Source organism: Ovis aries, chromosome 7 (genome assembly GCF_016772045.2).
Source record: "Ovis aries strain OAR_USU_Benz2616 breed Rambouillet chromosome 7, ARS-UI_Ramb_v3.0, whole genome shotgun sequence".
Lineage (NCBI taxonomy): Eukaryota > Metazoa > Chordata > Mammalia > Artiodactyla > Bovidae > Ovis > Ovis aries.
The window spans coordinates 37,452,239-37,524,327 of record NC_056060.1 but is presented as its reverse complement, the minus strand read 5'-3'; the positions used below and the strand labels follow the sequence as shown (position 1 = coordinate 37,524,327).

The 72,089-nt window shown below is 38.7% G+C and overlaps 1 long non-coding RNA gene across 1 annotated transcript; it reads right to left on the bottom strand.

The window, feature by feature from the left end:
• Positions 1-12,889: 12,889 nt before the first annotated feature.
• LOC132660128 (uncharacterized) lies at positions 12,890-57,821 on the bottom strand. The gene is made up of 2 exons (XR_009601358.1): positions 57,542-57,821; positions 12,890-24,910 (listed from the first exon to the last, which is right to left on the bottom strand). It is a non-coding gene; the product is annotated as an uncharacterized LOC132660128 (long non-coding RNA).
• Between the last annotated feature and the right edge of the window lie 14,268 nt (positions 57,822-72,089).

Below are 72,089 nucleotides of genomic sequence, written 5' to 3'. Positions count from 1 at the left end.
TTTCTAAACTCTTTCTGCTGAGGTCTTCACAAGTTCCCATATGTAGCCCTCTTGTTCAGGACTTGAGAGGAACTAAGTCCAGCCTCAACATGACCTACACATAGGATCATGTTAAATAGGACTAATGGCCCACTCTCACTGTTACTGTAGAAGCTTTCCAAGGACAATCCTCTACTCTATAATCATGAGTTACAGGAGTCAGCCTGCTGTCACTTACATTTTTATGACCATAGTTCACTGTCTCCCAAACTCCAAGTTTCTGTGATTTCATATGAAATTGAAAAAAAAAAAAGTTGATACTAATATCTCAACCTCTCCAAAATAATCCCATGTACAATGCACAGCCTGTCAACCTAAACTATAAATAAGTGGTCAACTATGATTCGTAAAACTCTTAATTATCTCATTTATGGTGTTGCTTAGAGTCCAGCACTTGCTTTGCTTTGGAAAGTGAAAAGGATTGCCATCTATCATTTTATGGCAAAGGAAATCTTAGACTTAGTTCTAGTCTTTCTTTTTTTAAATTTTTTAATTAATTTATTTATTTTACTTTACAATATTGTATTGTTTGCCATACATTGACCTGAATCCACCATGATTGTACATGTGTTCCCCATCCTGAACACCCCCACCCACCTCCCTCCCCATTCCATCCCTCTGGGTCATCCCAGTGCACCAGCACGGAGCACCCTGTATCATGCATCAAACCTGGACTGGCGATTCATTTCACATATGATATTTTACACGTTTCAATGCCATTCTCCCATATCATCCCGCCCTTGGCCTCTCCCACAGAGTCCAAAAGACTGTTCAATACATCTGTGTCTCTTCTGCTGTCTCGCATACAGGGTTATCATTACCTTCTTTCTAAGTGTGTGTGTGTGTGTGTGTGTGTGTGTGTGTGTGTGTGTGTGTGTTAGTATACTGTATTGGTGTTTTCCTTTCTGGCTTACTTCAGTCTGTATAATAGGCTTCAGTTTCATCCACCTCATTAGAACTGATTCAAACATATTCTTTTTAATGGCTGAGTAATATTCCATTGTGTATATGTACCACAGCTTTCTTATCCATTCATCTGCTGATGAACATCTAGTTCTAGTCTTTCTTCCTAAATCTAAACTTAGGAGAAAAATCCTAATTAATATCCTGTACATAAAATGACAGTGAGACCAAGAAAGACAGAAAATTAACATTTAAGTGAAATGTCTCAAAGCAGTCACCTATAAAAGCAGCAGCTGGTATCTACTGCAATATATCTGACTATCTCTAATTTGAGGAAGTAGATGATTTAAATAGCAGATACGTATATTGCAGTTACAGGAAACAGGGTACATACTGTCATTACAGTTTGCATATCAGCTCCTTAAGAGTTTGGCTAGCAAGGATCTATCCCATGTTGAATGCTCATTCTTTTTTGTAAATCTATAACATTTTAATTTTTTGTTTTATTTTAATCTAGGAGCCATACCCTGGGGTGTGGCTACCTTGACATTATTGTCAGCCTTATTGCATTGCTTTCCTATTGATATGCACTAACTATGATCCAGCATACCACATAAAAATATATTTGAATAGATCTGTTTTATAAATGTGAGTGGTCATATACCTGAGAGTGGAAATATATTCTATAATGGAATTCTATAATTTACGGATAATATTAAATAGATTTTAAAATTATAATTTATATGTTTCCATCAAATACTTAATAAAACTAAAAATAATTTTACTTTGTATTCTTCCAAATAAACTTAACTAAAGTTTACTTAGTTATTTACGCATCTTTTGAATAGGTAATTGGAGATTTTACCCCTTGCACTCACATTTCACAGCTGACAGCTCAACTATGACTCAGAGTAAAAGGTTGAGTAAACTGGGAAATGTTCATTTGTTTTTCCTGTATTTTACCTTTCCTATAAGATACTGTGATAACAGAATAGTATATGAGATATGTACATTTCTCATTGACTAAATAAGCAGTGATTTAGTAGTTCTAGAAATTTTTAAATTGCTAATAAAGACCTATTACATTTATCATCTATCAGATTTACCAATTTTTATTGATAGAAATAGACTTTATTTGAACTGATAAAATACTGTTTTTACTTGTTTTCCTTAGGAGTAAATCTTTTGAAAATAGTTTTTGTCCTCTAATCCACCCTTTTGCCTGTGGCTCACAGATTCTATCTAACAACCTGTTCTGCTACCCACAGGTAGTTGTGTCTTCTGAGTGTCTGGAAAATTTATTCTGCTATTTCTCTGACTGTTAACCTTCAGGGATTATATACCCAATTTTATTTTTATAATCAGCCAAACATTATTTATTTATCCAGCTCTCCTTCATTCTCTATGAATAAAAACCAAAATAAATTATAAAATACTATAAATGAAACAATTGCAAGAATTCCTTATTTATTTATTATTACTGTTTCTTTCCAGATTGCAAAATTTTAAACTTTCTTAGTAAGAATTGTCTCATAGGATACCAGATTGTCTCATAGGATATAAGACACAAGTTGTATCTTATATTGGAGGGGTGGAGATGAGTGAGAAGACCTGATGCTGACAATGGAAAATCTCATCTGAGATCCCCTGTGTGACTATACACCTCTAGGCAAGATTCCTAACCTTTTCAGTTTCAGCATCTCCAAAGGAGTATAATGGGGCTGTTTCAGTTCAGTTCAGTTGCTCAGTTGTGTCCAGCTCTTTGAGACCCCATCAACTGCTGCACACCAGGCTTCCCTGTCCATCACCAACTCCTGGAGCTTACTGAAATTCATGTCCATCGAGTTGGTGGTGCCATCCAATCATCTCATCCTTTGTCATCACCTTCTCCTCCCACCTTCAATCTTTCCCAGCATCAGACTCTTTTCCAGTGAGTCAGTTCTTTGCATCAGGTGGCCAAAGTATTAGAGTTTCAGCTTCAGCATCAGACCTTCCAATGAATATTTAGGACTGATTTTCTTTAGGATAGACTGGTTGGACCTACTTGCAGTCCAAGGAACTCTCAAGAGTCTTCTCCAACACCACAGTTCGAAGGCATCAATTCTTTGGCACTCAGCTTTCTTTATAGTCCAACTCTGACATCTCTACATAACTACTGGAAAAACCATAGCTTTGACTAGGCAGACCTTTGCCGGTGAAGTAATGTCTCTGCTTTTTAATATGGTATCCAGGTTCTTCATAGCTTTTCTTCCAAGGAATGGGGCTGTTACAAAGAGTAAATTCCTGATATTGGATGCTACCTAGCTTTTGGTAGGTCCTCGGATATAACATATTTTATTCTCTTACATAACCCGTCCAATATTTTCCTGTGTGTGTGTGTGTGTGTGTGTGTGTGTGTGTGTGTGTGTGTGTGTGTAAATGAGAAGGGATAGTGTTGAACTACTTTTATTATGAATTTCAGAGCTCACTGACCTATGGCTTGTTTTTAGGGTAATCCAGACAGATAAGTTTCCCCCTCGGTCAGTCTCTCCCATCAACAACCTTCCATAAGCCACTGTCGTTTTCCATCAGAGGGCAGACAGACTGAAAACCACAATCACAGAAAACTAGCCAATCTGATCACATGGCCTACAGCCTTGTCTAACTCAATGAAACTATGAACCATGTTGTGTAGGGCCATCCAAGACAGACAGGTCATGGTGGAGAATTCTGACAAAAACGCAGTCCACTGGAGAAGGGAATGCCAAACCACTTCAGTTCCAGCCTTGAGAACGACATGAACAGTATGAAAAGGCAAAAGATAGGACACTGAAAGATGAACTCCCCGGGTCAGTAGGTGCCCAGTATGCTGCTGGAGATCAGTGGAGAAATAACTCCAGAAGGATTGAAGAGACGGAGCCAAAGCTAAAACAACACTCAGGTATGGATGTGACTGGTGATGGAAGTAAAATCTAAAGCTGTAAAGAGCAATACTGCATAGGAACTTGAAATATTAGGTCCATGAATCAAGGCAAATTGGAAGTGGTCAAACAGGAGATGGCACAAGTGAACATCAACATTTTAAGAATTAGTGAAACACAACGGACTGGAATTAGTGAATTTAACTTAGATGACCATTATATCTACTATTGTGGGCAACAATCCCTTGGAAGAAATGGAGTAGCCATCATAGTCAATAAGAGATGAAATGCAGTACTTGGAATGCAATCTCAAAAATGACAGAATGATCTCTGTTTGATTAAATACCACAGTAATATAAGTCCTTGCACTGACCAATAATGCTGAAGAAGCTGAAGTTGAATGATTCTCTGCAGACCTACAAGAACTTCTAGAACTAACATCCAAAAAAGATGTTCTTTTTTTATAGGGGACTGGAACGCGAAAGTAGGAAGTCAAGAAATACGTGGAGTAACAAGCAAATTTGGCCTTGGAGTGCAGAATGAAGCAGGGCAAAGGCTAACAGAGTTTTGCCAAGAGAATGCACTCATCATAGCAAACACCCTCTTCCAACAACACAAGAGAAGACTACACATGGACACACCAAATGGTCAATACCGAAATCAGATAGATTATATTCTTTGTAGCTAAAATTGGAGAAGCTCTATACATACAATCAGCAAAAACAAGACCAAGAGCTGACTGTGACTCAGATCATGAATTCCTTATTGCCAAATTCAGACTGAAATTGAAGAAAGAAAGTGGGGAAAACCACTAGACCATTCAGGTATGACCTAAATCAGATCCCTTATGACTATACAGTGGAAGTGAGAAACAGATTCAAGGGATTAGATCTGATAGACAGAGTGCCTGAAGAACTATGGATGGAGGCCCATGACATTGTACAGCAGGCAGTGATCAAGACCATCCCAAGAAAAAGAAATGCAAAAAGGCAAAATGGTTGTCTGAGAAAGCCTTACAAATAGCTGAGAAAAGAAGAGAAGCTAAAGGCAAAGGAGAAAAGGAAAGATAAACCCATATGAATGCAGAGTTACAAAAAATAGCAAGAAGAGATAACAAAGCCTTCATCAGTGATCTATGTAAAGAAATAGAGGAAAATAATAGAAGGGGAAAGACTAGAGATCTCTTCAAGAAAATTAGAGACAACAAGGGAACATTTCATGTAAAGATGGGCACAATAAAGGACAGAAATGGTATGGACCTAAAAGAAGCAGAAGATATTAAGAAGAGGTGGCAAGAATACACTGAAGTGCTATACAAAAAATTTATTCGACCCAGATAACCACAATGGTGTGATTACTCGCCTAGAGCTAGATATCCTAGAATGAGAAGTCAAGTGGGCCTTAGGAAGGATCACTACGAACAAAGCTAGTGGAGGTGATGGAAATCCAGTTGAGCTATTTCAAATCCTGAAAGATGATGCTGTGAATGTGCTGCACTCAATATGCCAGCAAATCTGGAAAACTCAGTAGTGGCCACAAGACTAGAAAAGGTCAGTTTTCATTTCAATCCCAAAGAAAGACAATGTCAAAGAATGCACAAACTACTGCACAATTGCATTCATCTCACATGATAGCAAAGTAATGCTCAAAATTCTCCAAGCCAAGCTTCAGCAGTATGTGAATGACGAAGTTCCAGATGTTCAAACTGGTGTTAGAAAATGCAGAGGAACCAGAGATCAAATTGCCAACATCCGCTGCATCATGGAAAAAGCAAGAGAGTTCCAGTAAAATATCTATTTCAGCTTTACTGACTACACCAAAGCCTTTGACTGTGTGGATTACAACAAACTGTGAAAAATTCTTCAAGAGATGGGAATACCAGACCATCTGACCTGCCTCCTGAGAAATCTGTATGCAGGTCAAGAAGCAACAGTTAGAACTGGACATGGAACAACAGACTGGTTCCAAATAGGAAAAGCAGTACATCAAGGCTGTATGTTGTCACCCTGCTTGTTTAACTTATATGCAGAGTACATCATGAGAAATGCTGGACTGGAAGAAGCACAAGCTGGAATCAAGATTGCTGGAAGAAATATCAATAGCCTCAGATATGCAGATAACACCACCCTTATGGCAGAAAGTGAAGAAGAATTAAAGAGTCTCTTGATGAAAGTGAAAGAAGAGAGTAAAAATGTTGGCTTAAAGCTCAACATTCAGAAAATTAAGATCATGGCACCTGGTCCCCTCATTTCATGGCAAATAGATGGGGGAAACAGTGTATACCATGACAGACTTTATTTTGGGGGGCTCCAAAACCAGTGCAAATGGTGACTGCAGCCATGAAATTAAAAGATGCTTGCTCCTTGGAAGAAAAGTTATGACCCATCTAGACAGCTTATTTAAAAGCAGAGACATTACTTTGCCAACAAAGGTCCATCTATTCAAGGCTATGGTTTTTCCAGTGGTCATGTATGGATGTGAGAGTTGGACTATAAAGAAAGCTGAGCACTTAAGAACTGATGCTTTTAAACTGTGGTGTTGGAGAAGACTCTTGTGAGTCTCTTGGACTGCAAGGAGACCCAACCTGTCCTGAATATTCATTGGAAGGACTGATGCTAAAGCTGAAACTCCAATCCTTTGGCCACCTGATGCAAAAAACACTAACTCATTGGAAAAGACCCTGATGCTGGGAAAGGTTGAAGGCTGGAGAAGGGAATGACAAAGGATGAGGTGGTTGGATGGCATCATTTTCTCAATGGACATGAGTTTGAGTAAACTCCAGGAGCTGGTGAGGGACAGGTAGGCCTGGCATGCCTCAGTCCATGGGGTTGCAAAGATTTGGACACGACTGAGCAACTTACCAGAACTGAACAGACAGGTTATATATACTCAATATATATTCAAAAGTAATTACTACATTCAATAGTAATATATATTCAAATGCATGTGAACCACTCTTATAGTTGAGGTTTAAAACACAGTTTCATAACACAGTAGTTCTTTGACATGGTCTGGGAACTCAGTAAAGCTCTAGCTAAATTCATGTTTTAAGTTTGTTTTTTCTGTTACAACACTTAAAGATTTTATAAAGCATTGCTTTTCTCCATTTATAAACCATTTAAAAATTTGTAAAGCTGGCTGTACCTGGGAAATAATAAAGTGCCTTAAAAAAGGCTTCAGAAATGTTAAAGTTGACACTTTACAATATGTAGAAAAAATTGAGGTGAAAATTGTGATGCAATTTGGATGCAGAGTGAATAAATTCCTACATTTAAGCATCAAAGCCAAATTGGAGATATTTTCACAAAGAACTCTAAGGAAAAAGAAAGGGTGACTTATGGGTATCATTTAATTAAAAGCTTGTCCTCTGAAGTCATACTGATTTATCATTTCTTAGCCCTGGCACTTATATTGAAAAAGACAAATAGCTTAGTGCCTTCCCGCTGGAGCTCCACTTTGGTGCTGACATATTCTTATGCATAAGAAACAGTGAAGGATTATTTAAATCTGGGGTTCATTTCCTAACACACGAGCCAACCATGGAAAAGTTATATAAATATGTCATATAAGAAATACTTGTTCTCATTAATCAAGTTTTCCCAACAGGCGCAAAATGTGACAACACATTGTCTTGATTAGGTTCATAATCTGCCATAAAAGATCTATTTTTATGGTACCTAAGGCTTTCAATTTAATTCAAAATCATTAGAATAAAAACTGTCTAAGAAAACACAAAAATTCTACTAATTATTTTCAGGATTACATAAAATTAATGTGGATTTTTTTTCATCTGAAGTCTCATTTATCCTTATGGAGATTAACAAGGAAAAAATACATAATTATAAGATCTGGCTCAAATGATCCCCACAAAATCATTGTCACCAACACACTTTTTAAATATGGGTATATGAATATACAAGTACACATATAAAATACAGGTTTGTTAATGACATAGAATTTATACTTTTATCTCGAAGCACACCAAGAGCCCAGGCTTACCCATCTATGTCTATAGTCAAGAATGCTTGGAGCTCTTAACAGATAGTTTTGGACTTCTGTGGACCACTGACCCCTGATAAAATTTCTGCAATGGAGATACACTTATAAACTTATTCACAGATACTTATTTAGTATTTATTATATACATTCCCCTTTTGTTGTGTAGAATACAAAGAACTAAAAGAAAGTATTCCTTTAAGGAACTAACAAATCAGTTAAAAATCTAGTATACATATGTAAAACACTGAATATCCAGAAAAGACAGTACACAACTAAATGGCTTAAAAGAAGGATGAATAGTAAAGTCATTAAGACTTCAATCACGCAGAAGAAAATGGAAAAAGTTTTCCTGAAGACATGGTTAGCTTTTATGCCAAGCCACTGATTCTTTATAATCAATGACCCCTTCATTTCAGTACCTTTATAATAGGAAAGAACATGTCTGATTCTATATTGGATCTGTTTCTTCAATCTTTGCATTCTACTGCCTTTACTGCAAATCAATCACTAATAGCAATGTTGCCTATAGCTTAAAACATAATGGCCCATCTTCAGGTACTCTGCCTCCCATGCGTGCATGGTCCTAAGTCATTTCAGTTCAGTCACTCAGTTGTATCTGATTCTTTGTGACCCCATGAATCACAGCACGCCAGGCCTCCCTGTCCATCACCAATGCCTGGAGTTCACCCAAACTCATGTGTATCGAGTCGGTGATGCCATCCAGCCATCTCATCCTCTGTTGTCCCCTTCTCCTCCTCCCCCAATCCCTCCCAGCATCAGGGTCTTTTCCAATGAGTCAACTCTTCACATGAGGTGGCCAAAGTATTGGAGTTTCAGCTTTAGCATCAGTCCTTCCAATGAACACCCAGGACTGACCTCCTTTAGGATGTACTGGTTGGATCTCCTTGCAGTCCAGGGGACTCTCAAGAGTCTTCTCCAGCACTACAGTTCAAAAGCATCAATTCTTCAGGGCTCAGCTTTCTTCACAGTCCAACTCTCACATCCGTACATGACCACTGGAAAAACCATAGCCTTGACTAGATGGACCTTTGTTGGCAAAGTAATGTCTCTGCTTTTCAATATGCTATCTAGGTTGGTCCTAACTTTCCTTCCATGGAGTAAACATCTTTTAATTTCATGGCTGCAATCACCAACTGCAATGATTTTGGAGCCCCAAAAAATAAAGTCTGACACTATTTCCACTGTTCCCCCATCTATTTCCCATGAAGTGATGGGACTAGATCCCATGATCTTCGTTTTCTGAATGTTGAGCTTTAAGCTCACTTTTTCACTCTCCTCTTTCACTTTCATCAAGAGGCTTTTTAGTTCCTCTTCACTTTCTGCCATAGAGTGGTGTTATCTGCATATCTGAGGTTAATGAAGTCATTTCAGTGGTGTCCAGTTCTTCGTGACTCTATGTAGCTCACCAAGCTTCTCTGTCCATGAGATTCTCCAGGCAAGAATACTGGAGTTGGTTGCCATTTCCTTCTCCAGGAGATCTTCCTGACCCAGGGATTGGACCCTTATCATTTATTCCTCCTGCATTGACAGGCAGAGACATAATTCTTTACCACTAGCACCACCTAGGAAGACCCACCTCCCCTGCCTGAGTGTTAAAGCTAAAATATCTTTGTTATACTCATAGGAAACATCCTGATTAGGCCCACTGGTGAATAGGTATAGACAAGAAGAATTTAACGCATTCCCTCTGGAGTCAGGCCAAAACCAGGAAATATCTGCAGCAACTTATCAGCTTTTTGAAGTTTCACTTCCTCACCACACCCACCCAACCACAAAAGAAACTAGCATCCAAATCTGGGGAAGCTGATCCTTTAGGACATTTGTCTATCATCTTCTTGGTCTGATGGATTTCTGAATAAAGTCACTATTCCTCACCTTCACACCTAATCTCTTGATTGATTGGCTAGTCCTTCAGCACACAGTACTTATGGTAACAGCTACTCCCATATCTTCAGACATCAAGCCCTAACTCTATAAATAATAGAATGGTAAAATTTATCACCTTATGTTTAAAGTTAGGGAGTACTTTCATATTTCAAACATCATCTATGTGCAAATATGCAAGGATCTAGAAATATCTGGCAATTCTTAGTTCAATAACCATCCCCAAAATATAAAAGAAACTGAATGATATTAGCCAAAAACAGGGAAAGAATTTGTTTAGAGAAAGATTGTGAGTTTCTGTTGCATATTTTCCTCCCAGTCACACCCTTATCCCCACAGGAAAGAGAGGAAGGAATCATGGAGACCAGAGAACATGACCTATGACCCCAGCAGCGCATGAGTTACTAAAGTCAAAGCAAGAACCGAATTCAAAATGGAGTCTGACTAGCTTCCTTTTTGTTTGACAATGAAGGAGAGTGAAATGGCAATGCTGAGAACAGCCTGTCACAGAATAATTTGTTATGGACAAGATGTGACCACAAAGGGAGAAAGAACTGTTCTGGAAGGGTTGTAAAGGGATTCTTTTCTCCCAAGACAGGAACTTGGAAGAACCATGAGACCCAAACAAAATACATGCATGTGGAAGTTTGTGGAAGGACCATAAAAAGAAAGCTGGAAAAACTGTAAGCAAAGAAGACTTTATTTGAATTAAGGAAATCAAAAGTAGCAAATCCTGTGATGAGGAGTCTTCCAGAAACCCAAACAACCCTCTACAAAAGAAAGGACCAACTCTCAAGATCTTTCTCACACCCAGAGGCTCCCTAACTTCATTTGCCAGGCACAGACAGAAGTGACACCAATAAAAGACAGTGCCAGTCAAGCAAAATTTTGCCTCACCATTCCTCTCTCCCAGTTCCAAAATATAAAGGGATCAGAACACATAGTCATGTTGCTGGTGTGGAGGAACAGAAGGAAAAAAGTGAGAAAATGAGATGATAAGCCACTGCTTTCCCTTTATCACTCTATAGACTCTCAGGTTTAAAGGCAATCCAAGGAGGAAAGCAAGAGATTCGAGCTTTGATATAATTTAGAATATTGATTGTTATTCTGAACCAGTCATTTTAAATTGGTTTATAAAATAATTGGACATGAAATGGTTATCATGTCTAGAAATCACTAGAGTATTTACTGTCTAAGGGTAATAGAAAGTGTGGTGGTTATATGTAACAGATTTCCCTAAGGATAGTGAAGAAAGTAACCTATGCAGGGAGACAAGAGGTGTGAAAGTCAAATTGTTTTCTATTTGTACACAATAGAGTGCCATATATTTCAAAATGAGTGTTGCATCTATTTTTAACTAAGTAAGGATTCTAAGTTGAGATCCTTGGCAAAGATCTGGGAGAACTATATCCCTTGGTATCTTTCCAAAATCCTGAATGTCTTCCACTGGTTATTTATTCTCTAACTTTAGTTATAAAGATAATATTAATAAAGATTTCTTTAACATCAACTCTTCTCTAATTCATGAGGACCAATATGTATTTTTCTGGACTTTTCTTTATCCCTGCTTTTTTTTCTTTTTACATTTAATTAGATGTTTCCAGAAGTTCAGTTTTGCATTACCTCAGCCTTAATACTTTTTCTAAAAGTATATTTAAAGGCCAAAAACATTTTTTACATAATAAAATTGTCATAGAAAATGTCATACAAATTATGAACACAAAACATCTATTTTATATGTTTCTGAGTCTGTATTTCTTTCCAAGTGTTTAGTAATATTAAAAGTTGTGCTGTTCACCAATTTTAACAGTTAGTAATCTGTTAAACTCATATCCATAAACTCATCTCAGAGCTTTTTCTCTAAAATAAAAATGTTTTTAACTTAACTTAGTTGCAGCCAAAATACTTAGGCAATTGACAAAGAGGTAAACTTAACTGTAAATAAGCAAAGTGTAACTCTAACAGGGTTTGGTTCGCAAGAACTATCTCAAGGTTTCCCCATAGCCCTGCAGTCACCTTTACTTTATTCACAAAATGTTATCGCATCCATTCAGTAGAGTTTCAGCTCAACTTGTAGGTAATGCAGCTGTTACTTAAAAATTCATCTGAAAACTAAGAAGAAACTTTGCGTTGCACATCACATTGCTAAGTCTCTTGTAATTCTTGTTAGGCATCTCAGGCCTTCCTCCCAAGCCCACCTCAGAGCCTATTTTGATGCTCTTGGAAGCTCTTTATTACTGGCCTATCATTTTTCTTCACCCACCAATAAAAGTCCTCTTATTACCAGACCATGACTTCTCAGAGAACAGTTTATATATTCTAACATATATATATATATATATATATATATATATATATACACATATATAAAATATGTTCTCTCTATTCAGGGAGGGGAACTTTGGGGGGATGGGAAAGACACACTTCAGTCAAGAGTCAGGGATCACTGCTGCTGCTGCTGCTAAGTCATGTCAGTCGTGTCCGACTCTGTGTGACCCCATAGACGGCACCCAACAGGCTCCTCTGTCCCTGGAATTCTCCAGGCAAGAATACTGGAGTGGGTTGCCATTTCCTTCTCCAATGCATGAAAGTGAAAAATGAAAGTGAAGTGGCTCAGTCATGTCCAGCTCTTAGCGACCCCATGGACTGTAGCCTGCCAGGCGCCTCCATCCATGGGATTCTCCAGGCAAGAGTACTAGAGTGGGTTGCCATTGCCTTCTCCAAGGGATCACTGCAGACCATCTCAAAAGGCAGCCTGCCACACTCTATTAGAGAAATCTCACTCTCCACTTCAACTGACATCAGTATATTGACTCAATAATAAGAGGTCTCTTCCTAAGAAGGGATTCAATTGCTAAGAAAAATATTTATTCATTACATCACCAACTCACATTCATACACAGAAACACATATGCCCACATGCACATACCACCTGAAAATACATCAAAGAATATATGTACCAGACATGAAGATAATCATCTTATATAGAAAATGATTTTCCTCTTTACAGTAGGATTCAAATAGGGCCAATTTAAACAGAAAACACTCCTGTATGTATTATTACCAGAATATACAATTTATAAACACAATTTCAGATATATTTCAATTGTAGGAAAGCTGAGCGCTAAAGAATTGATGCTTTTGAACTGTGGTGTTGGAGAAGACTCTTGCAAGTCCCCTGGACTGCAAGGAGATCCAACCAGTCCATTCTAAAGGAGATCGGTCCTGGGTATTCTTTGGAAGGAATGACGCTAAACCTAAAGTCCAGTACTTTGGCCACCTCATGCGAAGAGTTGACTCATTGGAAAAGACTCTGATGCTATGAGGGATTGGGGGCAGGAGGAGAAGGGGACAACAGAGGATGAGATGGCTGGATGGCATCACTGACTTGATGGACGTGGATCTGAGTGAACTCTGGGAGTTTGTGATGGACAGGGAGGCCCGGCGTGCTGCAATTCATGGGGTCGCAAAGAGTTGGACATGATTGAGCGACTGAACTGAATTGAACTGAACTGAAGAACAAGTGTTCAAATTTTTAAATGATTTCCATGCCAAGTTATATCAATCAATTATTATGTTTTCATATAATATGTAAACTTTTCTTAGAGTTCTGGTAAAGTCAAAATATAAAATGATTAGATGAGACCTTTCTGAAATGGAGGTTGCTTATTGAAAGCTTTAGTTAATATTCCTTAGCAAGCACAACATCAGTATGTTAACTCTGACAAGTAGAAATAATGGCCTGTCTATTCATCAGCCCAGTGACTGATTCTGGCTTCTGAGAAAAAATCCGAACAACCTGTTAACCTTAGAAAGATGTTTCATTTCCTTATACTCCCATATTTGCATCACATAAGCAAAGACGGGAAGACCAGTCTGTGAAACAGAAGAGAAATAAACTGAAAATAAAAATGGAAGCATGAATGACTCTAACAGCTGCTTCATATTCATCTAATGGTTTGTCACACTGAACACCTGGAATTGTGTGTGAAAAGTACAGAAATTTTACTGTTACACTTGCTTCTATCAAGTTTATATGTCTCTGGTTACCTAGCAGTATGAAGACAAAATTGAAAAAAGGAAATAAGACATCCAGGAAATATGACATTGTGCTTGCAAAACAATTAGAAGCAGCAAAAGATGACAATTAAGGAAGCATCACCAACGCCTAAATGCTGAAACTAGGAATCATTCCAGTATTATGCTACAGAAATTGAGGATATCTTGCTAATACAATATACAAAAAAAAAAAAAAAAGAACAGAAATAAATGATGTTAAAAGTGAAAGAGGACATGGTGAAATGATATAAAATTACTTTTTACCAAAAGCAGAGCATTTTTTTTTAAGCAGAGCATTTTGATAGAATATAAATACAAGTTACCTTTTTCTAAAAAAAGACAATAACAATAAAGACAAAGAGGAAAACTGGGACTATAATTTCCTTCACCCACTTAGGAAAATAAAGTTTGGATAGTACCATCCTTTTTTTTAGAGAGCAATTCAACTATTAATATTCTAGTTGAGGGAATTGGGCAAAAGAGCTTTTCTTATACATCTGGAAGACATTCTCCATGTCCAAAGTATAGAGCTAGCCATGCCCTGACATATTCATGACTTCAGGCACTCATTTATTCATTATGTCTGGGCTCACCACAATGTGAAGCAGTCAAAAAATGTGAAAGCCTTCATTCAAAAGTAAGACATATTTGCTCAATTGGATAGAACTGGCACTGAATTTCTGTGCTTTCAAGATTCACATAAAGTAAAACAGGACAAAGACAAAAATGTTGCCTGGAAATTTCTATGGCCACACTCACCTTTCTAAACCATGTAGTTTAGTGAATATCATCCTTCAATTTACAGAATTTCAATAAAAGCTCTAAGTAAAGGATTCAAACTATATCTTGGTAAGGGGCTTCCCTTGTAGTTCAGTTGGCAAAGAATCAGCTTGCAGTGCAGAAGACCAAGGTTCTATTCCTGGGTTGGGAAGATCCCCTGGAGAAGGAAATGGCAAACCACTCCAGTATTCTTGCCTTCAGAATCCCATGGACAGAGGAACCTAGGAGGCTTGAGTCCATGGTGTTGAAAGAGTCAGACACGACTTAGCAACTAAACCACCACTATATCTTGGTAACATGCAAAGATGGGCACAATAAAGGACAGAAATGGTATGGACCTAAAAGAAGCAGAAGATATTAAGAAGAGGTGGCAAGAATACACTGAAGAACTGTACAAAAAGATCTTCATGACCCAGATAACCACGATAGTGTGATCACTCACTTAGAGCCAGACACCCTGGAACGAGAAGTCAATGGACTTTAGAAAGCATCACCATGAACAAAGGTAGTGGAGGTGATAGAAATCCAGGTGAGCTATTTCAAATCCTGAAAGATGATGCTGTGAAAGTGCTGCACTCAATATGTCAGCAAATTTGGAAAACTCAGCAGTGGCCACAGGACTGGAAAAGGTCAGCTTTCATTCCAATCTCAAAGAAAGGCAATGCCAAAGGATGTTCAAACTACCACACAATTGCACTCATCTCACATGCTAGCAAAGTAATGTTCAAAATCCTACAAGTCAGGCTTTTTCAGTACATGAACTGTGAACTTCCAGATGTTTGAGCTGAGTTTAGAGAAGGCAGAGGAACCAGAGATCAAATTGCCAACATCCATTGGATCATCAAAAAAACAAGAGAGTTCCCAAAAAACTACTTTATAGACTACACCAAAGCATTTGATTGTGTGGATCACAATAAACTTCGGAAAATTCTCCAAGAGATGGGAATATCACACCACCTTACCTGGTCCCTGAGAAATCTGTATGCAGGTCAAGAAGCAACAGTTAGAACTGGACATGGAACAACAGACTGGTTCCAAATAGGAAAAGGAATATATCAAGACTGTATATTGTCACCCTGCTTATTTAACTTATATGCAGAGCACATCATGAGAAATTCTGGACTGGATGAAGCACAAGCTGGAATCAAGATTGCCGGAAGAAATATCAATAACCTCAGATATGCAGATGACACCACCCTTATGGCAGAAAGTGAAGAAGAACTAAAGAGCCTCTTGATGAAAGAGAAAGAGGAGAGTAAAAGAGTTGGCTTAAAACTCAAAATTCTGAAAACTAAGATTATGGCATCTGCTTCCTTCACTTCATGGCAAGTAGATGGGGAAACAGTGACAGACTTTATTTTTGTGGGGCTCTAAAATCACTGCAGATGGCGACTGCAGCCATGATATTAAAAGATGCTTACTTCTTGGAAGAAAAGCTATGACTCACCTAGACAGCTTATTTAAAAGCAGAGACATTACTTTGCCAACAATGGTCCATCTGGTCAAAGCTATGGTTTTTCCAGTAGTCATGTATGGATGTGAGTGTTGGACTATAAAGAAAGCTGAGCACCAAAGAACTGATGCTTTTGACCTGTCATATTGGAGAAGACTCTTGAGAGATCCTTGGAGTACAAGGAGACCCAACCAGTCAAGCCTAAAGGAAATCAGTCCTGAATATTCATGGGAAGGACTGATGATGAAGCTGAAACTCATAAGAACTGACTCATTTGATAAGACCCTGATGCTGGGAAAGATTGAAGGCAGGAGAAGTGTCTGACAGAGGATGAGATGGTTGGATGGCATCACCAACTTGATGGACATGAGTTTGACTAAGCTCTGGGAGTTGGCGATGGACAGGGAAGCCTGGTGTGCTGTGGTCCATGTGGTCACAAAGAGTCGGACACAAAGAGTACTGAATTGGACTGATATCTTGGTAAATAGAAAGGGAAGCCAAGAAAATTCTATCCCAAGTATTCTCTTTTAATATAAACATTGGACAGAAATTACTCCATTGACAGCAATGAGGAATTATGGAAATGAATTAAAAATATGTACATTGCATATTGTTGTTGCTATCGTTCAGTCACCAAGTCTCTTATTTGACTAAGACTTCATGGACTGTATCATGCCAGGCTCCTCTGTTCTCCACTGTCTCCTGGAATTTGCTCAAATGCATGTTCACTGAGTTGGTGATGCTACCTAACTACCTGCCACCCTCTTCTCCTTTTGCATTCAATTTTTCCCAACATCAGGGTTTTTTAAAGTGCAAATAAAGAATCAAATCAGGAGATGATGAATCTCTGAGAACTGGAAAATAGATAAAAGGTCTAATTGAATGAGCACTCAGAAATAATAAAAAATAAGCTCAATAATGCAGAAAACCAATCAAAAATGTGAAGAAGACAAAATCACTGATAAAATCACTTATAATGCAAAGAGAAGGAAATGATAGATGAAAGAGGTATTAGAAAGACCTCAAAGACTAACACTAAGATAAAAATCAAAATGTCTTAGATAACTGGAAAAAATAACAGATAAACCAGAAACAATAAAATAGCATTTATATCTAATTTAGAAAAGAAAAATGATCAAAAATAATAAAATTTTAAAATAACATAATTTTTTAAATATCTGAGGGAAAAAAATTGAATGTGCAAATCCCAGGGGCTCCTATGTAACTAGAAAAGATAATGAACTTAATTCAATTAAAAATTAATAAACAAGAGATTAGAACCAGTGACTTTATTGAATTCCTGAGATAAACACAAAAATCTTATCTCAAAACAGAAAACAGTTCACTTGCAAAAGATTTAGTCTAAAAAATCAAATTCATCTTAAACTTCTCCTGTACATTAGACATCATATGTTATTGTCCATGTTTGAAGTCAACAAAAAGGAATCCAAGATCATGCACTCAAAAATATACCAAATCTATCTGAAAATACTATTCAACTAAACTTAATCTGATTAATCCAAGTGAAAATTTTGTCAATGGAGGAAGAAATCTTGCTACAAAAATCCTTGCAATGAATACTGACTCAGAAAAAAAATAAATATAAATAACTGTCACTCTAAGGTCTGAAATATTTAAGTTAATTTAAGTTTTCCTGGCACTTTACTATTCTTTTTTCATTATCTGTTATTTATAGACTGCACAGAGCAGGTCCTGTGATGGGCCCCTCTTAGTGAAAATTGAGATGTGTAGACACATGGTGTGAGAAGAGTAAATGTTCACTATTCAACATTAATAATTTTCCCTTATCAACTTTATGATCATTTCTTTAACATGACTTGGAGCAGCAGTAGGGGGGCATGGTTTTATTTTAATAGGAGACTGATTATTTAATGTGACTATTTCTTTTCTAGAATTATCCAAGTAGTAGAGAAATTTATTCTAGGTGACCTACATATGGAAACAATCTTCTTTGTAGATATAGACATAAAAGTGATGCTAGGAAAATATATATTTCCTTCAAAGAATGCTTACCAAAGTATAAGCCACAACTACTGCCTATTATTGTGGTACATGTATGTCTGTGTATATGTGCATTTTTTTGAACAGCATGAACTAACAACTCTTGTATGTTTCCCCTTCTTCAGCAGAGTAATTATATTTGTACTTAATTCTGAGCTTGTTACATATAATATTTTGCCAAATATGATGATTTAAAGTCATTTTCATATGGCTTAACATCATAAATATTGACTATGTAAGAACACAGATCATATTTACCTAAAATGAGGATTTTGATTCAAGTACATGAGAATTTGAAATTGACAATATGCAAAATTCTAATTTAGTCCAAGATCTTCAGGAGCATCTGATGGATGTGACTTGTCATCACTGCCAATGCACTCAGTTTAGACTTTGATTTCAAGATTTATTCTCTACTGTATGTCAGATTTTAGTCACTGCTGTGGGCAATCAAATTATAATAATCAACCTATAAACTAAAACCAAAAGGATAATAATCCTGTACCATCTAATCTTCTTTCTGTCTCTCTGGTATTTGTTTTCTAGAAACAAAAACAAAACAACCACATAATGAATCACTGACAATGCAAAATTCTCTAAAAACTTTCTTCATACTCCTGTAGTCATCTATTCCCACCCCCCAACCAAGAACCCTGTGATTAAACAGACTAAAGGGACCTCAAGAGTCATTGAGCACATTTAAATCATTCTCCTCCGCATACTTTGTTTTTATTACAAAATTACTGTTTTCAGCAACCTCTAGTTAAATGTTACTTGTATCCAAATGTATGTGGTAAGTGTCCAACTCACTCCCCTAATAAAAAGACAAGTATTCTCCGAAAATTTAAATAATGGTATTGCTTCCTTTTTGCTTTGCTTCCTCTTTTCTTTCCTCCATGTATTTCTTTTTTTCATTCTCCTCTCTCTCTTCCCTTCATCCTTCCTTCCCCTCCTCCCTACATTCCGTCTATCCTCTTTCCTTTCTCCCTCTCAATCTAAAACTATTATGTGGCCTGAACAAGTCAGGAGTCTTTGTGGGGATGGAGCAGTGGTACAGGTCTGGCGATGAAACCCAAATAGAGTGAAAAGCATTTGGGAGGAAGAGCATCAGAGACTATACACATGTTATCAGAGTTTATGAGAAGAGTATATGACAGGAGCATAGAGTGGTGTCTCAGAGCCTGAACAGAAACAGCAAAGGTCTGAGACAGAGAAAAACAGTGCTGAGAAAACATCCTGACTGGTTGCTAGAGCCCACAGAGAGGGAGGGTGCCTTTGCAAAGGGAATGGCAGCTGTGACAGTGGAAAACTGGATTATATGATGGGAACAGCAACTCAGTAGTAAACATACTGTGGATGAGTGGAGCTAGATTTCTTATTATTTAAAGAGGAGGTTCAGTTCAGCTCAGTTCAGTCACTCAGTCATGTCTGGCTATTTGTGACCCCATGAACTGCAGCATGCCAGTCTTCCCTTTCCGTCACCAACTCCCAGATCTTCCCAAACTCATGTCATTAAGTCGGTGATGCCATCCAACCATCTCATCTTCTGTTGTCCCCTTCTCCCACCTTCAATTTTTACCATCATCAGGATCTTTTCATATGAGTCAGGTCTTTGCAGGTTCAACATCAGTCATTCCAATGAATATTCAGGACTGATTTCTTTTAGGATTGACTAATTTGATCTCCTTCCACTCCAAGATTCTCTCAAGAGTCTTCTATAACACCACAGTTTAAAAGCATCAATTTTTCAGCTCTCAGCTTTCTTTATAGTCCAAATCTCACATCCATACTGACTACCGGAAAAACCACAGTTTTGACTAGACAGACCTTTCTTGGCAAAGTAATGTCTCTGCTTCTTAATATGCTGTCTAGATTGGTCATAGCTTTTCTTCCAAGGAGTAAGTGTCTTTTAATTTCATGGCTGCAGTCACCATCTGCAGTGATGTTGGACCCCCAAAAAAATATTTTCTCACTGTTTCCATTGTTTATCTATTTGTCATGAAGTGATGGAACTGGATGCCATGATCTTAGTTTTCTGAATTTTGAGTTGTAAGCCAGCTTTTTCACTCTCCTCTTTCACTTTCATCATGAGGCTCTTTAGTTCTTCTTTGCTTTCTGTCATAAAGGTGGTGTCATCTGCATATCTCAGGTTATTGATATTTCTTCGGCAACCTTGATTCCAGTTTGTGCTTCATCCAGCCAGGAAATTTTTATGATGCATTCTGCATATAAGTAAAATAAGCACGGTGACAATATACAGCCTTGACGTACATTTTTAATGATTTGGAACCTGTCTGTGGTTCCATGTCCAGTACTAATTGTTGCTTCTTGGCTTCAGCAATACGTGAACCATGAACTCCCTGATGTTCAAGCTCGTTTTAGAAAAGGCAGAGGAACCAGAGATCAAATTGCCAACATCCACTGGATCATGGAAAAAGCAAGAGAGTTCCAGAAAAACATCTATTTCTGCTTTATTGACTATGCCAAAGCCTTTGACTGTGTGGATCACAATAAACTATGGAAAATTCTGAGAGAGATGGGAATATCAGACCACCTAACCTGCCTCTTGAGAAACCTATATACAGGTCAGGAAGCAACAGTTAGAACTGGACATGGAACAACAGACTGGTTCCAAATAGGAAAAGGAGTACGTCAAGGCTGTATATTGTCACCCTGCTCATTTAACTTACATGGAGACTACATCATGAGAAATGCTGGACTGGAAGAAACACAAGCTGGAATCAAGATTGCCGGGAGAAATATCAATAACATCAGATATGCAGATGACACCACCCTTATGGCAGAAAGTGAAGAGGAACTAAAAAGCCTCTGGATGAAAGAAGAGAGTGAAAAAGTTGGCTTAAAGCTCAACATGTAGAAAATGAAGATGATGGCATCTGGTCATATCACTTCATGGGAAATAGATGGGGAAACAGTGGAAACAGTGTCAGACTTTATTTTGAGGGGCTCCAAAATCACTGCAGATGGTGACTGCAGCCATGAAATTAAAAGGCGCTTACTCCTTGGAAGGAAAGTTATGACCAACCTAGATAGCATATTCAAAAGCAGAGACATTACTTTGCCGACTAAGGTCCATCTAGTCAAGGCTATGGTTTTTCCAGTGGTCATGTATGGATGTGAGATTTGGAATGTGAAGAAGGCTGAGCGCCAAAGAATTGCTGCTTTTGAACTGTGGTGTTGGAGAAGACTCTTGAGAATTCCTTGGACTGCAACGAGACCCAACCAGTCCATTCTGAAGGAGATCAACCCTGGGATTTCTTTGGAAGGAATGATGCTAAAGCGGAAACTCCAGTACATTGGCCACCTCATGCGGAGAGTTGACTCATTGGAAAAGACTCTGATGCTGGGAAGAATTGGGGGCAGGAGGAGAAGGGGATGTCAGAGGATGAGATAGCTGGATGGCATCACAGACTCGATGGACATGAGTCTGAGTGAACTCCGGGAGATGGTGATGGACAGGGAGGCCTGGCATGCTGCGACTCATGGGGTCGCCAAGAGTCGGACATGACTAAGTGACTGAACTGAACTGAACTGAACTGACCTGCATACAGATTTCTCAGGAGGCAGGTCTGGTAGTCTGGTATTCCCTTCCCATCTCTTGAAGATTTTTCCAGTTTGTTGTGATCCACACAATCAAAGGTTTTGGCTTAGTCAATAAAGCAGAAATAGATGTTTTTCTGGAAATCTCTTGCTTTTTCAAGGTCCAGCATATGTTGGCAATTTGATCTCTGGTTCCTCTGTCTTTTCTAAATCCAGCTTGAAACCTGGAATTTCATAGTTCATGTACTGCTGAAGCCTGACTTGGAGGATTTTGAGCATTACTTTGCTAGCATGTGAGATGAGTGTAATTGTGCAGTAGTTTGAACATTCTTTGGTATTTCCTTTCTTTGGAATTGGAATGAAAACTGATCTTTGCCAGTCCTGTGGCCACTGCCGAGTTTTCCAAATTTTCTGGCTTATTGAGTGCAGCATTTTCACAGTATCATCTTTTAGGATTTAAAATAGTTCAACTGAAATTCCATCACCTCCAACAGCTTTGTTCGTAGTGATGCTTCCTAAGGCCCACTTGACTTCACATTCCAGGATGTCTGGCCCTAGGTGAGTGATCACATCATTGTGGTAATCTGAGTCATGAAGATCTTTTTTTGTATATTACTTCAGTGCATTCTTGCCACCTCTTCTTAATATCTTCTGCTTCTTAATATCTAAGGTCCATACCATTTCTGTCCTTTATCGTGCCCATCTTTGCAAGAAACGTTCCCTTGATATCACTAATTTTCTCGAGGAGATCTCTAGTCTTTCCCATCTATTGTTTTCCTCTGTTTCTTTGCATTGACCACTGAAGGAGGCTTTCTTACCTCTCCAAGCTATTATTTGGAACTCTCCATTCAAATGGGTATCAGTTTAGTTCAGTCACTCAATGTGTCTGATTGTCTATGAACTCATGAACCGCAGCAGGCCTCCCAGTCCATCACCAACTCCCAGAGTCCACTCAAACCCATGTCCATTGAGTCAGTGATGCCATTCAACATATCATCCTCTGTCGTCCCCTTCTCCTCCTGCCCTCAGTCTTTCCCAGCATCACGGTCTTTACCAATTAGTCAACTCTTCGCATCAGGTGGCCAAAGGATTGGAGTTTCAACTTCAGCATCAGACCTTCCAAGGAGCACAAAGGACTGATTGATCTCTTAGGATGGACTAGTTTGATCTCCTTGCAGTCCAAGGGACTTTCAAGAGTCTTCTCCAACACCACATTTCAAAAGCATCAATCCTTCAGAGCTCAGCTTTCTTCACAGTCCAACTCTCACATTCATACATGACTACTGGAAAAACCATAGCCTTGACTAGATGGACCTTTGTTGGCAAAGTAATGTCTCTGCTTTTGAATATACTATCTATGTTGGTCATAACTTTCCTTCCAAGGAGTAAGCGTCTTTTAATTCCATGGCTGCAATCACGATCTGCAGTGATTTTGGAGCACAAAAAAATAAAGTCTGACACTGTTTCCACTGTTTCCCCATCTATTTCCCATGAAGTGATATGACCAGATGCCATCATCTTCGTTTTCTACATGTTGAGCTTTAAGCCAACTTTTTCACTCTCTTCTTTCATCCAGAGGCTTTTTAGTTCCTCTTCACTTTCTGCCATAAGGGTGGTGTCATCTGCATATCTGATGTTATTGATATTTCTCCCGGCAATCTTGATTCCAGCTTGTGCTTCTTCCAGCCCAGCTTTTCTCATGATGTACTCTGCTCAGAAGTTAAATAAGCAGGGTGACAATATACAGCTTTGACGTACTCCTTTTCCTATTTGGAACTAGTCTGTTGTTCCATGTCCAGTTCTAACTGTTGCTTCCTGACCTGCATATAGGTGGATCACAATAAACTAAGGAAAATTCTGAAAGAGATGGGAAGACCAGAACACCTGACCTGCCTCTTGAGATACCTACAAAGGTCCATATAGTCAAAGCTACGGTTTTTCCAATAGTCATGTATGGATGTGAGAGTTGGACTGTGAAGAAAACTGAGCGCCAAAAAATTGATTCTTTTGAACTGTGGTGTTGGAGAAGACTCTTGAGAGCCCCTCAGACTGCAAGGAATTCCAACCAGTCCATCCTAAAGGAGATCGGTCCTGGGTGTTCATTGGAAGGACTGATGCTGAGGCTAAAACATCAATACTTTGGTCACCTGATGCAAAGAGTTGACTCATTGGAAAATACCCCGATGCTGGGAGGGAATAGGGACAGGAGGAGAAGGGTACGACAGAGGATGAGATTCTGGATGGCATCACCGACTCGATGCCCATGAATTCGTGTGAACTCTGGGAGTTGGTGATTGACAGGGAGGCCTGGCATGTTGCGATTCATGGGGTTGCAAAGAGTCAGACACAACTTAGCGACTGAACTGAACTGAACTGTGACCCATGCCATCAGTTTGATCAGTTTTCTGTGACAGTGTTTTTCATTCTGTCTGCCCTCTGATGGATAAAGATAAAAGGCTTATGGAAGCTTCCTGATGGGAAAGACTGACTGAGTGGGTATTGGGTCTTGTTCTGATGGGCAGGGCCATGCTCAATAAATCTTTAATCCGATTTTCTGTTGATGGCTAGAGTTGTGTTCCTTCCCTATATTTTGACCTGAGGCCAAACTATCTTGGAGGTAATAAAGATAATAGTGTTGTCCTTTAAAAGATTCCATGCAGGCACTGCCACACTCAGTGTCCTCAACCCTGCAGCAGGTCACTGCTGACCCACACCTCTGCTGGAGACTCCTGGACACTCACAGGCAAGTCTGAGTCAGTCTCTTCTAGGGTCACACTGCTCATTTCTCCTGGGTCTTGGTGCACACAAAGTTTTGTTTGTGCCCTCCAAGAGTCTGTTTCCCCAGTCCTGTGTAAGTTTTGGCAGCTCTATGGTGGGGTTAATGGTGACCTCCCCAAAGATGGCTTATGCCCTAACCAAGTCTGCTGCACCCAGAGTCCCTGCCGCTGAAGAAGAGCACTGCTGACCCATACCTCCACAGGAGACACTCAAACACTCAAAGGCATCTCAGTCTTAGTCTCTGTGGGGACTCCTGTTGTGCACAAGATTTCGTTTGAACTCTGTGAGCCTCTCTGGCAGGTATGGTGTTTATTCTAAACGTGATTTCACCCCTCCTACTGTCTTTCTGGGGCTTCTCCTCTGCCCTTGGCCTTGGGTTATCTTTTTTTTGGTGCAATCCAACATGCTCCTAGTGACAGTTGTTCAGCAGTGAGTTGTAATTTTGGAGTTTTCGGAGGAGAAGATGAGCACACGTCCTTCTACTTCACCCTCTTGTAGATCCTTATACTCTCTGGAAAAAAGGAGAAAAGTCACTGTATTGGAGTGTAGGTAGGTAGGCCATGCTCATAGGGAGATAGGGAAGCAGGAAGATGAGATAAGCCTTTGTAGAACTGAGGGAAATCCAATTAAAGAATAGTGAGTACAGTTAGGAAAGAGATATGTGTAATCACATACATTTCACACCTTGCTGCTGCTGCTAAGTTGCTTCAGTTGTGTCTGACTCTGTGCAAGCCCATAGACAGCAGCCCACCAGGCTCCCCCATCCCTGGGATTCTCCAGGCAAGAACACTGGAGTGGGTTGCCATTTCCTTCTCCAATGTATGAAAGTGAAAAGTGAAAGTGAAGTCTTTCAGTCATGGCTAACTCCCAGCGACCTCATGGATTGCAGCCTACCAGGCTCCTCCGCCCATGGGATTTTCCAGGCAGAGTACTGGAGTGGGTTGCCATTGCCTTCTCTGCGTTTCATACCTTGGAGGAATCCAATTTTTGAAAACTTATTCTGAGAGGATTATATAAAATATAAGTAGCAATTAAGGCAACTTAATGGATTTGTTCTCCAGCAAAGAAGAAAAGAAAATAAGCAATTAAGAAGGAAGGAAGGAAATAGGAAAGATGAGGTTACAAATATAGGAAAGGAGAAAATTAAAATAAACTTTGTGTGGATCAAGTATTTGGGGTATCAGTTTGAATAGGAGATTATTAGTATGAATTTGTGTTTTTTAATAGAGAAATCTACTGGAATTAAAGGTATTAGTGAAATTATATGGTTTTAAATCTATAAAGATACAGAATTAAGTATGTGTAAAATGAAGGGTGTGTGTGTATGTATGTATGTGTGGTAGCTTTGTAGAGTTGCATGGCCAGAGAAAGACATCTCAATGGTGATGACCACAACAAGATCACAGATCCTGGTTTTTAAACAGTATTCTCTACTAAAAGGAAGTAGAACTCCTTGTAGAAATGGCTGAGTCTGGAACTTAGGCTGGGAAAGGACAAGATTATCCTGGAACATCTGGTGCCAGAAAGCAAGGAAGTGCTTAATTACAGGGCATATCAGAACAAAAATAGAAACAAAACAAAGCAAGTTAATAACTCAAAAGCCAGTGTTCACACCGACTGAATCTGGATATGTGGGCAGCAAAGTAAACAGTGATAATAGTCAGAAACATATAATTCAATAAGCAAAACAAAAATCCATTAGCTCATACTGACATTAATTTTTTAAATGAAATCTTACTGACAGTGACATGCAAATTAATAAATAAGAGAAGGAACCGTAGTTTAGAAAATCATCATCGGAAAATTATAACAAAAAGTAGTTCAGCCAACAAACATCAACGTAAGCTAAACCTAGAAGATGAAATTTTGAGGGGAAATAGAATATTTATACACTTTCAAATTACCTCCCCACAAAATACTTATTAAATATAGAGGGAAAACACTAACTCTACAGTGAAAAAATGGGAATGTCACCACTTTACACAAATCACCAAAATTATCAACACCAGTAATGTGACAAGTCATTTGCCGCATGATAGGATTCTATGAGCATTAACACCATCATTTCAGTGATAGCACCGCATAAGATGAATGCAATTATGAGAAAGCATCAAAAAAACCCAAGCTGAGGGTTGTATTATGATTACATAGGAAATTCCCCTTTTTGTACGTAATAAGAAGTCAAGCATATTTGAGGATGGTGGAGCATTGTACTAGCAGTTTTTCCTCAAAAGATTCAGGAGACGTATTATAATATTCTTTTGTGTATGTGTGTGTAAATTTGAAGTTATTTAAAACAGAAAGAAGAAAACAATATAATATACATTCTTCTACCTATACTTTTAAGAGTGTTGCTATGAATTGCTAAGTCCTGTCCAAGTCCTTTGTGATCCCACAGACTATAGCCTGTCAGGCTCCTCTGTCCATGGATTTCCCAAGCAAGAATATTGAAGTGGGTTATCATTTCCTTCTCCAAGGGATCTTCCCGACCCAGATACTGGACCCATATTTCTTGTGTCTCTTGCACTGCAGGGGGATTCTTTCCCATTGAGCCACCTGGGAAGCCTCAGTTCAGTTCAGTTCAGTCCGTCAGTCATGTCCGACTCTTTGCGACCCCATGAATTGCAACACGCCAGGCCTCCCTGTCCATCACCAACTCCCTGAGTTTACTCAAACTTACATCCATGTTTACTTAAACTCACGTCCATCGAGTTGGTGATGCCATGCAGCCATCTCATCCTCTGTCATCCCCTTCTCCTCCTGCCCCCAATTCCTCCCAGCATCACAGTCTTTTCCAAGGAGTCAACTCTTCGCATGAGGTGGCCAAAGTACTGGAGCTTCAGCTTTAGCATCATTCCTTCCAATGAACACCCAGGGCTGATCCCTCTTAGAATGGACAGGTTGGATCTCCTTGCAGTCCAAGGGATTTTCAAGAGTGTTCTCCAACACCACAGTTCAAAAGCATCAACTCTTTAGTGCTCAGCTTTCTTCACAGTCCAACTCTCACATCCATACATGACCACTGGAAAAACCATAGCCCTGACTAGACGGACCTTTGTTGGCAAAGTAATGTCTCTGCTTTTCAATATGCTACCTAAATTGGTCATAACTTTTCTTCCAAGGAGTAAGCGTCTTTTAATTTCATGGCTGCAATCACCATCTGAAGTGATTTTGGAGCCCAAAAAAATAAAGTCTGACACTGTTTCTACTGTTTCCCCATCTATTTGCCATGAAGTGATGGGACCGGATGCCATGATCTTTGTTTTCTGAATGCTGAGCTTTAAGCCAACTTTTTCACTCTCTTCTTTCATCAAGAGGCTTTTGAGTTCGTCTTCACTTTCTGCCATAAGGGTTGTGTCATCTGCATATCTGAGGTTATTGATATTTCTCCCAGCAATCTTGATTCCAGCTTGTGCTTCTTCCAGCTCAGCGTTTCTCATGATGTACTCTGCATATAAGTTAAATAAGCAGGGTGACAATATACAGCCTTGACGTACTCCTTTTCCTATTTGGAACCAGTCTGTTGTTCCATGTCCAGTTCTAACTGTTGCTTCCTGCCCTGCATATAGGTTTCTCAAAAGGCAGGTCAGGTGGTCTGGTATTCCCATCTCTTTCAGAATTTTCCACGGTTTATTGTGATCCACACAGTCAAAGGCTTTGGCATAGTCAATAAAGCAGAAATAGATGTTTTTCTGGAACTCTCTTGCTTTTTCTATGATGCAGCAGATGTTGGCGATTTGATCTCTGGTTCCTCTGCCTTTTCTAAAACCAGCCTGAACATCTGGAAGTTCACGGTTCACATATTGCTGAAGGCTGGCTTGGAGAATTTTGAGCATTACCTTACTAGTGTGTGAGATGAGTGCAATTGTAAGGTAGCTTGAGCATTCTTTGGCATTGCTTTTCTTTGAGATTGGGATGAAAACTGACCTTTTCTAGTTCTGTGGCCACTGCTGAGTTTTCCAAATTAGCTGGCATACTGAGTGTAGCACTTTCACAGCATCTTCTTTCAGGATCTGAAATAGCTCTACTGGAATTCCATCACTTCCACTAGCTTTATTTGTAGTGATGCTTTCTAAGGCCCACTTGACTTCACATTCCAGGATGTCTGGCTCTAGGTGAGTGATCACACTATCCAGTCGACCCCATGATTATCTGGGTCGTGAAGCTCTTTTTTGTACAGTTCTTCTGTGTATTCTTGCCACCTCTTCTTAATATCTTCTGCTTCTGTTAGGACCAGACCATTTCTGTCCTTTATCGAGCCCATCTTTGCATGAAATATTCCCTTGGTGTCTCTAATTTTCTTGAAGAGATCTCTAGTCTCTCCCATTCTATTGTTTTCCTCTATATCTTTGCATTGATCGCTGAGGAAGGCTTTCTTATCTCCCCTTGCCATTCTTTGGAACTCTGCATTCAGATACTTATATTTTTCCTTTCCTCCTTTGCTTTTCACTTCTCTTCTTTTCACAGCTATTTGTAAGGCCTCCCCAGACAGCCATTTTGATTTTTGCATTTCTTTTCCTTGGGGATGGTCTTGATCCCTGTCTCCTGTACAATGTCATGAACCTCATTCCATAGTTCCATCAGGCACTCTATCTATAAAATCTAGTCTCTTAAATCTATTTCTCACTTCTACTGTATAATCATAAGGGATTTGATTAAAGTCAAACCTGAATGGTCTAGTGGTTTTCCCTACTTTCTTCAATTTGAGTCTGAATTTAGCAATAAGGAGCTCATGATCTGAGTCACCATCAGCTCTTGGTCTTGTTTTTGCTGACTGTATAGAGCTTCTCCATCTTTGGTTGCAAAGAATATAATCAATCTGATTACGGTGTTGACCATCTGGTGATGTCTATGTGTAGAGTCTTCTCTTGTGTTGTTGGAAGAGGGTGTTTGCCATGACCAGTGCATTCTCTTGGCAAAATTCTATTAGCCTTTGCCTTGTTTCATTCCGTATTCCAAGGCCAAATGTGTCTGTTACTCCAGATGTTTCTTGACTTCCTAATTTTGCATTCCAGTCCCCTATAATGAAAAGGACATCTTTTTTGGGTGTTAGTTCTAAAAGGTCTTTTAGGTCTTCATAGAACCATTCAACTTCATCTTCTTCAGCATTACTGGTTGGGGCATAGACTTGGATTACTGTGATATTGAATGGTTTGCCTTGGAAATGAACAGAGATCATTCTGTTGTTTTTGAGATTGCATCCAAGTACTCCATTTCAGACTTTTCTGTTGACCATGATGGCTGCTCCATTTCTTCTGATGGATTCCTGCCTGCAGTAGTAGATATAACGGTCATCTGAGTTAAATTCACCCATTCTAGTCCAATTTAGTTCTCTGATTCCTAGAATGTCGATGTTCACTCTTGCCATCTCCTGTTTCACCACTTCCAATTTGCCTTGATTCATAGACCTAACATTCCAGGTTCCTATGCAATATTGCTCTTTACAGCATTGGACCTTGCTTCTATCACCAGTCACATCCACAAGTGGGTATTGTTTTTGCTTTGGCTCCATCCCTTCATTCTTTCTGGAGTTAGTTCTCCACTGATCTCGAGTAGCATATTGGAATACCTGGGGAGTTCCTCTTTCAGTATCCTATCATTTTGCCTTTTCATACTGTTCATGGGGTTCTCAAGGCAAGAATGCTGAAGTGGTTTGCTATTCCCTTCTCCAGTGGACCACATTCTGTCAGACCTCTCCACCATAACCTGCCCATCTTGGGTGGCCCCACAGGCATGGCTTAGTTTCATTGAGTTAGACAAGGCTCTTCCTAGTGTGATTAGATTGACTAGTTTTCTGTGATTATGGCTTCAGTGTGTCTCCCCTCACCCTCTCACAACACCTACTGTCTTACTTGGGTTTCTCTTACCTTGGGTGTGGAGTATCTCTTCACGGTTGCTCCAGCAAAGCGCAGCCACTGCTCTTTAGTTGGTGATGGACAGGGAGGCCTGGCGTGCTGCGATTCATGGGGTCGCAAAGAGTCAGACACGACTGAGCGACTGAATTGAACTGGACTGAACTGAACTGAGAAGAGCTTTTATTCTACATAATTTTAAGAATAATATAGATTAATAACCAATTACTGGTCTTGAGGAATCCAACCTAGCTTTTTGTTGTCCACTTGAGAAATTATTGGTAGGTAGAGAGAATTTCCAATTTTAAGCAGTGGTCCTTAAAATTATATGCTGGAGGAAAGTTCAGAGGTCATTTTTTTGTTGTTGTTGTTAAACCAATAAAAGATAATGAAGAGAGAATATCACATTAACTCAGAATAGATTCACTGTTTCCAGTTCTAAGAATAACTCATTGAAAGGTTTTTTAATTTAATTGACAGTATATATACATAATTCAGCAGAGATGATAACCATAGGATAACAGAATTAGAGATGAAAAATCTCAACATGGTGCCAATAAGAGAGGACATCATTTATCTCCTTGAATTTGGGTGTTCTGCTAAGTTAGATGTGAAAACCTCTACAAAAATACTGCATAAGTGGAAAATATATTTTTTAAAATTATTCAAACAGAAATACATTTTCAAGGAGGGATGCCATTAAGATTTTGTACTGATAATCTCTAAGTTCCAGAAGCTATAACAGGTTTCATTAAATGTTTAACTCTTTAGCTTCCTTCATACATCAGATTAGCCAAAACTGGAAAGTAAAGCATTTTAGACTCTTCTATTCCTCAGTTCAGTGCCCTCCTGACTTATATTTTTATATCATAAAACCTTAGAAGTCAAGCTTAGTCTCAAATCCACTCTACCTATTCTTATTAGTGAGTGAGTGAAAGTCACTCAGTCGTGTCTGACACTTTGCGACCCCATGGACTGTAACCCACAAGAGTCCTCTGTCTATGGAAATCTTCAGGCAAGAATTCTGGAGTTGGTTACCATTTTCTTCTCCAGGAGATCTTCTCAACCCAGGGATTGAACCTGGGTCTCCTGCATTTTAGGCAGATTCTTTACCATCTGAGCCACCAGAGAAGCCCAAACAGGTTTCTAATTAACTCCTTAATATAAAGGAATTGGAAGTTAAAGAATGTAACTTTAATATTTTCCAGTAATAACTGTATTTGGAAGTCAGATGTATGACAGTTCTCTGAGAAAGGTGTAAATCTTCAACAAGTACAGTATCAGGGACCTGAGCTGATCATTCTCCATCCCCATTAATTATTTCTTGTGGTTGCATAGCTGGAAGTTAACATAGATATGAGAATAATTCCTAACACAATACAACACACACCCATCAAACACTTGATAAGTATTCACTATCAATTTTGAAAACTGTCCATCTTTTTTACCACAATCTGGTAAATTATTTTAATTATCCCAGTGTTTATAACTGTATAGTTCTTGCAATAACTTTTATCAATATCTTTGTGCCTCAATTTATCAGTAAAAGAAAGAAATTACTAAATAGGGAAATGTTTTAATAGTTTTAAAAGCATTCCAATTAGGACATCAACAATCTGTTGCAATAAACAACAAGGTCCAACTGTATACAACGGAGAACTATATTCAATATCCTATGATGAACCATAATGGAAACAAATATAATAGGAATGTATATACATACATGTATAACTGAAGCACTTTGTTGTACAGCAGAAATTAACACAATATTGTAAATCAACTATAATTAAAGGTTTGTTGAATAGTTTTGTTAATATTTTGTCATCAATTTATCATTAACTATAACTGATTTAAATGAATACTGTCAATATCTTCAGAAAGGAAGAGTCTAAAATGTTTCTGCTTTCCAATTTTTGCATTAATTTGAAGAAACTTGGGACAGAAGTTTTTAGTATGCTGGTATTCTGTTCTCTCTAGCAATCTTCCAACCAGACCTGGCCAGATAAACCAGTTCTGCCAGTGAGAAATAGCAGAAATTAACAACTAGAATTTCCAAAGGAAGCTTTTTAAAAAAGAGACAGCTTTGGCAGTCAGGCAGCAGTCTATCTTTCTATTTGTCCGGTATGTGGACATGACGCCTATAGGTTGAGCAGTCATTTTGCACCAGTGCTAACAAGCATCAGGGTAAGGAACACATGCCAAAGATGGAGAAACAGAAAGGTAGAACGTGTCTGGCTTCCCTGATGGTATTTTGGGGGAGAGTTTGCCTTTTCCAGGTCTTCTTACTGCTATGAGATTAAAACATTTTTCTCATTTAAACTATAGTTCCTTGGGTTTTATGTTATTTATTTCTAAATACAATCCTAACTGATGCAATATAAAATGACCTTTTTTTATTACACAACCTAATATGAAACAGTTAATCCTCAGCAGTAGGAAAACAACAACTATAACAGAAATTCCACCTTAGCACAACCAAAATGTCAACAGAGAACTACACACTTATCAGATAGCCAGGAAAACTTAGTTCAAGTTTTTCTATCTCATAATTTTTGGTTCTCTAGATTTTTATTTTTAAATTAAATATAGGTAGGTATTCTAATGAGAATTAATATTCCATAGCATAAAATGTTCTGCCATTGCTTTGCTACTCTTCTCTGCTCACTTTCTATTCTTTGGATTCTCCTCTAGAGCTTCAAATTCTCTTTCAATTTATCAGAGTGGTTTCTTTCTTTCTTTATAAAACTATTTTGAGCCAATAAACAGGCCCTAGGGACTCAGTTTCTATAGCAAGGACTAAATCTATTTTCCAACCATATATGGCTCTTTGCCTAAGAGAATTTTTATATAAATGAAATCCATCCTTTCTAAGTGTTTATGCAATAGCAATGAGCTACTGGAATGTTCTCATTGTGCTAGCATCCAGTATGCTCTCATAGAGAATGGGTGAGAATACATAGTTATTTCTTTCATATTGGTAGTTTTTTCTGCCATACCCTTCTGTTCAATTTTTTGCATTTTGTTCTTTTCTTGAAAAGAACAAAAGCAAAGAGAAAAACATGCACATCACAGCCAAACCACATTGTCTTTTGCAGAGAGCAAAATGGCTACCCAATCTTAGAAAAAAAAAAAAAAAAAGTAGACATTTCCTTTACCCATGAAAGCACAAAATGACAAAACCAGTATAATACTATATAGGTAGATAAAAGATCAATAGAAAAATTATTTCTTCTTTCAGAAATTAAATGAAGTGAAAGTGTTAGTCATTCAGTCATGTCCAACTGTTTGCGACCCCGTGTACTGTAGTCCACCAGGAATTCTCCAGGTAAGAATACTGGAGTGAGAGGTCATTTCTTCTCCAGCAGATCTTCCCTTCCCAGCTTCCCAATCCAACTCAGGTTTCCTGCATTACAGGCAGATTCTTTACTGTCTGAGCCACAAAATAATTTGCTGTAAACTTGTGGCATGATCAGCCACTCAACTCTCCAACTTCCTTAAGTTATTCAAACTGTGAAAAGTATATTACCATGGCTTTTACTAGAATATCTCAGTTATGCTGAATGATTGCTATTTTTTCTATGTGCATCTGTGCATTAAACCAACTAATCAGTGTTCACATAGAGTTTCCATATATCAGAGGTATTTATATCTTCAGTTGAATATAGAAAATGGCTAAACACCAGATTTCTTCACCTGTACTCTTTGCCCTAGACTTGCAGTGCCTTAACTTTTGAAGTCACACTCAAGTAAACATTTCAAAAATGTTTTAGAGAATAGAATGACTTTAAAATTTTGCTTTGGAAATCTAAAAATAAAAGTCTCTTCTTTAACGTGGGTGTTTTTATTTTATTGCTTTCCCAGGTAGCACAGTGGTAGAGAATCTGCAGCCAACGTAGGAAGTGCAGAAGATACAGTTTTGATCTCTGGGTTTGGAGGATCTCCTAGAGAAGGAAATGGTAAACCCACTCCAGTATTCTTGCCTGGAAAATTCCATGGACAGAGGAGCCTGGCAGGCTACAGCAAGGTGTCAGACATGACTGAGTGAGCACACACACATAATCCTTATCTTTATCAAGTTGCAGCCAACTGATAAAAACTTTGTGAACTGACGCCAGTTTTGGCTTAGTATTAGGGGGTTGGAAAGCTAGGTTCATAAACAATCTCATACAGTGTTAATGCATCAAGAATCTACATTTACATTTAAAATATATAATAGAATTTTTTTTCCTGTTGGGTTTGAGTTTCTCAAGCTTACCAGCAGTCCATTTTTCTGTTCCTACTACTTAATCACTGGCTGTTTGCCCCTTTTGGTAGCAATCTGGAGTTTCAACTCTCTCTTTATTACTCTATGCAAAGTTATCTTTTCCAAAGATAATGGTAGTTCAGTTCAGTTCAGTTGCTCAGTTGTGTCCGACTATTTGCAACCCCATGAATCGCAGCATGCCAGGCCTCCCTGTTCATCACCAACTTCCAGAGTTCACTCAGACTCAGGTCCATCGAGTCCGTGATGCCATCCAGCCATCTCATCCTCTGTCGTCCCCTTCTCCTCCTGCCCCCAATCCCTCCCAGCATCACAGTCTTTTCCAATGAGTCAACTCTTCACATGAGGTGGCCAAAGTACTGGAGTTTCCGCTTTAGCATCATTCCTTCCAAAGAAATTCCAGGGCTGATGTCCTTCAGAATGGATTGATTGGATCTCCTTGCAGTCCAAGGGACTCTCAAGAGTCTTCTCCAACACCACACTTCAAAAGCATCAATTCTTCGGCGCTCAGCCTTCTTCACAGTCCAACTCTCACATCCATACATGACCACTGGAAAAACCGTAGCCTTGACTAGACGGACCTTAGTTGGCAAAGTAATGTCTCTGCTTTTGACTATGCTATCTAGGTTGGTCATAACTTTTCTTCCAAGGAGTAAGCGTCTTTTAATTTCATGGCTGCAGTCACCATCTGCAGTGATTTTGGAGCCCCCAAAAATAAAGTCTGACACTGTTTCTACTGTTTCCCCATTTATTTCCCGTGAAGTGATGCGACCAGATGCCATGATCTCCATTTTCTGAATGTTGAGCTTTAAGCCAACTTTTTCACTCTCCTCTTTCACTTTCATCAAGAGGCTTTTAGTTCCTCTTCACTTTCTGCCATAAGGGTGGTGTCATCTGCATATCTGAGGTTATTGATATTTCTCCCAGCAGTCTTGATTCCAGCTTGTGCTTCTTCCAGCCCAGCATTTCTCATGATGTACTCTGCATAGAAGTTAAATAAGCAGGGTGACAATATACAGCCTTGACGTACTCCTTTTACTATTTGAAACAAGTCTGTTGTTCCATGTCCAGTTCTAACTGTTGCTTCCTGACCTGCATATAGGTTTCTCAAGAGGCAGGTCAGGTGGTCTGGTATTCCCATCTCTTTCAGAATTTTCCACAGTTTACTGTGATCCACACAGTCAAAGGTTTTGGCAGAGTCAATAAAACAGAAATAGATGTTTTTCTGGAACTCTCTTGCTTTTCCATAATCCAGTGGATGTTGGCAATTTGATCTCTGGTTCCTTTGCCTTTTCTAAAACCAGCTTGAACACCTAGAAATTCACAGTTCACATATTGCTAAAGCCTGGCTTGCAGAATTTTAGCATTACTTTACTAGTGTGTGAGATGAGTGCAATTGTGCGGTAGTTTGAGCATTCTTTGGCATTGCCTTTCTTTGGGATTGGAATGAAAACTGACTTTTCCAGTCCTGTGGCCACTGCTGAGTTTTCCAAATTTGCTGGCATATTGAGTGCAGCACTTTCACAGCATCATCTTTCAGGATTTGAAATAGCTCAACTGGAATTCCATCACCTCCACTAGCTTTGTTTGTAGTAATGCTTTCTAAGGCCCACTTGACTTCAAATTCCAGGATGTCTGGCTCTAGGTGAGTGATCACACCATCATGATTATCTGGGTCATGAAGATCTTTTTTGTACAGTTCTTCTGTGTATTCTTGCCACCTCTTCTTAATATCTTCTGCTTGTGTTAGGTCCATACCATTTCTGTCCTTTATAGAGCCCATCTTTGCATGAAATGTTCCCTTGGTATCTCTAATTTTCTTGAAGAAATAGCTCTGCTTATACCTTTACAATCGGAGAAGGCAATGGCACCCCACTCCAGTACTCTTGCCTGGAAAATCCCATCGACAGAGGAGCCTGGAAGGCTGCAGTTCATGGGGTCACTAACAGTCAGACAGGACTGAGCAACTTCACTTTTACTTTTCACTTTCATGCATTGGAGAAGGAAATGGCAGCCCACTCCAGTGTTCTTGCCTGGAGAATCCCAGGGACAGGGGAGCCTGGTGGGCTGCCATCTACGGGGTCACACAGAGTCAGACACGACTGACGTGACTTAGCAGCAGCTGCAGCACACCTTTATAATAGGCTATAAGGTCATTTTGGACTTTTGAGCTCCCAAACTGAAAGGTAATAAACTTGTATTGCTTTAAGCACAGAGTTTATGGTAATTTATTACAGAAGCATTAGGAAATACATAGTTGAGATAAAACTAAATCATCAGATGAAATGACTATTATTGTTGAAAGAGAGAGAGATCATTTTCTTTTAAAATCATTAACATCTACCTATAATTTATTTCTGAGTTGAATAAATAATTTTAACCAACTCTTTTTTTAATCAAAGTCATTTCAACTATCTTCAAGAATTTTGTATTTACCATTGTAGGTATCACAATTTCCTCACATGACCACATAAAGGAATCCATTCAGAAATTCACCCAAGTAACAGGTAAAACCCTAAATCCTGAGCATGGCACATAAGTACACAGTTGCTACTCAGTAAATATTTGAAAATGTTGTCCCTATAATTTTGCAAGCTTAAATTATATCACATTTTATTTTCTTACAATACCATGTTTTTTAAATCAAGAATTCAAGCTTAATTTTTCAAAAGGAATCATTATCTATACAACATTCTAAAAATTATACGCTTGCCTGCTGTATCAATTTAGGAAGATAGACATTCATAAAGAAGAATAACACAGAAACCAAATCACATCTAACTTTGTATCATGTTATGATAACTATTTAAATATGATTTCCTTTTTAATGGCACTTTAATCAAAAGCTAGTTGGGGGTTACATTTTTGACAAGCATCTTTTGGTCATCTGGAGGTTTCAGTATGATAAACTAAATTCTATTCACCCATATTTCATGTCCCTCCTTGAAGGAAGATTAGGCTTGTTACCACATAAAGTAGATGCTTCAGCGAATAAACTGTGAACAGAAGTGAGGCAGTCATTTCCCAGAAGAATGATTAAGAATCAACCCATGTGTCACCATGCTCATCCTGTTCTCAATGACTGGCAGTGGCTGTTCAGACAGCCTGCATGCCTGAGCAAAGCCGTCAGCTGATTCACATAAAATGCAGCATAAACGGGAAGCAAGTCTTTCAGGTTTGGGAGGCATGTGTTGTAAACTACTGAGATTTGGAAAGTCCAGGATAATCTATGGAGAAGGCAATGGCACCCCACCAGTACTCTTGCCTGGAAAATCCCATGGATGGAGGAGCCCGGTGGGCTGCAGTCCATGGGGTCGCTAACAGTCGGACAAGACTGAGCAACTTCACTTTCACTTTTCACTTTCATGCACTGGAGAAGGAAATGGCAACCCACTCCAGTGTTCTTGCCTGGAGAATCCCAGGGACGAGGGAGCCTGGCGGGCTGCTGTCTATGGGGTCGCACAGAGTTGGACACGACTGAAGTGACTTAGCAGCAGCAGCAGCCGGGGGGGGGGAACTACTGAATACAAGCTCAGTGTAATACCTTCATAATCACTTCTGCCATGATTTTATAAGTGAAACATCTTCTCAAAGAATTTTAAGGTACTATTTGTAAATTTGAGTCTATAATTTTTCCTCAGTGAAAAACTAAGCATATGTTATCTGAACAACTTGTGTTTAGAAGATATTTTTTCAGCTCGTACTGTTAGAAATCATTCAGCAATTGGTTTTAAAAAATGAGTCCTACACGGATCCATAATAATTAGTTCCAGTCAGATCAGAGTTCATATATTCACAAGAAATTATCAAAATTGGCTCTAAAGGGGTTGTGGTACAATTCTGAATGGTGACTAAAATATTTAGTAATTATTCCTTCTCAGTTGCTGAGGCCAGCATATTTAGCCACAATTGAATTGTAAATCTGTCAGCCATTTTCCTCTCTAAAACCAATAAGTACACATCCACTTAGGAATTTGTTTTGGATTTATCTGCATTGACCAAGCACTCAAACTATGAGTGAACAAGTGCTGAGATGAATTTTGAACATTTTTATGATCTTCAGACTAGCGTTTAAAGTCTGATATAGACAGATTATCCACACACTTATAGCTTCTCTTTTCTACTAATAGATATTCCCCTACACATAAAAAAGATTTTAAATTAAATAACAAATGAATTAGAAATTTCACATAGAGTATAAACATAAGTGATCTGAAATGAATCACCACTTAGTTCATTGATCCAAAATAATATAGAAAATTCCTTTATTCATCAATATTATATGCAAAAGAAAACCAAAACCCCTAGACCTAGAAATCATTAGACCAAAAAGAAATTCAAGATGTTAAAATTTTTGAATTATAGCTAAATTAGCAATGAGACTCTTTATTCTGAGGCTTCTCTGCATTAGCTATCAACACTATTACTTTTATCGTTATTTTAAATGCATAACAAACAAATAGCATTTTTGAGTCTCAAAATACATATGGCAACATCAACACCATCAAATTTAACCTCTTCTGTGGTAGAATAGTAATGGCAGATCTGACTATTCATTTCTAATCAGTCTCAGAAATGCTATGTGTACTAAGCAATGATACTCAGAACTGATTATATCAGAATTGCCTGAGACTATATAAAAATATAGATAAAGGTATAAATGGAGATATACTATAGATGAAGATATGTATATACCTAGATCTCAACCCATTCTTCTTGCCTGGGAAATCCCAAGGACAGAAGGAGCCTGGTGGGGCTACAGCCCCTGTGGTCACAAAAGAGTCAAAAAGGACTTAGCGACTAAACAATAACAACAAACTCTCTCTCTTGACCTCAGTCGCTTTAAAGAAAGAGATCTATCCATCCAGATGAAGATATATAGACGCTGTCTCTATATATGATCTGCTGCTAAGTCACTTCAGTCGTGTCCGACTCAATATGACCCCATAGACTCCAGCCCACCAGGCTCCCTCATCCCTGGGATTCTCCAGGCAAGAACTCTGGGGTGGATTGCCATTTTTTTCTCCAGTGCATGAAAGTGAAAAGTGAAAGTGAAGTCCCTCAGTCATGCCCAACCCTCAGCGACCCCATGGACTGCAGCCTTCCAGGCTCCTGCATCCATGGGATTTTCCAGACAAGAGTGCTGGAGTGGGGTGCCATTGCCTTCTCCGTATATGATCTAGATAATTCTATTTCTTTCTCTAGATATTTAGAGATAGCTACACGATGAGTGATAGGTAGATAGACAGACTCCACACACCTCACACACCCCTACTTTCCTCACTTCAATTATTAGGAGAGATTCTAAGAGACCTAATTTTAGGTAGGAGGAATGGGTCCAGGGCCTTCGAGGAGGAGAAAGGGGTCCTGGGCTCTTAAGGAGCAAAGGACAAACTTTTTTTCTATATTACTTTGTCTTAGTCACAGAGGACACAACTATTTTTTCTTAAAGTCTGAGTTGTTATGACAACAAACTTTAACACTAACCTTCTTTAAGTCTAGGGCTGATGACTACAACAACGAAACAACTCATCTTAAACTATAATATATCCTGCTTGAGGACATGTTTCTCCTTCTTAACAGGAAACTTCTGACTAATCCTTTCAATTTAAAATCCATATTGCGAGAGTAGGTCTGGTAAGACCTTTCTATTGTTAGTTTAGAAAGTGAAGTGGCTCAGTGGTGTCCAACACTTTGCGACCCCATGGACTGTAGCCTACCAGGCTCCTCTGTCCATGGGATTTTCCAGGCAATAGTACTGGAGTGGATTGCCATTTCCTTCTCCAGGGGATTGTTAGTTTAAGATCTTGTTAATTTAAGATGTATGTTGTGGGAGTTCAGCTCAGTCGCTCAGTCGTGTCCGACTCTTTGGGACCCCATGAATCGCAGCACGCCAGGCCTCCCTGTCCATCACCATCTCCCGGAGTTCACTCAGACTCACGTCCATCGAGTCAGTGATGCCATCCAGCCATCTCATCCTCAGTTGTCTCCTTTTCCTCCTGCCCCCAATCCCTCCCAGCATCAGAGTCTTTTCCAATGAGTCAACTCTTCGCATGAGGTGGCCAAAGTACTGGAGCTTCAGCTTTAGCATCATTCCTTCCAAAGATATTCCAGGGCTGATGTCCTTCAGAATGGATTGGTTCGATCTCCTTGCAGTCCAAGGGACTCTCAAGAGTCTTCTCCAACATCACACTTCAAAAGCATCAATTCTTCGGTGCTCAGCCTTCTTCACAGTCCAACTCTCACATCCATACATGACCACAGGAAAAACCATAGCCTTGACTAGATGGACCTTTGTTGGCAAAGTAATGTCTCTGCTTTTGAATATGCTATCTAGATTGGTCATAACTTTTCTTCCAAGGAGTAAGCGTCTTTTAATTTCATGGCTGCAATCACCATCTGCAGTGATTTTGGAGCCCAAACAAACAAAGTCTGACACTGTTTCCATTGTTTTCCCATCTATTTCCCATGAAGTGATGGGACCGGATGCCATGATCTTCGTTTTCTGAATGTTGAGCTTTAAGCCAACTTTTTCACTCTCCTCTTTCACTTTCATCAAGAGGCTCTTTAGCTCCTCTTCACTTTCTGCCATAAGGGTGGTGTCATCTGCATATCTGAGGTTATTGATATTTCTCCCAGCAGTCTTGATTCCAGCTTGTGTTTCTTCCAACCCAGCATTTCTCATGATGTACTCTGCATATAAGTTAAATAAACAGGGTGACAATATACAGCCTTGACATACTCCTTTTCCTATTTGGAACCAGTCTGTTGTTCCATGTCCAGTTCTAACTGTTGTTTCCTGACCTGCATACAGATTTCTCAAGAGGCAGGTCAGGTGGTCTGGTATGCCCATCTTTTTCAGAATTTTCCACAGTTTATTGTGATCCACACAGTCAAAGGCTTTGGCATAGTCAATAAAGCAGAAATAGATGTTTTCTGGAACTCTCTTGCTTTTTTCATGATCCAGCGGATGTTGTGGGAGTAGGTCTGGTAAAAGCATACAAGGCCTTGATTAGATTAGCTAAGGGCACACGCTCCAGCCCCATTCTGCTGTCTATGTCAGAAGCTTTCTCTGGCCTTTTGCACTTTAATAAAAGTCTGCTACACAAAAGCTGTTGAGTGATCAATCCTGGTCCCTGGTCCTGAAGCTAAATCTTCTTCGCAGGTCATAAATCTGGCATCATTCACGGGAAGCTATCAATTCGATGACTTCTGCTTATCAAGTTGACTTGTAAATTAGAAGAATGGTCAGAACTCTAAATAATTCTCACTGAGTAGAGCTAGAGAGACTGAGAAATATATATTTTTCATAAGATCCCCAAGTATCCCTGTGCATGCGTCCATGCTTAGTTGCTTCAGTCATAGTCTGGCTCTTTGCGACCCCATGGACTGTAGCCTGCCATGCAACTCTGTCCATGGGGATTCTCCAGGCAATAATATGGGAGTGGGTTGCCATGCCCTTCTCCAGGGGATATTCCTGACCCTGGGATCGCACCCACATCTCTTATGTCTCCTGCATTGGCAGGCAGGTTCTTTACCACTAGCACTGCCTGGGAAGCTCCAAGTGTCCCTGACATGCAGCCGAATCTGAAAACCTATACATTAGAGTACATGCCAATTCTCAGGAAATTTTGTCCTTTTAATTGTATTACTCAATGTAGAATTTACAGGTTTTGTTCCACAAGTAAGAAACAGAAAACATGTGTTTAGACATATAATCTCAGATGTTAGATATAAAGTCTAGGTGTGTTTGCTACGTTCAGATATGTGCATGCTCAGTCACTAAATTGTGTCTAACTCTTTGTGACCCCATGAACTGTGGTATGCCAGGCTCCTCTGTCTATGGGATTTCCCAGGCAAGAGTACTGGAATGGGTTGCCATTTCCTTTTCCAGGGGATCTTCCCAATCCAGGGATCTAACCTGTGTCTCTTGTGTCTCCTGTGTTGGCAGGCAGATTCTTTACCGCTGAGCCAACATGGAAGCCCTATGTTCATATTCAGTTCAGTTCAGTAGCTCAGTCATGTACGACTCTTTGTAACCCCATGAATCATAGCTCACCAGGCCTCCCTGTCCACCACCACTACCAGAGTTCACCCAAACTCATGTGCATCAAGTCAGTGATGCCATCCAGCCATCTCATCCTCTGTTGTCCACTTCTCCTCCTGCCCCCAATCCCTCCCAGCATCAGCGTCTTTCCCAGTGAGTCAACTCTTCACATCAGGTGGTGAAAGCATTGGGTTTCAGCCTCAGCATCAGTTCTTCCAGTGAAAACCCAGGACTGATCTCCATTAGGATGGACTGGTTGGATATCCTTGCAGTCCAAGAGACTCTCAAGAGTCTTCTCCAACACCACAGTTCAAAAGAATCAATTCTTCAGCTCTCAGCTTTCTTCACAGTCCAACTCTCACATTCATACATGATCACTGGAAAAACTATAGCCTTGACTAGACCGGCCTTTGTTAGCAAAGTAATATCTCTGCTTTTTAATATGCTATCTAGGTTGGTCATGACTTTCCTTCCAAGGAGTTAAGCGTCTTTTAAGTAGGAAGTCAAAAAACACCTGGAGTAACAGGCAAATTTGGCCTTGAAATGTGGAATGAAGCAGGGCAAAGACTAATAGAGTTTTGCCAAGAAAATGTACTGGTCATAGCAAACACCCTCTTCCAAAAACACAAGAGAAGACTCTACACATGGACATCACCAGATGGTCAACACCAAAATCAGATTGATTATATTCTTTGCAGCCAAAGATGGAGAAGCTCTATACAGTCAACAAAAAGAAGACCAGCAGCTGACTGTGGCTCAGATCATGAACCCCTTATTGCCAAATTCAGACTCAAATTGAAGAAAGTAGGGAAAACCGCTAGACCATTCAGGTATGACCTAAATCAAATCCCTAATGATTAGACAGTGGAAGTGAGAAATACATTTAAGGGCCTAGATCTGATAGATAGAGTGCCTGATGAACTATGGAATGAGGTTCATGACATTGTACAGGAGACAGGGATCAAGACCATCCCCATGGAAAAGAAATGCAAAAAAAGCAAAATGGCTGTCTGGGGAGGCCTTACAAATAGCTGTGAAAAGGAGAGGCAAAAAGCAAAGGAGAAAAGGAAAGATATAAGCATCTGAATGCACAGTTCCAAAGAATAGCAAGGAAAGATAAGAAAGCCTTCTTCAGTGATCAATGCAAAGAAATAGAGGAAAAGAACAGAATGGGAAAGACTAGAGATCTCTTCAAGAAAATTAGAGATACCAAGGGAATATTTCATACAAAGATGGGCTCGATAAAGGACAGAAATGGTATGGACCTAACAGAAGCAGAAGATATTAAGAAGAGGTGGCAAGAATACACGGAAGAACTGTACAAAACAGATCTTCACGACCCAGATAATCACGATGGTGTAATCACTCACCTAGAGCCAGACATCTTGGAATGTGAAGTCAAGTGGGCCTTAGAAAGCATCACTATGAACAAAGCTAGTGGAGATGATGGAATTCCATTTGAGCTGTTTCAAATCCTGAAAGATGATGCTGTGAAAGTGCTGCACTCAATATGCCAACAAATTTGGAAATCTCAGCAGAGGCCACAGGATTGGAAAAGGTCAGTTTTTATTCCACTTCCAAAGAAAGGCAATGCAAAAGAATGCTTAAACTACCACACAGTTGCACTCATCTCACATGCTAGTAAAGTAATGCTAAAATTCTCCAAGCCAGGCTTCAGCAATACATGAACCATGAACTCCCTGATGTTCAAACTGGTTTTAGAAAAGGCAGAGGAACCAAAGATCTAATTGCCAACATCCGCTGGATCATGGAAAAAGCAAGATTCCAGAAAAACATCTATTTCTGCTTTATTGACTATGCCAAAGCCTTTGACTGTGTGGATCACAATAAACTGTGGAAAATTCTGAAAGAGATGGGAATACAGACCACCTGACCTGCCTCTTGAGAAATCTGTATGCAGGTCAGGAAGCAACAGTTAGAACTGGACATGGAACTACAGACTGGTTCCAAATAGGAAAAGGAGTACATCAAGGCTGTATATTGTCACCCTGCTTATTTAACTTCCATGCAGAGTACATCATGAGAAATGCTGGGTTGGAAGAAACACAAGCTGGAATCAAGATTGCCAGGAGAAATATCAATAATCTCAGATATGCAGATGGCACCACCCTTATGGCAGAAAGTGAAGAGGAACTAAAGAGCCTCTTGATGAAAGTGAAAGAGGAGAGTGAAAAAGTTGGCTTAAAGCTCAACATTCAGAAAACGAAGATCATGGCATCCGGTCCCATCACTTCATGGCAAATAGAAGGGGAAACAATGGAAACAGTGTCAGACTTTATTTGTTTGGGCTACAAAATCACTGCAGATGGTGACTGCAGCCATGAAATTAAAAGACACTTACTCCTTGGAAGAAAAGTTATGACCATAGTATATTCAAAAGCAGAGACATTACTTTGCCAACAAAGGTCTGTCTAGTCAAGGCTATGGTTTTTCCAGTGGTCATGTATGGATGTGAGAGTTGGACTGTGAAGAAGGCTGAGCGCCAATGAATTGAACTATGATGGTGGAAAAGACTCTTGAGAGTCCCTTAGACTGCAAGGAGATCCAACCAGTCCATTCTGAAGGAGATCAACCCTGGGGTTTCTTTGGAAGGAATGATGTTAAAGCTGAAACTCCAGTACTTTGGCCACCTCATGCGGAGAGTTGACTCATTGGAAAAGACCCTGATGCTGGGAGGGATTGGGGGGAGGAGGAGAAGGGGACGACTGAGGATGAGATGGCTTGATGGCATCACAGACTTGATGGACATGAGTCTGAGTGAACTCCGGGAGATGGTGATGGACAGGGGGCCTGGCGTCCTGCGATTCATGAGGTCCAAATGGTCGGACAAGACTGAGCGACTGAACTGAACTGAACTGAACTGAATTTCATGCTACAATCACGATCTGCAGTGATTTTGGAGCCCCCCAAAATAAAGTCTGACACTGCTTCCACTGTTTCCCCATCTATATGCCATGAAATGGTGGGACCAGATGTTATAATCTTAGTTTTCTGAATGTTGACCTTAAGCCAACTTTTTCACTCTCTTCTTTCACTTTCATCAAGAGGCTCTTTAGTTCCTCTTTGCCATAAGGGTGGTGTCATCTGCATATCTGAGATTATTGATATTTCTCCCGGCAATCTTGATTCCAGCTTATGCTTCCTCCAGCCTAGCATTTCTCATGATATTCTCTGCATATGAGTTAAATAAGCAGGGTGACAATATACAGCCTTGACATACTCCTTTTCCTATTTGGAACCAGTCTGTTGTTCCATGTCCAGTTCTAACTGTTGCTTCCTGACCTGCATATAGGTTTCTCAAGAGGCAGGTCAGATGGTCTGGTATTCCCATCTCTTTCAGAAATTTCCACAGTTTATTGTGATCCACACAGTCAAAGGCTTTGGCATAGTCAATAAAGCAGAAATAGATGTTTTGCTGGAACTCTTGCTTTTTCCATGATCCAGCGGATGTTGGCAGTTTGATTTCTGGTTCCTCTGCCTTTTCTAAACCAGCTTCAACACCTGGAAGTTCACAGTTCACACACTGCTGAAGCCTGGCATGGAGAACTTTAAGCATTACTTTACTAGTGTGTGAGATGATTGCAATTGTGCAGCAGTTTGAGCATTCTTTGTCATTGCCTTTCTTTGGGATCAGAATGAAAACTGACCTTTTCCAGTCCTATGGCCACTGCTGAGTTTTTCAAATTTGCTGGCATATTGAGTGCAGCACTTTCACAGCATCATCTTTCAGGATTTGAAATAGCTCAACTGGAATTCCATCATCTCCACTAGCTTTGTTCATAGTGATGCTTTCTAAGGCCCACTTGACTTCACATTCCCGGATGTCTGGCTTTAGATGAGTGATCACACCATCATGATTATCTGGGTCATGAGGATCTTTGGTACAGTAAGTCTCATATAATTAAGAATCGTTTCTGGGAGGAAAATTTTTCTAGATTCTGTGGCTCAAATACCAGTTACAATGATATATGACAGATTAACAGGAATAAAAGTATTTTACTGTATTTATGAGAAATCCCCATAAAGATAAGAGACTGAAGAGGGAGTTAGGCAATTGAGATACAAAACATCTTGCGCTGAAAAAAAGGGGTAGGGGTCTGAGATACAAAAAGGAAGACAATTCACAGGAATGTGTGAGGAGGAAGTGTTTGGTAAACAAAGTTTAACCTGTTATGAAAATAAGTTTCTTAGGTTAAAATTTATTTTTTGTTTTAGCTCTCTTCCAGTTATAGGCCCCCTTTCCAATGTAAATTTTTTTCATTATTGCAGATTTTCCCTACAAATAGAGAAATTTATATTTCTTTTAGATATTTACATGGGAAGTAAAGAGGTTTTCCTGGGTCAGCTGGTCTTGATTGCCTTTAGCTCAAAATAATCCTCAAGGGAAACTGGCAAATTTTGGGGACACTTATTCTGAACCCCTTCACCATTGAATAAGTACTTTTCATGTAAACACTATGTATCATTTAAGTACAATTATTCTTATGCTACAGATAAGACATATGCCCCATTTTATAAGCAAATAAGGTACTTGTCCCCAGACAAAGAGAACCAGGCGTGGCTTTCTTGACTAAAGAGAAGGCATTTTGGGATGGAGCCATTTTGTGATCTAAGCCGGGCCATAATGCTTTCCCTTGAGCAGGTCCCAGTAATCAATGATGTTAAAGGAAGTAAGGGAAAGCAGAAACAAAGGAAAAGCAATAAAGAAACAATAGTTTGGTGATAAAACCGGTCCTAGTTTCTGATTCATGTCTTTGAGTTCTGCTAGAACTAAAGCCTCCCTGATGCTGATATTTGCAACTTCAGTCAACTAAAGCTGGGACCCTGTTGACCTTGACCCCAGTTCTTTGCTGAATTCTCCTCTAACCAAGTCCCTTCATGAATATGCATGCACCCTTAGCTTAAAATTTACCCAGTTTTGCTGTTTGGAGAGACATTGTTTGGGGAAAGATCCGCCAGTGTTCTTAGTTGCTGCAAATAACAATAGATTCTTCTTTGTCCCTGTCTTTAGCTCAATGCTCACCAAGAAGTAAACCCAGTTTATTATAATTTCTCATTAACACAGAAAAGAAAAGATGCTACAAAATGATATATGACTTGGTGCCAGATCTACATACAGCAATCAAGATACATTTCAAAATAAGTAGATATTTGAGAACAGTTAGGAAGAGAGTGAAATTTAGAATAAAGATGTTTTTACTGCTTTTAAACACACACATAGAATAGTGAGAGTTGTTTTTCAGTTCTATACTTACATGTATATAAACATAGAAAAATAAAGCTTGGCAGATGTATGTTAAGTTCATAAGAATAAGGAAACTATGGGACTGAGGATGGGAAATACAGTGAAAATAACAATAAAAAGAGAACAAATAAAGCATCTTACACAGATGAGTATAATAGCATTTCATGAAACAGTAGAATCAACTTAATTCTATGAATCTGAGTTTAAAATGTTAGAAATTAATATCTGTAATATGAAAATGGAAAGGTTTTATTTCTCACACCATAGTACTTGCTTACACTGGTGTAACTGAGCAGGACCTTAAAGGGCCTTCTTGGGACAGACCCCTCTCCCCATGTCCTTTGCCTGCCTCTTGTTTGTAGAAAAGTTGCAGTCTCCCAGGGCTCCCTTGAGTTCACAAAAGCCTGGCTCAAAAATTAATGACTGAAAGTGAGACTGAGCAGGGCCATGTGGGGCTCCTGCCACAGAAGCCTTTCTGTGTTCTCATTTCCTGTCTGCAGGGAACAGACTTCAGCCTCCATGACCTGCCCTGAATCCCACTGGGTATTCGGAACAGTTGATACTCAGGGATGGGAGGGGATGCAGAGACAAGGAGGACATCACTTGAGGTCAGATTAAAAGAACCAGAGAAGCTCATAAGGAGACCACCTGAGGCCATGTTAAAGGAGTGCAGGCCCTGCACACACTTTGATCCTTATCAACAACTCTGCCACTTAACCACTGCTAGAAAACTACTCACCAAATCCCCTTGTTTTTGAAGCATAAGCCCACTGTCTCCCCTTTGCCTGACAAAGCAAACAAAGCAATTAAGCTGTTTTTTACTACTTCACCCCAAACTCTCTCTCTGAGATTCAATTTGGCACCCATGCACAGAGGCTTGAGGGGAGGGAGGTGGAAGGGGAATTCAGGACGGGGTTGGGGGGGGGGCACATGTATATGGCAAAAACCATCACAATATTATAAAGTAATTATCCTCCAATTAAAATAAATAAATTAGTTTTAAAAAATGTTTAAAAAACAAGTATGTGAACATGCAGCAACAAAAATAGTAGTTGCACCAGGAGAACTGGTAAGGATTTAAGCAGTAAATCAGCCGTAAAGCAGTCAGAAGGTCTTTGGTTCTTCTCTAAAGTGCCTACATTACATAATAGCACTTGGTGCACATTTCTGAGTTGTTTTGCAGATGCTAAACCCTTCACCAAATGGAAGACATTAACAACTTGATGACCATGAGAATGTAGCCCCTGGATCTACTGATGCCAAAGGATTGATAATTTTACTCCCTTTGACAGTGTCCTGTTTCCTCATCAACCAGAGAATTGTGCATGATCTGATCACTTGCCTTTAAACTATCCCCCACCACACTTGCCTTTAAAAATGCCTTCCTGAAACCCATCAGGGTGTTTGGGTTTTTTGAGCATTTGCTGCCTTGGACTCCTTGTCTGACGCCTGCAATATCATTAAATAAGGGCTGTATGTCTCAAGAACCTCATATAGGAAAAAAGATGGTAAATTTAAAGATAGGTAATTGGATCTACATAAAAAGTCAGCAAAAAAATGGAAAGAGCTTGTGAAAGAAGGGGAAAGGAGGTTGGATGTCTAAGATGAGAGCAGGGAATCAGGGGAGGGAGGGAGAACAGAGCATGGCCAGGAACTGGAGCCTGAAGACAAAGGTGGCCAGGGGAAAAATGCCAGTGGGATACCCAGCAGACTCTTTTTTTTTTACAAGAAAATATTTTAATATTCAATTTTAGCTTTGTAGTGCTTCAACATAAACACCTATCTTGCTCTGAAAATTTGTAAGCAAATTCAGCCCAATGTTGGTGCTATTTAAAGATAAAGAAGGCTGATTTTCAAAGCTTAGAGAAGCCTACACTGAGCAAAGAAATTCCACAAATGGAACTAATTCCAAAATAGCAGGGCTAGAAAAGAAGGCAGAAGAAATATGTCTGTTCCCTGTCCCTTATCCTCATATGTGTAACCCATATTCCCCCACCACCAATTACTCTGGGAGAGATTAAGAGAAAGTCCAAGTTCACATGTGAATTAGAGGAATGACCAGGACCTTTTAATTCTATAATAAGCTTTTACATATTGCCTCATGTGATTCTCACATATACACATTGAAGATTAGAATATGATAATTCAGGTGAGAGAAATGGTTATGGAACCTGTGACATATTTAGGCATAAATAAAAGCTAAACAATTTAATACAAATCTTCTAATTTACCATGTAATTTTAATCTTCCATGTTCTGTTAGCTACACTACCTCCAAAAGTTACTAGGGAAGAAATACACACCATTTTCAAACTAAAACTTTAAATGTTCTTTTTTTTTTTTTTTTTTTTTATGAGAGTGGGTAAACAAGCTCCTTAAGAGTTTATTTTAAACACAAGATAGCATTCTTTTCCTGATCTGTGAGCATATTTTAGAGGTTGTGCTGTTCCTTATTATTCCAGTAACAGAATGCTGTAAATAGAGTCTAAGATGGTTCTGCTTCAACAAATGGCTCTGCTAAAGTCATAACCCAGATCCAATATGCATTGACTTTGCATGACAGGAATATAAAAATACCTCTCAGAGGCTAAAATTGAATAAATACATAGTACAACAGGGCCTATATCCATGTTTCAAATCTATATTTATAGGTAAAATTAGATAAAAATTTGGCAAGTATTTCTCAAATTCATAAAGCAGACTTATTAAATTAATTAAATCTAAATTTGACAAAATTAACAAGTCAATTTGATCAAAATAGATCTTATTTCTATAGATAGATACAATCTTAGTGACAGTTAATTTTATCAAATCCTAATATATGCCTAAAGCCCTTAAAACCCATGTCCACCAAGAGTCTAGGATTTAAATTCTGGGGGGCATACTATTCTCCAATAGAACCTGTCTCTGAGAAGACAAAATAAGAAGTGCATGACATCTAGTGGTAGCTGCTGCAATGACAGTTATTTGGAAATTTATTTTTAAAGGCATACCTTGAATATAATGTCTGCAATGAGGGAGACCTGAGTTTGATCCTTAAAAAACTGGAAATAGAACTACCATATGACCCACCAATCCCACTGCTGGACATACACCGAGGAAACCAGAATTGAAATAGACACGTGTACCCCAATGTTCATCGCAGCACTGTTTATAATAGCCAGGACATGGAAGCAACTTAGACGTCCATCAGCAGATGAATGGATAAGAAAGCAGTGGTACATATACACAATGGAGTATTACTCAACCATTAAAAAGAATACATTTGAATCAGTTCTGATGAGATGGATGAAACTGGAGCCGATTATACAGAGTGAAGTAAGCCAGAAAGAAAAACACCAATACAGTATACGGACACATATAGAAGTACGGAATGAAGCAGGGAAAAAGCTAATAGGGTTTTGCCAAGAGAATGCACTGGACATAGCAACCATCCTCTTCCAACAACACAAGAGAAGACTCTACACATGGACATCACCAGATGGTCAACACCAAAATCAGATTGATTATATTCTTTGCAGCCAAAGATGGAGAAATTCTATACAGTCAACAAAAACAAGACCAGGAGCTGACTGTGGCTCAGATCATGAACTCCTTATTGCCAAATTGAGACTTAAATTGAAGAAAGTAGGGAAAACCACTACACCATTCAGGTATGACCTAAATCAAATCCCTTATGATTATACAGTGGAAGTGAGAAATAGATTTAAGGGCCTAGATCTGATAGAGTGCCTGACGAACTTTGGACGGAGGTTCGTAACACTGTACAGGAGACAGGGATCAAGACCATACCCAAGGAAAAGAAATGCAAAAAAGCAAATGGTTGTCTGGGGAGGTCTTACAAATAGCTGTGAAAAGAAAAAAAGTGAAAAGTAAAGGAGAAAAGGAAAGATATAAGCATCCGAATGCAGAGTTCCAAAGAATAGCAAGGAGATAAAACAAAGCCTTCCTCAGCGATCAATGCAAAGAAATAGAGGAAAAGAACAGAATGGGAAAGACTAGAGATCTCTTTAAGAAAATTAGAGATACCAAGGGAACATTTAATGCAAAGATGGGCTTCATAAAGGACAGAAATGGTATGGACCTAACAGAAGCAGAAGATATTAAGAAGAGGTGACAAGAATACACAGAAGAACTGTACAAAAAAGATCTTCATGACCCAGATAATCACGATGGTGTAATCACTCACCTAGAGCCAGTGGGCCTTAGAAAGCATCACTATGAACAAAGCTAGTGGAGGTGATGGAATTTCATTTGAGCTGTTTCAAATCCTGAAAGATGATGCTGTGAAAGTGCTGCACTCAATATGCCAGCAAATTTGGAAAACTCAACAGTGGCCATAGGACTGGCAAAGGTCAGTTTTCATTCCAATTCCAAAGAAAGGCAATGCCAAAGAATGCTCAAACTACCGCACAATTGCACTCATCTCACACGCTAGTAAAGTAATGATCAAAATTCTCCAAACCAGGCTTCAGCAATACATGAACCATGAACTTCCAGATGTTCAAGCTGGTTTTAGAAAAGGCAGAGGAACCAGAGATCCAATTGCCAACATCCGCTAGATCATGGAAAAAGCAAGAGAGTTCCAGAAAAACATGTATTTCTGCTTTATTGACTATGCCAAAGCCTTTGACTGTGTGGATCACAATAAACTGTGGAAAATTCTGAAAGAGATGGGAATACCAGACCACCTGACCTGCCACTTGAGAAACCTGAATGCAGGTCAGGAAGCAACAGTTAGAACTGGACATGGAACAACAGACTGGTTCCAAATAGGAAAAGGAGTATGTCAAGGCTGTATATTGTCACCCTGTTTATTTAACTTATATGCAGAGTACATCATGAGAAATGCTGGGTTGGAAGAAACACAAGCTGGAATCAAGATTGCCGGGAGAAATATTAATAACCTCAGATATGCAGATGATACCACCCTTATTGCAGAAAGTGAAGAGGACCTAATAAGCCTCTTGATGAAAGTGAAAGAGTAGAGTGAAAAAGTTGGCTTAAAGCTCAACATTCAGAAAACTAAGATCATGGTATCTGGCCCCATCACATCATGGCAAATAGATGGGGAAATAGTGGAAACTGTCAGACTTTATTTTTGGGGGCTCCAAAATCACTGCAGATGGTGATTGCAGCCATGAAATTAAAAGACGCTTACTCCTTGGAAGGAAAGTTATGACCAACCTAGATAGCATATTCAAAAGCAGAAATTATACTTTGCCAACAAAGGTCCGTCTAGTTAAGGCTATGGTTTTTCCAGTGGTCATATATGTATGGATGCGAGAGTTGGACTGTGAAGAAAGCTGAGCACCAAAGAACTGATGCTTTTGAACTGTGGTGTTGGAGAAGACTCTTGAGAGCCCCTCGGACTGCAAGGAGATCCAACCAGTCCATCCTAAAAGAGATCAGTCCCGGGTATTCATTGGAATGACTGATGCTAAAGCTGAAGCTCCAGTACTTTGGCCTCCTCATGCGAAGAGTTGACTCATTGGATAAGACCCTGATGCTGGGAGGGATTGGGGGCAGGAGGAGAAGGGGACGACAGAGAATGAGATGGCTGGATGGCATCACCAACTCGATGGACATGAGTTTGAGTGAACTCCGCTAGTTGGTGATGGACAGGGAGGCCTGGAGTGCTGTGATTCATGGGGTTTCAAAGAGTCGGACACGACTGAGCAACTGAACTGAAATGAACTGAACTGAATACATATATATGGAATTTAGAAAGATGGTAACAATAGCTCTGTATGCGAGACAGCAAAAGAGACACAGATGTATAGAACAGTCTTTTGGACTCTGTGGGAGAGGGCGAGGTTGGGATGATTTAGGTGAATGGCATTGAAACATGTATAATATCATATGTGAAACAAATTGCCAGTCCAGGTTCGATGCATGATACAGGATGCTCGGGGCTGGTGCACTGGGATGACCCGGATGGATGGTATTGGGAAGGAGGTGGGAGAGGGGTTCAGGATGGGGAACACGTGTACACCCGTGGCGGATTCATGTTGATGTATGGCAAAACCAGTACAATATTGTAAAGCAATTAGCCTCCAATTAAAATCATAAATTTATATTAAAAAACAAACAAAGGAAATATTATAGAAACTATGGGGTAATATAAATCTTAAGGTCTAATTCCAGGAGAATATAAATTAAGAATTTTCCCATTTTGTTTTCTTTTGCCAGATAATTCACATGAAATGTCTTAAACTTTTGTACCTCATTAAAATAAATAGTGAACTGCACAAAAAAAAAAACAAAACAGTTATGTTATACTATACTGTAGTTTATTAAGTTTTCAATATCAGTAGGCTAAAGAAATGTACATATGTTTATTTAAAATTAATAACTACCATCTGAGCTTTAAACAAGTCATAATGTTTTTGCAATAATGTCACCACTGTCACATCAAAGACCACTGATCACAGGTCATCAAAACAAATATAATAGTAATGAAAAAAGTTTGAATATTTTAGAATTACAAAAATGTGACACTGAGGCATGAAGTGAGCAAATGCTGCTGGAAAAATGGCCCCAGTAGACTTTCTCATTCAGGGTTTGCCATAAAACTTCAGTGTTTATGAAATTTGCAAGATCTATGAAGCACAATGAAGCAAAGTGCAATAAAATGAGATCTGTCTATAATACAGTTCTGTACAGGTGAAGAAGAAGAAGTGAAGTGAAGTCGCTCAGTCGTGTCCGACTCTTTGCGACCCCATGGACTGTAGCCTACCAGGCTCCTCGGTCCATGGGATTTTCCAGGCAAGAATACTAGAGTGGGTTGCCATTTCCTTCTCCAGGGCATCTTCCCGACCTAGGAATCGAACCCAGGTCTCCCGCATTGTTGGCAGTCGCTTTACCATCTGAGGTACCAGGGAAGCTGCTCTATACAGGTAGGTTTGAGCTAATTATTTACAATTTCTTTTTTTTTTTTTCCCTCATTACTGCCATTATAGATTCATGACATATGAAAGCTATATGGTCTTTTTACACAACCTGGTAGTTCAGATCATAGTTCAGGTCCATACCTCAAAAAAAGGCACAGCATGTTTTTTCCCCAAACACCTTATTCCCTCTGATTGTTTTCTCTAAATACATTCCTTCTGAATACACAACATAGAATCAACGTATTTCTCATCTGATAAAATCAGTTACTTCCCATATTTTAATAGATTGAAAATTGCTTCAAAGGTAACATGTTAAAACTGAAATCTTATATTTCATTTGCCTTTTTACACAGTTCATGGGGTTCTCATGGCCAGTGTACTGTGGTGGTTTGCCATCATCACTGATGCAATAGACATGAACTTGGGCAAACTCTGGGAGAAGGTGAGGGACAGGGAAGCCTGGCGGGCTGCAGTCCATGGAGGCACGAAAGTTGGACATGACTTGGTGACTGGAGGACAACATATTTCATTTTAGGTGCAAGCCACTCTAGTTAAACAAATAAGAAAGAGCCTCACCTTTATTACTTAGAGCTCTTATTTTCAAGCCAATCAATATATTTGTGAAAAAAGATACAAATGCATGAAGAAACTTAGGGGAAGAGCATTCAGTGATGAAAATAAAATTAACAACAACTAATATTTATTGTGAGCATATCATGTTCTAGGTAAGTGTGACATAAGTGATTTATCTATATCTTTCATTTAATCCTCACAAAGGCTCTTTGAGATAAGGTACTGTCTTTATCTGCATTTCTGTATGAGAACACAGAGATTGAAAAGATGAGGCAACTTGTCTAAGATCACAGAAAAAGGGTTAAGGAATTGTCTGACTCCAGACATGGAGTCAAATCATTTCAAATATGATTTCACTAACTCATTCATTCTTTCTTTAATTTATTCAACAATATTTATCAAGCACTTAGAATGTGCTAAGAAACTTTCTTTATGCAGGAAACATATTAATAAGACAGAAACACATATTTAAGCAGAAACTTTATGGAAGTTAAGAACAAGCCTTCTTAGTCTCTAGGAAACCAAAGTGAGGAGCAATATTTATAAACAATAACAACAGCATCAATACAAACAAAGAGGAGGAAAAGAAGGAGAAAATGACAATTTCAGTGGAGTATAAGAGAGGAGAGTAAAGAGGAAACCTCTTGGCATACATTACTTCAGTTACTCCTGTAATTTAAGTACCTTGGGACCAGTGACAAGATGACATATTTTTTGAAAGGTGGCTTTAATATTATTTATTACAAATTCTAGGAAGTATTCCAAAAATACTCCTTTCATTTTATCTGGTTCCCCTATGGAGTATCTTCCCCAGTGGCCATCACATATTTGATGTTTGGGCACTGCATATTTTTTCTCTCCTTAGAACTCTGTTCAAAGCAAGTAATAATTCTAGTGAATGCAAATGTTCATGTTTGAGCTGATAAGGATTAAAAGACAATCAGCAGTCATAGAAGACAGACCTTTCAAGCAAACTGATGACATCTTTCTCTTTCTTTGACTGTATACTTCATTGCTTATTGATTTAAAAAATAGGTTATAAGATTAGCATATGGAAGAAAGACACTGAAACTATTTTTTATGGGCACTTATTCAACAACTAATTAGATCTTGGATGAAAGTTATTTCTTTCAACTTGCTAAATATGTTTCCCTGTTGGGGTTAAGAATTCCAGTTAACAACTCTATTTTTAGCTGATAGGAAGTGTTCAAAGGGCTGCACCAGCTTGCCCCACAGTCTATGTGATTCTGTGGATAAATCACCATGAGTAAAGGCATGCAATCTTAAAATGATCTATCACAACTGAAAATCAATATATCAAGCACATAAAATAGTGTGAGATAATTTGCTTGCCAAGTGATAAATTACACATGCATATCAATGCCACATGTAATGCAATGCTCATAAAAAGTAAGCTTAAAATTCTTAAAGTATATGATTAATGAAACTATCTGAAAAATATATATTATACTGCTAACACTAACCAATATATTTTACTCAGAGTTTTATGCTTCTGAGAAGTGGCATTTACATATACAGTATCAACATTGCAGATAAATCAGGATTTCTTGCACTGAAGTCCAATTCTTTGGGTAGTGATTCATGTTTCACTTTTAAAAATTGTGATTTACACTAATGTATTTCTCATAAAATATTTAATACTCCCTACAATTATTGCCAAAACTATGTTCTAACCCTCTCTATCAAGATGTCCACAGCAATGCTTCCCAAAGCAATAATAAATTTGTGAACTTTGATATTTTACAATAAAGCAACAATATTTCAAACAGAAAATTCTTGTGCTACAAACCTGAGCCTCCTCCTCGGCCTTCCCATCTGCTATAGATATCCATGCTGATTATGCATAGGGCGGGAAGAATTTACTCATTTAATTTGATTTGGGGTCTATTCCATTTCACTTTCTTCACTAACCATAGTATTCATAAACGTAACCAAAAACAGCCTTTGGGGGAATTCTTTTTATTTTTTATTTTACTTTACAATACTGTACTGGTTTTGCCATACATTGACATGAATCCGCCACGGGTGTATATGAGTTCCCAATCCTGAACTGCCCCTCCCCACACCCCTCTCCCCATATCATCTCTCTGGGTCATCCCAGTGCACCAGCCCCATATGACACATATCATACTGACACATATATATGGAATTTAGAAATATGGTAATGATGCAGGATACAGGATGCTTGGGGGAATTGTAATTAACAGGTATTGACAGTCTTGAAGCTTACCTGAACCACATACTCCTGGAAAGAAGTGATGGTTAAGAAAAAATCTCCCAGTGGGAACTTCCCAGGTGGTCCATGGGTTAGGACTCCATGCTTCCAAAGCAGGGACCAGGGTTCAATCCCTGGTCAGGAAAATAGATCCCATATGTTACAACTAAAGATCCTGCCTGCTGCAACTAAGACCCTGTGCCGTCAAATAAATAAAAAAGGGAAAAAGAAGAAGAAATAGAAATATCCCATTGCTTTGTGTCCCAGGAAACAATTACTGCAAAGAATCACTCCTCTCTATGTGACTTAGATAATATTATTCCTCTTGTTTACCAATGGCAAGGCCAGAATTAGACTCTCCAAATCCCAGTCACTGTTCCATAAACGATTAGCTGTACTGTGTATCCTTGCCAACTAGCCTGGATTAAATGTTCCCTAATTTAAATTGATCCACCTTTAGTCATGCTTCAGCATGTCCCTCAGGATCCTAAACTCTGGCCCATCCTTGAGCATAATAAATCATTAGAATACTGAACAACCTCCCCTTCATTGCTCCTCCTGGGAACCAGCTGACCACAAGGAAAGACATTTCCTGGTCAACTGTCCCACCATGTCACCTACTAATCCTCCACACCTAGTAATCTCTAGCCACATGTATTCCTCCCTATAAAAGCCTTTTCTGCCTGACTTTGAGATATTTAGAGCTCTCCTGAGTGGGCATGTCCTCCCTATTGCAATAGTATTAGCTGCTCAGCCACGTTCAACTCTTTATGACCACATGGACCATAGCCCATCAGGTTCCTCTGTTCAGGGAATTCTCCAGGCAAGAATACTGGAGTGGGTTGCCATTCCTTTCTCCAGGGAATCTTCCCATTCCATGGACTGAACCCAGGTCTCCTGCATTGCAGCAGATTCTTTACCATCTGAGCCATCAAGGAAACCCATCACAATAGTTCTCCTTCCCCCACTACAATAGACTTTTAGAACAAAGTCTCTCCTTACCAAAGTCAAGATTTGTTTGTTTGTTTATTCAACAGCATCAAAAATATAGAAAATAAACCATTGCTACTGACAGCTGAATATTTTTCTCTTTAATTGCTGCATTAGAACATTGTTTTTTGTTTTTGTTTTTGTTTTAGTAACAGCCTTACTGAAATACACTACATATAACATAGAATTTACCCTTTTAAAGTATATAATGGGCTTCTTCCCAAGTGGCGCAGTGGTCAAAAAAGCCACCTTCAATGCGGGAGACATGGGTTTGATCCCTGGTTCGGGAAGATCCCCTGGAGAAGGAAATGGCAACCTACTCCAGTATTCTTGCCTGATAAATTCCATGGACAGAAGAGCCTGGTGGGCTACAGTCCATGGGGTCACAAAGAGTCAGAAATGACTGAGTGACTTCACTTTCACTTTTACTACATGAGAGTCCATGAACAAGGCAATCTGATCTAGTAGGGGGAGATGGGAATTTATAGGAGAAAATTTTCCTGAAAACAAAACAAACCATTTGGTATGACCTCCAGTTAACTTGGAAAAGATCAGAAGTGAATTGATCTGGAGATCTGGAAAGAACCTCCATGAATAGGAAAGAGTAAATGCCTATGGGCCAGAATGAGGTTACTAGGTCTGGGTCAAGAAGAGCTACAGATCAGTGTTGTCTGCAGTCAGAATGAACAAGACAGTTACACGATACAGGACTGCAACATGTCAAGTATTTGGGGTTTTCTCCCAAGAACAAAGGGAAGCCGGGGAACAGTTTTCTGCAGGGCAGTGACAAAATGAGATTTGCATTTTAAACAGATAGTTCTGGCTCTACTGCTGAGAAGAGATTGGAGCGGAGCAAGAGAGGCTGCAAGAGCACTATTAAGGCTACGTTTTCAGTCCAGTGATTTGGATCTGAAATGGTTTTTCATCATAACTATATAATATAATGTTCTTGTTATTTATGTTCTTCCTCAGAGAGAAGCAGTTTCATAATCTGATGTCCTCAGACTTTGGTTTTGGCCATCCAAATTTGAAAGGCACTATATTGCCTGTTGGCAGAAAAACCTTTCCCAGAACTCCTGTGTATTGGGTGAATTTGGCAAGTTTCATGGCAGACCATCTGTGCAAAAATTCTCTGCTTTTCTAGCACATCTAGTTCTGTGGTCCCATTCGGAATTGCCTCAAAATGCTGTTTCATTATTTCACTTCAATGTCAAGCAGAGGAAACAAAAATTAAGAGCCTCTTTAAAAGGTTTACACTCAGCAAATTTTAATTTTTGCTCCTTTATTTTTATCAGTATAATTTCTGAAATAGGTGGTGCTAATTACCAATTGATATGTGTTGAACATATGATTTTTAAACTTCAACTTCTTCTAAAGTTTCTCATATTAATAATTAAATCAACGATTCTATGAGAGGCCTTCCCTATTTCTTTCTGGCCCTTTCTATAAGTGTGAAATATAGCAAATCAGGCAGATTTTGTATTTACTTGCAATAAATATCTACACTTCTATAATGAATTGTTGTAGACTTAAGTCTTCAATGTAGTATCCTAAAAAATCAATATGGTAAAGATATTGTAAATAGAACATAGAGCTAACAAGTTATTCACAAGATATGTTTCTGTGAATAAAGAAATAACAGACATGAATTTCTGAAAAAGAAGTCCAATTTAAGTTTAGTATTTTTCTTACAAAAGCAGTACAAATTATTAACTCATGCTTTTCCAAGTCACAAGTAAAAAATATATTGTGTGTATTGTTTTCAAATTTGGAATTCATAATTTAGCACTTAATCCATAAATAAAATTCGGTGTTACAATTTAGGGTATTATTTCATATTTCTAGTTATTTCTACAATAAAATAAGTATTTCCAAGCATTCAAAAATGTTCATAAAGTAAGTTTAATGACTGCCTATATGCGTTGTTGTTAGTCGCTAAGTCATGCTCCACTCTTTTGTGACCCCATGAACTGCAACCCACCAGTTTCTTCTCCATGCGATTTCCCAGGCAAACATACTGAAGTGGGTTGCCATTTCCTTCTCCAGGGGATTTTCCCAACCCAGGGATAGAACCTGCATTTCCTACATTGGCAGGAGGATTCTTTATCACTGAGCCACCAGGGAAGTCCCACATTGTACATATATAATCTAAAATATTCAATGACTGAAAATAAATATTAGATTATTTCCTCAACCCCCAGCAGGCTAAACCTTATTGAGTTTTTTTAGCTAGGTCCATTGGTAGATGGATTGCAAGTACACGAGTATAGAAAAAAGACTAGAACTTTCCAGAGAGCTCTAATTGTAGGAGGAAAAGCCTGAAGTGTCATAGTTATACTTAGAAAAGGGAGGAGAGAGAGAGGGACTAGAAATAATTTTAGAAGGGAAAGACAGAGTGAAAGTAGAAAGATTATTACAAGAGTCATCCTGTGAAAGGAACCATAGTGGAAGTCTGGCATTTAAAAAGGATTTTCATGATGTCCACTCTTCTCCACTGTATCATGGAAATTTCATTAAAAATATATATCCTCCATTAAGGTTTTAGGAGTCAGGTATATGCTTTTGTGTATGTATTTATTTCCCTTTGAGTGTGTGCTGTGGGGCAGGGAATAATGTAAAGTCTGCCTAGACTGAACCCTAGGAAGCCCAGTTGCTCTTGGGCTAAATTCAAGAAATATAAAAAGAAGCAAATGTAGTTGTTGTTGTTTTTTTTTTTTAATCAACCTGTTAGATTTGGTTTGCAAAGTTAAAATAAATCATTACCAGGTTACACCTAAGGAGTGGTTTGGGTCAAAAACTTTTACCTCTAATACACCAGTAGTTAGAAACCTCGCTCTATCATTCAGGATGCAGAGATCTTGCTCACATGATTGAGTCAGTCAGTTTTGGCATCTATAAATGGGAATGAGAAAATGATAAAACCAGGGATATAAGGATTAAAGTGGATAACAGATATGAAATTCTCAGCATAGTGTTTGGAACATAGTAATTGCTCAATAAATGGTGGGTTTTCTTATTTTAATTAACCTCCCTGGTGGCTCAGTGATAAAGAATCCTCCTGCCAATGTAGGAAATGCAGGTTCTATCCCTGGGTTGGGAAAATCCCCTGGAGAAGGAAATGGCAACCCACTTCAGTATGTTTGCCTTCTTGTATATGCTGCTTTAAGACTTTGTGTATAATATCATGTAAGAAACGAATCACCAGTCCAGGTTCGATGCATGATACAGGGTGCTCGGGGCTGGTGCACTGGGATAACCCAGAGGGATGATGGGGGGAGAGAGGTGGGAGGGACATTCAGGATGGGGAACACATGTACACCCACAGTGGATTCATGTCAATGTATGGCAAAACCAATACAATATTGTAAAGTAATTAGCCTCCAATTAAAATAAATAAATTTATATTAAGAAAATAAATAAATAAATAATATGATTTCCTCAAAATCAGACAATTCAAAATAGTATAGTACATGTTCAAGTACCTGGAAAAGGTCAGTGTTCACTTCAATACCAAAGAAAGGCAGTACCAAAGAATGTTCAAACCACCGCACAATTGCACTCATTTCACATGCTAGCCAAGTAATCCTCAAAATTCTCCAAGCTAGGCTTCAACAGTACATGAACCTAGAACTTCCAGATTTTCAAACTGGATTTAGAAAAGGCAAAGGAACTAGAAATCAAATCGCCAGCATCTGCTGGATCATAGAAAAAGCAAGAGAATTCCAGAAAAACATCTACTTCTGCTTCATTGACTGGGCTAAAGCCTTTGACTGTGTGGATCACAAAATGTGGAAAATTCTTCAAGAGATGGGAATACTAGACCATCTGACCTGACTCCTGAGAAATCTGTATGAAGGTCAAGAAGCAACAGTTAGAACCAGACATGGAACAATGGACAGATTCTAAATTGGGAAAGGAGTACATCAAGGCTGTGTACTGTCATCATGCTTTTTAACTTATGTGCAGAGTGCATCATGTGAAATGCCAGACTGGATGAATCACAAGGTCAAATCAATGTTGTTGGAAGAAATATCAATAAGCTCTGATATGTAGAGGACACTACCCTTATGGCAGAAAGTGAAGAGGAATTAAAGAGCCTCTTGATGAAGGTGAAAGAGGAGAGTGAAAAAGTGGATTTAAACTCAGCATTCAAAAAACTAACATCATGGCATCTGGTCACATCACTTCATGGCGAACAGATGGGGAAACAATGGAGACAGTGATAGATTTTTGTGTGTGTGTGTGTCTCCAAAATCACTGCAGATGGTGACTGCAGCCATGAAATTAAAAGATGCTTGCTCTTTGGAAGAAAAGCTATGACCAACCTAGAGGGCATATTGAAAAGCAGAGACATTACTTTGCTGACTAAGGTAGGTATGGTGGAAGCTATGTTTTTCCAGTCATCACATACAAATGTGAGAACTGGACCATAAAGAAGGCTGAGCACCAAAAAATTGATTCTTTTGCATTGTGGTGTTGGAGAAGACTCTTGAGAGTCCCTTGGACTGCAAGGAAATCAAACCAGTCAATCCTAAAGTAAATCACTCCTGAAAATTCATTGGAAGGACTGATGAAACTGAAGCTCCAGTACCTTGGCCACATGATGTGAAGAGCTGAGTCATAGGAAAGACCCTGATGCTGGGAAAGATTGAAGGCAGGAGAAGTGGACAAAAGAGCAGGAGATGTATGGATGGGATCACCAGCTCAATGGACATGAGTTTGAGCTGGCTCCAGGAGATGTTGTAGGATAGGGAAGCCTGGTTTGCTGCAGTCCATGGAGTTACAAAAAGTTGGACATGACTGAGTCACTGAATAACCCACTCAAGTATTTATGTTGGTAGACAGGCATCAGCCATTCCTTAGCTACATTTGTAAGACACAAAGTACTTCATGTTATTATATAGATAGACAGATACACACACACACACACACACACACACACACACACACACACACACACACATATTATTGGGTTAGCCAAGAAAGTTCAATAAACCTTTTTGGCCAACTCAGTATACAATATGTATTGTGTATATTGCTGTAACGCCATATATAAAACACATTCATATATAGGTCAAAGGCTACACACAGCACAGAGAATTTAATAGGAACTTTTGCTGTTTAGAAACATCCATGGTAAACAAAGGGGTTCCCTTGTGGCTCAGATGGTAAAGAATCTGCCTGCAATGCAGGAGACCCAGGTTTGATCCCTGGGTTGGGACGATCCTCTGGAGAAGGGAATGGCAACCCATTCCGAAATTCTTGCCTGGAGAATCCCGTGGACAGAAGAGCCTGGAGGAGTACAGTCCATGGGGTCTCAAAGCGTGGGACACGACTAAGCAACTAATACTTTCACTTACAAATCACTATTCTACTTAGATTCCCCAAACAATCCCACACATTTATTTCTTCTCTCAATAATATCATATTCTTCACAATGAAACATGACTATTCTTACATTCTAGTCTTCATAGGTCAATTTCTAATCATCCCCTTTTCCTACGCTCTCCTCTGTGAAAGTTTGGTGACAAATTTTGTCCAAGTCAACCCTCTGTTGCAGTAGTTCTCGCCTTACCTTTCATCCTCCACCTCACCCTCACCTCTGCCATCACTTATCCTTTCAGTGGAATTTGTTCTATGTATTCTCTCTCTCTTCAGATATTTCATCTCATGGATAATGGGGAGAAAAATACTTTTGTATATATTTCCTAAGATAATTTATATCAAAAACATTTTCTAATTAAAAAAGAATTGTTCTTCCTTTGTTGACACTGAAAATTCCTATTAACAAATGCTACCTAGTCTACGAAGACTCTGTGATTCCATTAGAGAAAGTTAGAAACTATGTTCTCCGTGCTTCCAAAGAATGATGTGTATAATTTCATTATCTTCTGATTTCTTTATGCACCCAAAATGCAAGCATTTTATTGGCAGACTGTGTCCTGAAGCATTTCATATCTTCCACCTTGCCCCCTTTACTTTGTGTCCACCTGTCACAGGTTGTGCTGCATCTGCAGTATGAGAAGCCTCAACCTTTCTTTCATTTGAGATTAGATTATATTTTCACAAAAATAATCTCAATTTTTCTTGTATGAATTGCTCTTGGATGTCTGCGTGTTTTCTTATATCCCGCTGACCAGAACTCCTTGTTAACACCAATCATATGCTTTTTCCTGGACCTCAAAGAAAGAATTTAGACTATTAGGGCCATTAACAATGTATATTTTAATAGTTTGGTATGTGTGTATGTATTTCTTCTTTCTTTCTAGAATATGAGCTTTTTAATACCATTAAAATTAGGTCCCAATTAAGACTCAGTTTAAATTCTGTTCTTTTTCTGTCCCTTCTATTTTGTTTTCTGAGTTAATATCATCATGTCTTTGGTTTCAGTTGTCCCCTGTATGTATGTCCTATCCATTCAGACTGATCTAATAAAATACCATAGATTGGGTAGCTTATAAACAACTGATCTGTATTTTTCATCATTCTGGAAGGTGGGACGTCCAGCACCAAGGCACTAGCATAACTGAACTCCGGTGAAGGCTCTCTCCCTGTTCATAGCTGGCAGCTTCTCACTCTGTCCCTACATAGAATAGGCTAGAGAATCTCTCTTGATCATCTTTTCCAAGACATTCAGTTCAGTTCAGTTCAGTCGCTCAGTCGTGTCCTACTCTTTGTGACCCCATGAATCGCAACACGCCAGGCTTTCCTGTCCATCACCAACTCCCAGAGTTCACTCAAAATCATGTCCATCGAGTCGATGATGCCATCCAACCATCTCATCCTGTCATCCCCTTCTTCTCCTGCCCCCAATCCCTCCCAGGATCAGGGCCTTTTCCAATGAGTTAACTCTTTGCATCAGGTGGCCAAAGTATTGGAGTTTTAGCTTCAGCATCAGTCCTACCAATGAACACCCAGGACTGATCTCCTTTAGGATGGATTGCTTGGGTCTCCTTGCAGTCCAAGGGACTCTCAAGAGTCTTCTCCAACACCACAGTTCAAAAGCATCAATTGTTTGGCATTCAGCTTTCTTCACAGTGCAACATCCAAGGCATTACACACCTTCAAATGACCCACCTCCTAGTACCATCTTCTTTGCAGGTTAGGATTTCAACATATAAGTGTGGGGGAGACACAAACATTCATATCATAGAAACAGATGAATCACAATCTGTATTTCCAATTTAGACTTTCTTTATCTACTCTAGACCAACTCAGAATTGGTGATTTCTATTCTAATATGTTTTGTGATATCCCCTGCCCCAGGATATATTTTGAACCTGATTTTTCCAAAAATGAACTTACAACAGTCTACAAAACCTTTCCTGTACTCAGCATTCTCCCAGTGCCTACTTTCTTAATTAATGGCATATAATTTTGCTAGTTAAATATATCAGACACTTTGGGTCAGCCTTTACTTCCATATGCAACCATCACCAAGTCCTATTGATTTTACTTGCTAAATATATATGTTTCATTATCTGGAGGCTGGGAAGTCCAGGATCAAGGCACTAGCCTTGTATAATTCTCTCTTCCAACTGTACAGATATCCTTAAATAAGTAACCGTTCTCTTTTCTTAGGCATTCTATCCTAAGTTTTGTGCCTACTTCCAATATGGACTCCCATTAATAAATTCTCCAGAATTATCTTGTAGCCAGGATTATCTTCTCAAAGCACACATGTAAAGAATTCACCTCTGCTTAAAACATTTCAATGGTTTGCCCTTTTCTTAAAATTAAATCAAAACTCTATAATTTGTCCTATAATTTTCAGAAAGGTCTAGCTCATTCCTCTCTAGGCACACTAGCCTTCTGTCTAAAAGTTAGATGTCATAAGAAGTCAAATAATGTAAATATAGTTTCAGATATTAGGTTACTAATTTTTTTCAAGTGTTGCTCAAAAGTTGTTATTCTCATCTGTTATACAAGCTCTGCTAGTAACTGTTAATATCTCTGAGCTATCAATTGTACTCAATAATTCATCACTATTTTCTAAAATCAGAGTAAATAAGGTCAGAATAAATAGAATGCCATCAATTAATTCATTTTTACACGGGGTTTTGTCACATGGACAATTTAATGCATAATGATATTCTATACGGAAAAGTTCTCAGCTGAGTAAGTGATAAACCTTAGCTATTCTATAAAAATATACCTACATTCTAATAGCCTTTGTGTTTTAGAGAGACTGGACTAAATGGAGGTACATTATTTGACTGCTGAGCATAACTTCAGGATCTTTATTCAAGTTTATTTGAAAGCAAACTAATTCATTTAAAAATTCATGCATCTCATAGTGGTGAACTGTGTTGATTTTGATTGGGTTTACTTTGTCTATGTTTAAAGAAAGACCTCATGGCATTTGCTTTGCCTCACATGGAAATTAACTTAAGACACAGCCTGCTGGTTTTCAGTGAAACAGAAGTAATTGCTTATTAAATGAGCTTTAAAGCCATGCTATCCCTTGATTAAATGTTCTTTATTTTAAATCTGTTGTAACATTATTCATTAACTAATATGGTTCAAAATAAAGAATTTTGTATCATGCAGTTTTCCTTGTTTTAATGTAATCATCTGAAATTTTATTCAATAATTTACTTTATTAAAATTCTCTAGAGACAAGAACCATATGCACATTTTTCACATTTTGTAGAAAGTTTCTAAAGCTCTCTAGAAGAAAATAAGATATTATCAATTTATTTTCCAACACAAATAATACTTTGGAAACAGAATGTAGGTTTCAAAAACATGATGTGAAGAAAGTACTCATTGAGAGCAAACTCCCAAGCATCTATTGTAGCTATAACTCTGTTCATTTCTGTCTAATGAATTTATGAAATATCTTTCATTTCTGAAAAATTTACTTAACTCACACGAGTAATTAAAGCCTGAAGTTACATTCTACTCTCTAAGATAACATAAATAACCCAATATAAGTATTGTTGGGCTGCAATGGATTCAAAGCATAGTTACAAAAATATAGAGGTTCAGCAACATTCATTGCAAAAAAAATCAACATTTGGGAGTTGACAGGGGAGTTTCTCCCACTATGTAAATACTGATATGTGGTTTTATCAGGAGTATTTAAATTTTTTTTTCTCCTGCTAATATGTGATGACAATCTATTCTAGCCTAGAAGTATAGGTAAAACTCCCTTCCTAAAATTGATGAAAATGTGATATCTAACTGGTTTTTCAAGCTCTTTATTTTAACATTGACATTTATAGAAAATTAAAGCATGTGTTCAGAGAAAGAGGTCCCAGTCTTGGAACCGAAACATTTTGTGAAGAAATGAGAAGCTGGAGCCAGCCTCCAACTGTGCTGTTCCTTGCAAACCACCAGTGCTATGGCCGGTAGTTGCTTTCACCACTGCCTCCTATTATCCTGTTTTCATTTGTTTGTTTTTTCCCATTGGATTTACTATATCTTCCTTCAATCTTTTGCCACTGTTCTTTTCTTAAGGTTGGAAAATCAGATATTTTTACCTTGTTTTCAAATTCCTATCACATACTCAATACTTACTTTATTATGCTCCCTCTATGCCTCCTTTTGTCATGGATGATAGTGTCAAATACAGTTGGGATGGGCTTTTACATATTATTGTTAAAAGTTCCACCCAACAAAAATCCATATAAGATATTATGTAATCTAAAATGAGGAAAGACTTGTATTTTAGTTTTATATATTTTTTCCATATATAAATTTAAAAGGACTTAGATGAGTGCAACATCCAATGGTAAGTGGTATTGTTTAGTTTTATAACAACTAATTTTTCTATATGTAAAATGTTTAAAGTGCATGGAATGAGGTGTACCAATATCATAAAATACAATAATAGTTTTATTTAAGTTATATCTGGCTGAATATCTGGCTATTTTAAATATTCATCAATTGCTGCTGCTGCTGCTAAGTTGCTTCAGTCGTGTCCAACTCTGTGCGACCCCATAGACGGCAGCCCACCAGGCTCCCCCATCCCTGGGATTCTCCAGGCAAGAACACTGGAGTGGGTTGCCATTTCCTTCTCCAATGCATGAAAGTGAAAAGTGAAAGTGAAGTTGCTCAGTCGTGTCTGACTCTTGGCAACCCCATGGACTGCAGCCCACCAGGCTCCTCCGTCCATGAGATTTTCCAGGCAAGAGTACTGGAGCGGGGTGCCACCGCCTTCTCCCAATTGGGAGGCCTTCAAAACACACATTTTTGAGTATATAAAATATTCAATTAATTTTACAGCGAGATATTCAAAAGTCTATCCTTGGAAATAATCAATCTCATGTGGCAAACACACTCTAGAGGTATGAATTATATCAGAGAATCAGACTAATAAAAGCAAGCAGCTATTCCAGATATTTTTCTTTGGTTATTTAAGAGCTTTATATTTTAACCTCTCTTTAGGAGTGTATCCAGCTACAGGTTTTTCAGAACATATTTGATTACACTTTTAGATAAGAGCAGAGTCCATTGTTTTTAGCATACAGCAGGTGCACAATTAATGTTAAGTGAACAAATAGACACTCACTTGGATGGATAAATAATCCTCCTTGAATGATATTTATAGTCTCCTTGCCTTCAGTCTTTCCCCAACTCTAAGTCATTATTGGACACTATTACATCAATCTCCTTGGTATGTTATCACAAGATTTTTTTTGAAAAAAGCCTGAGTTTCATAAAGCCATAAAGCATGGAGTCTAGTATGACAGTCATGGTTCTCCATAAAATAAACCCACATTTGTTTTTCATATATATCTTTCACTATTCCCCTACAGGAATCTTTGATCCACACAAACTGATATACTCAGTGTCTCTCCAATTTTTTCAAGTTGTTTTCTTCTCTACCTTCATGCTTTGGCACACTACTTTCTAAACCCTAATCGTCCTTTAAAGAACTGTTGAGATTCTTAATCTTAAGCAATGCTTTGCTGACAATCACAAGGCTGTCCTCAGGAGGAGTGTTTAGGAATCACTGCCTGAGCCCTGTGTTTTTTAAGTCTCCAAGGATGCAGGGGAAGGACCTAGTCTTACACATATTACCCAACCATCAAGCCCCCATCACGAGGGATAGAGCTGGACTGTTCATAGGCAACTAATACCACCCCAACCAACACCCAGCCCACCAGTGAGCATTGCCTACTGTGAATCCAAAATGTATTCTTTCTATCCACTAACAGCTGCTCCTTAGCATGATCTGCCACCATCACTTGCATGGATGATGGCAGGGCCTCCAGTCTGGTGCTCATCTCTTCCCCATTCCTTACCAATACTCCCCCTCACTGCCGATTCCATTCTCAAAGTCATCCAAGTGTTTTTTTAAATGTAAACCTGACAGATTTAAATATAAACTTGATCGCTTCTAGAATCTTTAATATGCCAATAACTTCCTATCATATTTAGAATGAAGAACAAACTTCTCTCCGTGACATATGAGGCTGTAGTGAGTTGGTCTCTAGTTGCCTAGACTATCCTCAATTTCAGTTCCCACCCTTCTCTCCTTGCTTTTGGTGTAGTTACATGAGATTTTCACTGTTCATAGAACACAGCAACTCAGACATATCTTGGGGAATTTACACTTTCAGTTCCACTGAGCTGTAGTTTTCCACCCACCAAACTTAACATGGCCATCTCACTGATGTCTTTCGGATCCCTACCTGCTGTTTGTTTCTGAGAGAAGATCTCCTTAAGCAATGTCCCTGACACACATACCGACACCACTTTCTTTCATATCCTTTGCTTTGGAACGTTTACTACTACTGAAATAGCACTATGATGTTTACTTTTTTTTTCCTGTCTATATTGACTAGATTTTGAGTTCAAAGAGAACTAAGACACTGTGGGTCTTGTTAACTTCTATATCTTCAATACTTAGCATTTGTCATAAGACAATGGACAGTCAAAAAATGTTTTTTGAAAACCTAAATGGGAAAAAATAGACGAAAGAATTAGATAAAATTGCCCCTGTAAAAGCAGTTCATATACTCTTTAAAATTATGTTAATATCACAACCATCTATTTGATACTCAGATAAATATTGCCTTGTATTCATTGTTATAACATTATGGTATCTTAAATTCTTTCATTTATTCATTCAGTTAAAATTATTAAATGGTACTATGGGCTTCGAGAGATACAACAGTAAATTCTACAGATTCATTACCAACATCAGGTAGGTGGGATGTACTGGAATCCAGCCTAGGTTGGGGTAGGGGCAGCAGTTAGGAAAGTCTTTCCAGAGGACCTGACATTCAAATGGAGATCTGAAAAATGAACAGGAAGCAACAAGTCAGGCACTGACGTGGATGAGGTAGAAGAATAACATGTTTACTAACTTCTTTATTCCTCATATGACCCAGCAATGTCCTCTGAACCAGAACTAGAATATAAAGAAAATAGATACAGCATATAGACAATAAATAGTGACTGCTATATTTGGTTTCCTATTCTTTAAAGGGCCATGATGTGGAGGGATGATGCAGAAAAGAATAAAAAAATATTTATTAATGCCCATTACATGCCAAATTCTAGGCCATCAGTTTTCACACGAATAATTTTATTTTATTCTCTTGACGGCTGTTTCGAAGGCTGAGCCTCATCAGGTTTTATTGACCCTCATAAATTATACTTACAGCTGAAGCTCTAACTGGGTGTATTCTGACTCTTGAAAATCCATGCTCCTTTCTGTTACCTAACTGGGTCAGTAGTTCTCAATCAGACTGTACATTAGAAACAGGAAACTGAGGCTACGCTTGAGACCAATAAAATTAGAGTACCTGGGCGTGGAACCCAGGCTTCAATAGCAGCTAAATTTCTCAGCTGAATTTGATGTGCAGCCAAGTTTGAAAAAATCACCTGTTTAGGCCAAGAACAAATCTCCAGCTAGTTTAATTAATTCACTTTGGCTTTCTCATTCATATTTCTATCTTCAACCAAGATGTCACCTAAACCACAATAAGCAAAGAAAAAAACAAATTCTCTTCGTTGGCATGGCCTCTTTAATGCATTAGTCCTGAAAAGCCAACTGTGAAGGTTAAAACAGCATAACTAATAATTAAGCCACTTTTGTCTCTCAACATACTACATACTGTGTCTGTTTTAATAATTCCTGGCTCCACAAACATATGCTATCAGATTTAATTCTCTATGGTCTGGCACTACATATTTTTAGTAACCTTAGCTTCCGAAGAAGAACAGAAGAAAGTAACACCATTTACATAACTACAGGAACATGATTTATTTAAGTCTGCAAAAGAATATCACAGGAGAATTCGTAAAACTTTCTTTATACTTGCTACAACAAAGGATCAGCTGGCACTTAACAAAAATTCTGTGGTATATATTATTATTAGATAAGGCTTTTGCAGCATAATATAAAAGAGGTTAACAGTGCTGGTAGCCATTGTTCTCAAATGAATCAATATTCTCCTACTGCCCTGGGCTACAAAATTTTTTCCTGGCTTAAAGATAATATGTGATCCTTGCCTTACAGTTGTCATTATGGAATTTAATACCGCAGGCAGTAGACTCTATAAATAAATACCTAATATAAATGCCCTCTTAGTCCCTTGAGATAAAGCAATGAGTC